This window comes from Parambassis ranga, chromosome 5 (genome assembly GCF_900634625.1).
Source record: "Parambassis ranga chromosome 5, fParRan2.1, whole genome shotgun sequence".
In the NCBI taxonomy this organism is placed as follows: domain Eukaryota; kingdom Metazoa; phylum Chordata; class Actinopteri; family Ambassidae; genus Parambassis; species Parambassis ranga.
This window is the reverse complement of record NC_041026.1, coordinates 22654749-22715032: the sequence shown is the minus strand read 5'-3', so window position 1 is coordinate 22715032 and position 60284 is coordinate 22654749. Positions and strand designations below refer to the sequence as shown.

The 60284-nt window shown below is 41.8% G+C and overlaps 1 protein-coding gene across 4 annotated transcripts; it reads left to right on the top strand.

The window, feature by feature from the left end:
- The first annotated feature begins 5944 nt into the window (after positions 1 to 5944).
- kif21b (kinesin family member 21B) lies at positions 5945 to 58865 on the top strand. Of its 4 annotated transcripts, none has more exons than XM_028405431.1 (34): positions 5945 to 6361; positions 27839 to 28061; positions 28269 to 28451; positions 29333 to 29482; positions 31375 to 31509; positions 31669 to 31851; positions 32017 to 32132; positions 32228 to 32423; positions 33385 to 33574; positions 33724 to 33787; positions 34050 to 34280; positions 35034 to 35157; positions 35240 to 35375; positions 35534 to 35722; positions 35798 to 35997; positions 36077 to 36184; positions 36597 to 36913; positions 37282 to 37465; positions 37753 to 37956; positions 38065 to 38166; positions 38442 to 38607; positions 38777 to 38837; positions 38996 to 39044; positions 39605 to 39849; positions 40500 to 40568; positions 40697 to 40807; positions 43973 to 44011; positions 48581 to 48717; positions 49136 to 49316; positions 49574 to 49738; positions 50226 to 50343; positions 50460 to 50630; positions 54819 to 55018; positions 56640 to 58865. In XM_028405431.1, the coding sequence occupies exons 1-34, from the start codon at positions 6321 to 6323 to the stop codon at positions 56686 to 56688; spliced, it is 5037 nt and encodes a 1678-aa protein (XP_028261232.1). In that variant the 5' UTR covers positions 5945 to 6320; the 3' UTR covers positions 56689 to 58865. The 4 variants fall into 4 exon arrangements, with proteins under 4 accessions (XP_028261232.1, XP_028261229.1, XP_028261233.1 ...); XM_028405428.1 differs by lacking the exon at positions 56640 to 58865 and adding an exon at positions 55471 to 55600; XM_028405432.1 differs by lacking the exon at positions 43973 to 44011.
- The last annotated feature ends 1419 nt before the right edge of the window (positions 58866 to 60284 follow it).

The following is a 60284-nucleotide window of genomic DNA, read 5'->3' as shown; positions in this document are numbered from 1 at the left end:
ATATTTCAGTCTGAATGTTTATGGCATAAAAATATCATAAGTACAACTTCCTCCACTGTGTGTTTAAGTACAAACTTTCATAATAGAAATGGGTCATGGTAAGTAACCCAATATTGCAATTATCATATGTTATTGTAATGTAGTCTGAATGTATACTATAATTTACTGTGCTGAAGATGAAATACATCCCTTGAGGGGATGAATTAGGGATACAGTTACTGCAGTTTCCAGTGATGGAGAGACTCTGATAAACTCTGATAAACTGTATGTACTACCGTTAAACACTAGGTAGAGCTGTAGAGCTGCAGTCAAACCATGGAGTCTATGGGACTGTATTTAACAACGCAATAAAATCTCTTCTTCACAAACTAGTCTGCTCACTGCTGCTTCACCCAAACTAATCCTCAGATAAACCCAGAGTAGGCTTATGTTTTTGTAATGTGTTCTTAAATGGGGTGAACCTGACCTAAAAATATCTGTTTGCTGTGTGTGTGTGTGTGTGTGTGGCTGTTGGTCATTTTTACTTGTTTTTTACATGTAATTGGTTAAAATTAAGTTACTCATCACACACTCTATAGGCATTATTATATTATTATTATTCATATGAGGCATTACTGTGAGCTGCTTCAGTGTTGACAAGGTGGAGCTTAGTCAGCTGTTTTGTGTACTATGTGTTGTATAATCTGAAATATTAAATCAGGCATTTATATATTTTTTATATTAATCTTCTATGTGATCAATAAACTATACAGGTAACTGCCAACATTAATATATAATTTGAAATCACGATTTCATTATTATTCATAATAACAGACAAACACATGTAGTGGTATCCACAGATCATTTCTAACACAAAGTTAACTTGTATGATTCACACATGCCTTTGCTTTTACATTTGGCCCACACACTGCTTAAAGAAGGATTTTCGCATGCCTGATGCTGACAGCCAATATATGAGAAGAAATATCTTCTTTTTGTCTGATATTTGACCCAGAATCCACGATCGTCTGTGAGAAGTGTCTGCAGCGCGTTTTCACTTTCAGCTTTGTCCCAGTTATCATTTTATGTCATATTTTTCAGTGGTATAAGTCTGTAAGGCTGATGTGTGTGTGTGCGTGCGCATGTTTGATTGTGGTCACTAGTGTGTCATTGTGCTTCAGCTTTATTAAGTGATACAGTCCCAGTGCGAGAGTGAGGCTGTTTATAATCAAGTTATTCAGGGTAGCAATCTAATTTTCTGAGAATCGAACGTGATTTCATGTGTGTCTGTGTGTGAGTGTGTATGTGTGTGAGAAAGAGTGTGTTCCTGCCGTTCTTCTGTGTTTTTACACACTGCGTGCATAATCATTTGTGATGTGTTGTCTCTAATTTAATACACCATAATACTGAAAATTAAATTAATTCTAAACAATTATAAACACGGCCCGACTGTCACTGTTACTGTTTTTATTACAGACACAGAACCCTTCATTGTTGCCTCTTATCTGCGTTGTTTGTAGAGTTCTGGTTGTGTAGCAGTCATCCTCAGTCATTTGCTTCATGTTGAAGTGGTGTGTGCATGCATCTGATTAACCCTTTCTACTTCCTGCAGGCCTCCTCGCTCTAAGGAGCTTCTGTGAGCACAAAGAGGCTTTTCTGCCCATCAGCATCTCTCTTCCTGTCCCTTTCTGCCTGTTTCCATAGAAACAAGGTGAGGGATGCCCTTACAGAGATAAGACATGAGGTGACAGTTTAAGCACATGAAATAATTACTGTTGGTATAAGATGAAAACAACCGAGGCTTGAGTAGTTCCTCTCTTTCATCTTGCTGCAGAGTCACGTCTCTGTCCATCCATTCTCTAAACTACTTACTTAGACCGTGTCACAGCTGTGGTAGAAGCAAAAGCAGGTCTTAGAATAGAATAGATCTTTTTTGTCATTGCCACAAGTACAAGGAAATTTAAAGTGCTGTCTTCAGTGGCCAGCTGTTAACCCTTCGATGATGCTTAAGGGCTTTGAAGCAACTTATTCAGTCCATGGCCCATCTAACATTTTTTCCATTACTATAAACAAGCTCCAGAAATCAAGGTTCTTCATCTGGGAGAGCCTTCTCTTCTTTACCTGAAGCTAACACCCCATTTCAGCTTCATCTCATTCAACCAATAACCACTTCGGAGAGTTCTAAAGGCCCTCCTGTGATGGACCTCCTGATCACCATGACCAATATTTTATTTCTTCATTAAAATAAATTGCAGTCATAGTCGGAGTTGTGGCTAAGGCCAGACCTGCCCCATCCATTGATTATATTAGGTTGATCATTATACTGTAGGATTATAAAATCTTGTTTCTTGTTTTAAAGGACTACATCTGGATTATTTGTCAGAGCAATATCCTGCATTAGTTGCTTTTTCAGTGGTCCCTAGATCTAGATCTGACTTGTGGCTGACAGTAAAACACATTTTACATTTACATGGATGCTGTGGGCAATACATTCCACTGAAGTACTCTTAGAACACTTTGCTGTTCAATGAAGTCAGGACAGCTTGTTCTTTGAGTGATGGCTGAGCCTGTGTTATGTCAGCTGACACACATGTACTGTATTAGTCTCTTGTGAATGAATGAGTAAAGGCAAAATACACCCAATGAGCTCGGGGCAGAGGACCACAGAACAACCACCTCTTGTTGACCTACTCCCCTCATCCCACACACAGTCACTCCGCTATAGACTGTCACTACTTGTCTATTACACCCTGAGGCTGCAGCATCCACTATAAGCCACCGTCCAGCCTCCATCCTGGCCACCACTGATCACAGCCTAGCAGATCTGGGAGTAGACACACTGCTATGTGTGGGTCATTAAGTGCCCTGGGGCTGGGAGCTGAAATGTAGGTCTACTTTATAGCGGATCATGTCCAGAACTCATTACTGATCACTCTCAACCGGTGGAAAACCTCTTTGACTGGTGATTTGTACATGAACATGAGCTGCACCCAGGCTCCAGCACATACATCAGCACATAGAGTACTTTGTCCAATCATGCTATAATAGAACTCTATTGTGATACCAGGTTAACCCATTCATATTGGAATACATGTTTGTTTTCAATATGTGACACTACGCATAAAGTCTACTGCATATGTTTATGGTAGCTGTATAGTTAGAGCGCCACATTAAAAACACCCTCTAATAATAAGTGTCCTCTTGTCCTTTCATCATACATTACTTTTCACTTTTCACAAATAATAAATAGTATTTTGAACATTCCTCAGCTGGCAGTAAAGACACTTCTCCATTACTTCTCCTGACTAGAGTGAAAATGGAGCTCTGCAGGATGATGGGACAAAACACTACGGGCGGTCCAGCACTGCCAAGAATGGGCTCTGCCCTACCGTGCTGTGCGCTGCTGCAGCTGACACACATAAATCTAAACCACGTAAGCAGCTCCCCTGTTACACACATGCATAAACCACCATCAAACATTTACATTTATTAAACTTATCATCAAACTGTGATGAAAACTGAGCAGAAGCAAACATCTTTAAACACCTGCCTGACTCTTTCAGTTTGGAAATGCACTGCTTTTTCTGTTCTCAGTAAGTGAGTCGTCAAATGTGCTTTTGCTTAATCCTGGCCAATTCTAACAGTTGTGTTACAGTGAAGAATGAGGGATTAGTTTATGGGGCTTCAAAGCCAAATATAGAAAATGCATGTGAGGGATTACAGACACATCAAAGTGTAAGAATAAGGACAGAGAATACATTTGGGTGCAGCCGTATCTGCCATCTCTCTCTCTCTCTCTCTCTTACTTCCTGTCTTTTGGAATAAATGAGATGAGGTTGATGAAGGAAATAAACAGAACATTGGATTTTGCTGGTGCTAGATGCATCTTCTTGATGAATGATCATAGACCTCTGGAAACTGTGTGTGTTTATGCCTCGTCAATGTCTTTTCCATTTCTCCTCACATTTGAAAATAACCACAAATATATTGCAGCACTTCAAAGTTATTATGAGTCATCTCCATCTTTTCAGGCCAGGATATTATCATAAGCTCCAGAAATGTGTGCGCGTGTGTGTGAGCACAACTGGAAGAAGCAAAGTGTCAAATCAGAGCTGGAGAAATAAAATGTTGATTTCTCCGTGACTGACAGAACCTGAAGGCGGCAGGAGCAATTGGCTTGTAACGCTTCTTATGAAATTAGGGTGCCGTTGTTTTGGCTGCGTGTGCCCCCAAATATAGGGATTATGCAGCAGTTTGGCAATTGCTATATTAAAATATCTTCAGGGTCTTACAACCCACACAGTGTGATTATGAAATGTGCTGTAAAGTGCTGAAGAACTGATGTACGGGGAGGGAAAAACACATCCAGTAAACACGCCTGTAGAGTAATGAAAGGGCTTAAACATATGCCAAGGAAAACCCTGCAGCCTAATTATGTAACATTTCCTATGAGCTGGTCTGGTTCACCAGACACAAACTAAGGTGAGTGTGTGTTTGCGGTGCACTGCCCTTGTTTGTGCGATCTGTTGTCCCACTTGCCATGGCTGCTTCCCAGCAGATCTAGAAGGATTGTAGCTTTATCCTCATAACTGGATGATAATCTTGTGTGGATTTCAGCAGTGCTTCCGGGGAACGGAGCATGTGCAGCACTAACATCACCACCTGCTCCTCAGGACACACACACACACTTGCAGCTATAAGCTCCTTTCTGAATGGATTTATACTGCATGCAACCATTGACTGTGATTGTATAAAAGTGAATGTCATCTATGCAGAGTCTGTTCTCAGGACAGTTATCTATTAATAATGTTCTTACCCTGCAGAGCAACCTGGACCTGTCCGCTGTTGTGAAACATGTTTATTTATGTCATGTTGTGTTATGTTATGTCATTGGAAAAGTGTTGCTCAATTTAATTGAATTACTTCAGAACATGAGTCATAATGAAGAGGCTTTGGTAAGTGTGGGCTATCTGTATGAAGCATTAGCAGCATCACTGAGCAGCAGCTGCGAGCTTTGTTCAGTTTGCATAGATTATTCACAGTATTCAAACCTGGCTGTGTCAGAATGTTTGAGGAAACAGAACAAGCAAAAAGTACTTTATAGAGGGAAGTGTATGCTACACACAGTGTAAGCTCTGCATTTGTTTAACAGAAAGGACTTCAGTTTCCTCTTTTGAAGAAGTATGAGTCAGCAGAGGGAAGAGTGCAACTTTCCAAACTACAGCAAATTAACTCCACCTTAGCTTGCACATAATAACCTCTGAATGAGTGTCGACCTTTGACCTGCTGGTGTTCTTACCGGTGGCCACTCCTCTCCGTCATGGGGACAATCTCTCTCTCTCTGTTTATAGCAGTTTAACAGACTGCAGATGTCACCGCCAGCAGTCAGCACGCTGTGTAGATGGATGTTGGTTTGTAATCTTTAACAGCCCGCTGTGGGTGTGGAGACTAGGAAGGCGGGACTAATTTAGCTGTTGGTTTAGCTCTGTGTCAATCTTATGCGATTTTGCTGCGTTCATGAACACTCGAATTATTGGAAAACCTTGCAGAAAGAGCAGTGAATGCAGAACAGCACGTTTCTTCTGGTTCATTTACAACACTGTGCAAAACCAACCTGTGGCCTGGGTACATTTAATCAAGTTCTACATAAATAGACTGCTGATCTGGAATATTATCAGATGTTTTTTTCAAGTTCAATTTTCTTTGTTAACTTGATTTCCTTTACATTCTTTACTTTGACAGGTGTATAGTGAATAATGAATACAACAGTACATTTAGTATACATATAATATGGTGAAAGAATTGCTACCTTAAATATTTTTTTATATTTATGTGATAGGAATCCATTCATTTTAATTTGATACTACTTACTTTACTGAAAGCCACTGTGTTAGTTTGGTCGATAGAACCATTATTTCCTACAGTCCCTGAAGGCAGCATTACCTCTTCTAGTTTACGGTCTGAGAGCTCATTCAGCGTGATCTCTCAGACAGAAGCTGTGTGGCTGCAGAGCAGCGCTGATAAGCTTCGCTCATACGCACTTTAAACAGGATGTAGCGACTGAGACTGAAACCACGGAAAGAAGAGAAGAAGAAGAGAAGAAGCGGCTTAAACACTGCGATGTGACAAACAGCAGGGATCCAGAAATGACTGCCCCAGCGGAGAGGAAGAAGACAGGAGGAGTCCCGGAGAGGCACCTCACCGCCGGCAGGTCTTGACGGCAGCTCCCGCTGACCTGAGACACCCACCACCGCCGTAGCAGCAGCGCACGGGTTACACACGCTGACAACCCAAAATATCCGAAATACTCCACATCCCGCCCGTAAACCTTGAAAGCGACCATGGCGAGCCAGGGCGACTGCTGTGTGAAGGTTGCGTTGAGGTAAGCCTCCCTGTCTGCTGCTGGAAATCTGCAGACCAAAGCAGATCACATTGTGTCTTAATTAAACACATCCCTCACACCTATAGTGTCGTTGTAGCATTAACACTCACTAATGTGTGCTCAGTGCAGGCTGCAGCTCCAGCAGTCCACCTGGTTTTATGATAGCATGGGTGGTGCTCCGCACAGTATTGATAAGGCAAAGCATGTGTCTGTTCCACGCCATCTCCTTATGATTGTTTTTATGTTGTGGGGCCATAAGTTTCCCACAGCACCAGCCCGTCTAATATGAAGCCGCAGCATGCATTCAGGATTTAACATTGGCTGAAGTGACAAGGACAGCTGCAGCCAGGTGCAGGGAGGAGAATGGGCGTTTCTCTCCAAAGCAATTTTTAGTATAATAATCCTCACAGTCCACGACTTGCATCCTCACCTTGACTGAGTGCTTGGCATAGAGTTAGATCCATAATTAGGTTTTTAAAGCAGGCTCTTGTGTTTTTAAATGCTGCCTCTGCAAATGATTCGAGCACAAAGAGGCTCTCCTTCAGAGCTGTGTCATTCACTGCCTTTGTTGGAAATGCACCCGAAAGCTTGGGCCGCCTTTGATGGTTTGAGGAGGTATTAGTAGTTAATGGTTTATGTCTAGGTGCACCTCAAAAAAATAAATGCAGAATTAAAGATATCACATGTGTGAATGCACGTGCTGGAACATGCTGACAGTCTCTGAATTGGAGGGCATCATTGTGTCTGTGCCTGTTTCACAGACTCTGTCTGCTGTACTCACTGTGTCATGCTGAGAATCCTCAAGGAGATGATTTGTTTTGAGTACCAATGAAAATAGTTGGACAGCACTGCACTGTTCATAGTGAAATGGATTCATTATCAAGGACCTATGTAAGGCCCTCAGAGCTCAGTTTGGGCTCCCACTGATTGATCTTAGTGGGGGTTGAGAGAGGGGGTTGGCCCTGTAGAGCAGCCTTTTAAGATGAACCTTACAACTGATGGCCCCATTTCCCCCGGGGGAGTTTTCAGTCTCTTGTCGGCGGCTGAGTGAATTTCTTTTGTGCCTGTTCACAGCCACAACTGTAACAGGAAGTGAAGTAGGTGGTGCTGACTAAAAACAGTGAAAAGAGAAGCGGTATAGATGGCTGGTGGTGGCTGCTGCTCAACTACAGTTACTGAATGAGGCCCAAAGACCAGGCTTGATGTTGGAGTTTACCTGAATGAATAAAGGTGACACACCACACATGTTTTCATCACTGGCACCTACTAAACTCACAGCAGGAGCACAGAGAGAGCATTCTAATCACATTTTGTTATTAGCATGGACTTTGTGTTTGTATAGTAACTCTGTCAGGTGAGTTAGCAGTGCTTCTTTTCATCATGTTGTTTGCATTTACATGGCATGTGTGTGTTTGACAGGAAATGGTAAGCAGGCAAATAAACACATGGAGAAGGATAACTTCCTGCTGTATAAGCACTGTTTTTCCAGCTCTTTTTTTCCCAGAGAAAGTCAGCGGCTGATAAGAAAGGACAGTGTTTAATTGCTCCCATGTTGTTCTGCCCTCGAGTTGACTGCACATAGCTTTGGACTCTGGAGTTTGTGTGTGCATGTGTGAATATGTATTTGGAGGGCGGTGAGGTTGTCGTGAGGGCCAACACACACACACACACAAGTTGCCGGCATCCATTTCCTGAATGTCTGCACTGCCTTCCCTAAACAATGTCCATGTAGACAGTGACTTGACCTACAATCCTGCATTCAGACTGGACTGCCTGAGGAATGGATTGGATATGCACACACACACACACTCTCAAGTCAATTGATCTGCATTGCAGTTCAAGTCAGACATGACCAGATGCATGAAATGCAGCGCTCTACTAAGTGGCTGTTGTTAAATTGTTCATGGTGAGGCTTTTACTTGCTTTACTTTTACTGCTGCATTCACTTCACAAAATTCACAAAATAAGCTCATTCTGATGCAGACTGGCTTCAAGTATAAGTAGAACTATGCAGCTGTTATTCTGTCCACATCCATGAATACATGAGGGGCCAGGTAAAATTCAGGCATCAGAGACTGCTGTGGATGTTATGCATATCTGATTATCTGATCGTGTCTGCTAACACATGGCCAGATGTCTTTCTAGTTATCCAGTGAGATCATCATCTTGGGTGAAAGTACAAATTGTAGCGTGTTGTGTGAGAATGTGTTGTGATTGTCATGTTGTGTGTGTGCCTGGCTGTTCAGGTCCACTTTATCTGAATGGAGCCCTGCTGATGTTATTTTGACTGCATTCACACTACATTGAAAGCTTTATATCAGGATGTTTTTGAAGCACGCATGTGCCTCTGAAAATGTCAATAACTCAGCTTTTGTGTGTATGCATGTATGCTGGTTGAAACTTGACATGAGAGTCATGGGCGGTGTGTAAATTTATCATTTGCATATCGATCTCTGTCCTGTCACAGGCACTGTCTGTGCTGCTTATTCATTAAAGACCAGCCACCAACGTGTCTTACCTCTCTGAAGTGCTAAGTCAGCCTCTGTTGGTGTGTATAAATAGACACAAAGGCAAATCTGTTCGGTGCTGTTGTGGTCTCTAACCTTGTGACTGATCCTAGATGTTCTCACCTTAACGGTCTTTTCCTCAAGGCTATCCTCTTTGTCTAATTTCAGCTCTGCTATTCAAATAAATTGCCAGGAAAAAAAACAGCATGCTCTGGTGTACCAGTTCAAACTGAAGTACTTCATGAATCCATTTACATGCTCCACTGGCAGCAAAGCAAAACAGTAGTAGCCGAACGCACATGTGGAAGGGCCCCTCTCAGCTGATACACACAGACATTAAATGGTGGTGTTTTGTTGTTGGACGTATGTCCTGTGTAGGCTACCAGTCTGGCCTGTTTCCTGTGTGTGTTAATAGTTTGCCACACACAGGCTGTGTCTGGGTTACTTACCTCCCATGGGGGGTTGGCGTAAAAACGGCTCGCTTTGGTGGGAAAGTGTGCGTGTGTGTAAGAAAGAGCTATACTGTGTACTAGTCACAGGGTAGTGCTGCAACGTAATCTCCTCATGAGAGCATTCTTACACACGGTCTCAACATTCACCTCGCACAGACACACACACACACATTGAGTGGCTCATTAGGAAGAGTGAAAGCAGTTTTGCTTCATTGGTGGGAGTCGCTGCTGCTGAAGTTGTTTTTAATTGGTGGTTTAAACTGAGGGAAGAGGAGCAGGAAACATGACAGAGCACACACCCAAGCTCCACAGCTGAGCATCACTTCCTCCTCTCGCTTGGCTGGTGGTGGTAACATGATTTTTTTGTTGTTGTTACCATTTAAACCTCTAAGACCTAACAGCTCTGTGTGAATGTATTTTGTGGCCACAGTGGCACAGAGGCTGTATGTTCTTCTAGAGCACTGCAGTGTAGAACAGAGCTGATATGAGGCCCACCAACTAACATAGAAATGTACAGAAAGACTCTGAACATTTAATAACAGTATGGTCTTAATAAGGATACTGGTGTTTGTTCATCACCAGTTTTTTAACAATAAACCTGTTGCATAACCCAGCTCTGCATGCTCAGGGGTTTTATGTGGCAGACTGAGGTCATATAAAAGGTCTACAGAACAAAGAACTTAGTGAGGTTGCTGGGCTGCACTTCTTAATCCTGGTTGCCAAACAATCACATAACTCCTGTAAGTGAGAGACATATGATGTTCAGCATCTAAAAGAGATTTATGGCTGGAACGGCCTACCTACCAGGGAAGTGGCACTTCATTACTGTGTAGCTGATAGATCACAAATATTTTGATGATGGCATGAACTTTCGGTGGTGAAATGAGTTGTGCAAGCCGGCTGTTGATGAACTTCTCCCGGCTGAGTGCATCAGTACTCCCAAATGTAGTGCTGCTGTTGCAGAATGACTTCCTGTAAGGCTGTGTCTGGATCGTCCATACTTCCTGTTCACTTCCTGCTTTGCTGATGTTGACATGATTCAGTTATAGGACTGAAAACTCAAAGAGTGTGAAGCTGAAATATTAACTTAAGCCATCAGCCTTTATTGACATACTTTCTAGAAATCAGTCAATCGACTAAATACACATTGTGCTGTATGATGATCATTATGTACTGTCAGTTCAGGTCTATGAATTATGGTCAGCATACAGTTTGGTAAAGCAGACAGGAGTAGTGATGTTGAAGCCAAGCAATGAACTCCCTTAGATGCCTCTTTCAGTTCTGTTATTACACAGAAATTGCATGATAGCACAAAAAAACGAACCAATTGAGACAGAGGTAGCCCGTCAACTGTAGTATTTGAGTAGGTAAAAATACAGTTTTTGTGAATGGAGTTTGGCAGCTTTGAAAAGATGTTTTGCTGCTGACTGTTCACAGCAAATTGGCCTGTCTGCCTCTTACAACTAAAGATGCTGACCATCTTTTTCTCATGACAGTGACAAAGCAACCCCACTTATATTTCAAAGTAAGCCTAAACTCTGTTCTCACATAATGCCCCATCATTTAAACTTCCCTCTAAATGTTTGACTCTCTGACTTTTTTTTTGTTCTCTTGGTTTGCTAGTGAGCAAAATAACATCTGTGACCAGCTGTTTCTCTTCCACCATCTCCTTCTTCTTTGCCCACTCTTGCGTATGCATACATGCACACACACACACACACAGAAATGATTTGAATTTATTCATTTGAATTTAATGAGAATGAAAGGCACTTTAGTCCAGTTCAACATTTGCATTCTTCTATTATCAGGGTCTCATCATATGTCAGCTGGTCTTCTAAACAGTCCTCACTGTCATTATTCATGCTGCTTGGACACAAGGAAACCCTTTTTGGTGGCATGTGTGTCGTCAGCCCAGAACATAATGAGTTTCCTCATCCATTAGGATTTTGTGGATTAAAAGCGTTTCTATTTGGTGTTTCTGTAGTCTGCATATTTTTGTTAAACTATACTGTATAACTAATTTGTGCATGTTGACATTGTTGTGGTCACTCAGCATCACAAGGGGGGCTGTGTGTGTGTGAGTGTGTGGAGGGGGAAGGGGCTCTTTAAACAGAGCACCTCTTGGGTGAGTGTAGACAGAGGACACAGTGTGAATGAGTCTGATGTCACTGCAGGTCTTTGTGCACTCTGCTGAGCTTGCACACACACACACACACACACAGATAAAGACACAAAAAGGACAGAAAAATGGAGGATAAATGTGCGAAATCCAGGCTGTATTTTTAGAGTATAGTAGAACGGAAAGGGATAAAGATGGAGAACAGAGAGTGTTTGTTGAGTCCATTTCTGATGTCGCCTTTGTTTTTATAAACTGCTCTTCTGAAAAGGGCAATGCTTCCTGCAATTCAACATAACAAATGCAAAGAAAAATCAAAGAGGAGGGAGGTGGGCAGGATGGAGGTGGGGAGGTGGAGGGGGAAAAGGAGCAAGTGTCTGGTCTGTTGTCAAAAGGGCTACTGTAGCATGCAAAATATGAGCTGCTAGCCAAACATGCACTGTGTGTGTCTATATTCATGTGTCCATGTGTATGTGTACGAGCGTATGTGTACGAGCGCATGTGTGAGCATCGAGTGCATGAATAATTTGGGCACAGCTGCACGTGTTTGCTTTGTTCCCATGGAGAGAGGAAGAGGCAGGGAGATGCAGGCCCTCAGGTGTTGTGTCTAGACTGTAAAGTGTTTATTTACTTCTCTGTTTTAATGTCAAAGGATCTTTTTAAAGAGTATAAAATGATATTTTCTTCTGCTTTTATAACCTATTATGTGGAAATATCATCAATCATAACATGATTGGCCAGTGTTCAGTAACAGGACAGTCTATTCTTCCTCCTCAGTTGTGCAAAGAGTGCTCTGCTCTCTGTCTCTTTCTTTGCAATATTTCTGAATTAATTGTATTGTTCATTTAAATCAATTTTCAAACACTAGTGTAGGTATAATGTTGCAAGATTGTGTACGATGTCTGTGCATGTATCTGTATGGTTGTCATTGTCTGTGTACAAATATAAAGGTGTGTGTGTGTCCATCTGGCCCATAATCACCTTCAGTGTTAAGTAGCTTACACTCAGCTGGAGTTTGTGTCTCTGAGTTTCTTTGTGTTGTTGTGTGTGAATGGGGAGAGGTGACAGCAAGACAAGGATTCAAAACAGCTGAAGTCAGCATGAAATAACTAACTAATGCTACAATGTTGTACTATAAATTTGTTCTTTACAGTTTTATTGTCAAATAAAAAATGATGACATTCTGCTCAGGGCCAGCTGTTTAGGGTTGTACCCAAACCTACAATCAGCCATGTTGCTGCAGCCGAATAAAGAATGATTGGCTTAATTTTGCTTGCATTACCACCCTAACCCTTTCAAAGTTTATATTGATCCCACGAAAATCATCTTCACATTGTTATGTGGTTTCTTTCTTTTTTTTTACTTTTAGCTGCAGAATGCCAAGATTAACAGTTCTTTGATGACCTTGCCTGGGCAGATTATGGCAGTTTTTCCATTTCACCCATTATCTCTAACCTATTACCAAGCCTCACCTCTATCTAATACGCTTGTGTGTGCATGTATACCTGCAGAGAAGTCACATACCTTCACATACCTTCAGACAAACAGAGCGGCTGGCTACATCAGCATTCATGCTAAACATTGTCTGACAGAGTGGGAGGCTACACTGGTGGTAATGCTAAGCAGCCCTCCAGGGAGGCAGACAGACAAGCAGAGTCATGGCAGCTGTCTGCTGCTCAGCAACGTATGTTGGGCATGGAGAAAATGGAACACAGTGTGGTAATGTCTGACCTGAATTATTATGATACTATTCTACATTTTTTAAATCATACAAAAGTGTTCCTCATTTTATACTGTAGATATTCTCACGGCAGCTCATGGTAAAATAAAACAGGGTCACAGAGCTGAGTGTCTTTTTCTGATTGTTAATTAGAGTCAAACAGGAACGACACCTCTCTGACCTTGACAAGATCGTCTGTCATGAAAATGTCGGAAAGCAAGCTAATTTAGATCATTTTGGAGCCTCCACCTCCCCCATGGAGCAGCAGACAGAGCAGATGAGGGTGGGGGGTGGAGAGGGGGATGATGAAGTGTGGGGATTGACCCAGAATCAGCTCCAATGAGGCGCACTGATGTGCCCCTGTAACAATGAGAGATGCTCATCTGAAGCTGAATGAAGGCTTCTCGTCTTTGACAGTAGTGAGAAGGTGGTTTCTTATAGAGCGGCTTAAATTTTCACTCACTTAGTGACTGAATATTTCTTACTCAACTACATGACTGTATTAGCACTGTCCATCTTCAGGTGAATTAGCCATGTCTGAGTTGTCTGAGTGAGGAGCCTGAGGGCTCCGACAGCAATATACATGCAGCCTGTGACGGCTCAGTTCAGGCCAAAATCTTTCACGGCTAATGTCTCTTGCGTGCTCTGCTCAGTTCTCCACACAGCTCTGTCCTATTTTACCTGATAGTATCAGCATGAATATAGAATAAATGTGGCCCTTAATCATCCACACATCCTGCTCTGCATTCATGGCTTCAGTCTTCATATTGTCTCATATGCTTGACACGTGGATGTCCATTCATTCATACATGATGACAATATATGCAATGAGGCCACAGTGCTGTATTTAAACCTAAAGATAAGACGACAGTCTGATGGAGATTTAAGGAGAGATTATTCAGAGTTGATACTTCCTGAACAGTCGACCTGGCCCTCTCCAGACAATGTAGGACAGTTTCGTCCTTGGAGTCTGGCTCGGTTAAGGAAATGCTCATGTTAACATCGCTCATTGTGCTCTATCGTGCACCCCTGCATGCTAACACAACCAGTCAAACCAATGTGCACAGAGTATGTGAACCCTGCTCTCTCTCTTATCGCCGGTTACCAATTGGCAGCACAGCCTCGGGCCACAGGGTCACCAGGCTGTAAGGCTCTTTTGATAGATAAGGTTAACATGATGGAGGCTGTGAACAGTGCACGTAGAATGTCACTGAATAAAATGAAATGAATATTATAAATAACCCTGAAGACCAAACTTATTGGTCTTCAGGGATGAGAATAAAGTTACTATAAAATTGTATATCTGTAGAGGCAGCTGGTCTGACCAATGACAGGACAATGACAATGGCAAGATTATGATTCAAATAACTTACGTCAGACTAAAATCTAAACAAAAGTATTTTAGATTGTAATAAACTGAGAAGATTCTTTTATCACTTTTTTATTTAATCAATAAAATATTTCCAGTCACACTTGGAGCCTCACCTCAAGTTCAAGTTATTTGCTGATATGGATAATGTTGGATAGCTTCACTGCTTATTAGAAATATTTACAGAAAACAAAACTTTTTTTTGCTTGCAGAATGTGGTTGTTTCACCGGCCTCGTGGAGGCATGGATTAGCTCTGTGAGAATCAGATTGTCTTTATCAGTATGGCAAGACAGACGCCACTTCCAGTCTGGCTGCTGCCACCTGGACGAGCCAGCTGTCCACGCCCAGCGCCAGCCTGGTGTGACCACTGCCCCACTTCCTCTGCACATGCTTATAGCTGCTTGCTTATTATGCGTATGCTCTTCAGTGCTTTCCCATCTACTTATTCCACTCATATTCAGCTTCCCCATATATTTCCTTCATTCACCACTGCCTCAGTTTGTCCAGTCCTTATTATTGTTTTCTTCTCTGGTGCTCCTACCTGAACCCACCAGAGCACTGCTGTCGGTTTTCATTTATTTTCCCTGTTACACTCCTCACTCAGTTTTATTTAATTCCAATTTATTTCATCTATAGCTAACCTGACCTTATATTGCTGGGGATATGGCACAACCAGGTGCCTGTAGCTTATTTTTGCATCCCGTTGGAGCAGCATATTAGGATCTGAATGCCAGTGTGTGTGTTTGGCTACCAGCCTGTTCGCCTGCTGTGAAGTCGGGCCCATGTGGAGGGATTGGAAACTAAAGTGAGAGACAGATTTTATAGAGAATGGCCTTCTTCCACAGCTCATTATTGCAAGAGGGTGTGTTTGTTAATACACTCATGATGCACAGACACTTAACTGATTACTATAAGAGCACATCTCAGACATTATGGGAAAGGTGTCTTGAAGAGATTGTGATAGAGCGGCAGACAGATGGAGAGATGAGCGGCTTGATTGGAGGGAGACACAGTTGATGGTTTTATGTGCGGAATCACTGCAGACAGCTGATCCAAAAAATCAATGGGGCACTGATTAAATGGGCAGCAGGACAGAAATGCCTACTGTAGCTCAGTGATCAAAATCGTACAGCTGCACAGTGCTGAGCCATTTTTTTTCTCTGGAAGCAGGAAGCTGGTGATGAATAGGCATTTTAAATAAAAGCTTTAAGATGCCATTAGTGTGATTCATTTTTATTCAGATCAGCAATAAGAAATCTCAATTTATCAGTTAACAAAGTAGTCGGATGCACAACACTTCTCAGTCTGTATCCATAATGCAGGTGATTAAACTCTTTATTGGATGTTGGTCTGATGGGTCATTGTGTTCATTCATATTAATGTATCTCTTGGACAGATTACCAGATATTCCAGATCCCCAGAGGATAATCTTTTCTCTGTTTTTTTGCAGAGGCACAATCCGCAGGTCAAAGTTTTATACTGGCCACCCTCAACCTGCATGCTTACCATAGCATTTTAAGCATGCTGAGGCTTGCATTTAGCTCAAAGCATCTCTGGGTGCAGCCTTCACTGAAGTTACACTTCAGATTACAGCGGGTGTAACTGGTCGTACGCATTTTTGCCCTGCTAAACAGAGCTAATATTAGAAAAGAAATTTGACATTCAAAAACATTTGAATTGAAAAGTCTCTCAGTGAGTCAGACTGATGCTGGCTTCATGCCCCAACCCTATCATCATGTACCTAGTTTCATGTGGCACTGAACTCCACACAGACAACATTAAAGAATCTTTACAATAAATTTGCTTTATCAGTCATATTTTGAATGGAGCAACATCCTACACAGATTAAACTGTTTTGAGTCTGCTACTAGTCAATAGGCCTTTTGGACCACCCATTGATCAGCTGACCTTGAAGCAAAAGTACTTCGTTAGTCATCCACTCTGTTATATTTCACATTTTGTTTTCACCCTAGCAGCCAGTGGTCTGCCTCCCCTCCATCCACTGCTGCTCTGCAGGGCCTCTCTCATTTCATCCTACAGTCATTGATATGCCCCAGAGCTCCTAACCCAAAATAGGCCGAGCCAATTTCCTGAGTTCTCAGGGCTTTTCATGTCAAACATGCGACAGTCTTCATGAATTGCCATTTAATCCCACCTTCTCTTGTTCTTGTTCTCATTTTTTCTCCTCTCTTTCTTGCTCCCCTTGTCATTACTTTTTGTCTGACTTGAACAGGGAAGAGGCAGATACAGTGAGAGCAACACCGAGATAAACAGTTCAAAGAGCGTTAATCAGCTCCACCTCGACAGCTTTTCAGAAGCTTTGTATCACATGTACAGTGCGACAAAGGCAGCTATCACAAGTTGCCAGGACACCTTCAATGTGCAAACAGGACAAGCAGCTCAGTTCACATCAGTCAAACTCACATCGACACAAGTTGCCTAAAGACATACAAACTATAATTTTGGTTACCTACAGTAGTTATGATGTGATGTGCAGCATCTTTGTGTGTCTTTCCCCCATTTTTCTGTCAAAATGCTCAAAACTGATAAATTCACTTCTCATATTTTATGCTTTGTCTGTTTGTTTTTTGTATTCAGTTTTCTCCATATCCTGGGGGACATTTTACTTTTTCTCACAGTTGTGAACATCTTTGTGATTATGATCTTTGTAGGTTGCTATGGTAACGCGACCTGGACATGTTCACACAGACAGTGATAAGAGCACAGCTGCTTTTGTCACGTCATGTCAAAGAGAGAGGACACACAACCCATTTAGTTCATGGGGCATCACTGACACTGTTAATCTTGGAGATAAAGGTTGTTTTGAAGATGTTTTTTGTATTGTGTGACTAAAAAACTTTTAAAGACAGGTCACCTTGACTTTTTATGAATGCTTTCTGGGCTGATAGTTTGAGAAAACAAGCACATAGCAGATACCCTCATGCCTGAAAATGTATTTCTGTGGTGTGCACACACAAACACTGATGGTTGTGTCAGCTGGGTTAATCCTAATCTGAACTCTGACAATGACGAAGCACTAATCGGAGGTACGGTACAAGCAAACCGAACAGAACCAGATGGAGACACTGTGCTCCTGTTTATGTAATCGTTGTCAGGGCTGGTTAATCTCTCTCAGAAAGAGAAAGACTGTTGTGCTCAGTAAACAACACTCCTAGGCTCAGATTGTGTGGTGCTGTCAGATGCTGTGTGTGGTGTTCGGTTGATAATACCTGCTGTGTTGCTCAGGAACTTTAAGGAGTCATGTGACGGCAGTCACTGACGCTCTGGTATCTGGTGATTTGTATGTAACATGACTGTGATTTAGTGTAAACTTTTATCTTCCAAGTGTCTTGCAGGAAAGCTGACAGGTGAAAAGATGCAGCCGGCAGCTCTGTGAGGCTCTTTGTGTAGCCTGACAGCGTAGCGAGCAGCAACAATGAGTGCAAAGAACAATTTTGCTTCTGGTTGAATTACTGTTCCTAAAAATATTAACACATCTTTCCAGAGTCCTTAGTGAAATCCATCATTTCCATGTGCAGCTGGGCAGACAGAACCATCTGCTAATAAATATGCACAGCTTTGTGTTTGGCAGCACTTCAAGAAGCTGTTTCATATTCATTTTATTTTTCGGATCGATTTGATCGGCTTGTTGATAAATGGATGTGCTGGTGCATTTAAAGTGGCAAAGTGCTGTTAGGGTTTACGAGAAGTGAAGGCTGTTGTGTGTATGTGGAGACAACACCCAGGCAGCTGACGGCGTGGGGGGGCTGTGGTGCAGCAAGATCAGCATGAGTGCATCCTGAAGCTGTTTGGCTACCACAGACAGGCACGAACAGGCGCTGGAATTAAAAGGCCACACCATTTAGCACGTTAGATGTTCTTGGAAAAATAATTAAGGATTCCTTTGATTTCAGTGTAAGAAGTAAATAGTACTATAGGGCATCTCAAAGAATTGTGTGGCATTATTGGAAAACAGTTTGATCCTCAAGTTTAATGGGAAGTTTTAATAACAGAACTCACATGCATCCATTTACTTCCCCATGATCCCCTTCATATTTGAATTTAGCAACAATTTGCTTCAGTTACAAAGGCCTTTCTCTTACATTCACTGGAATAAAAAAAACATGTATTACTCTGAAAAGTAGCTGTTCATTTGGGATCATGCCACATGTAACCACATATTTATTGCATGTGTAAACATGTAGCGTTAGCATGGTTAGCACTCCTGCTGCTTAGGCCACTCAGCTGCTGATGCACAAAGATAACAACACACATCGAATGCTAAAAACTTGTCACTGTCATTCTCAGTGACGTGTGAGCTAATGCACAGAACTCTAAAAAGCTTTATTTTTAAAGAACACCTGTGTCTGTGTCCACAAAGCCCCCCGCTCCACCAACAGACATGTTGGCTGCTGCACAAGCACATTGTCTAAACCATCATTCATACAAAGGAAATGAGGTGTGTGAAAGAGGCCCAGTCAGAGAAAAGATGTGATGACAGGTTTTGCACTGGTCTCACTGCTGAGTGGGGTGACAACAGGAGGATATTAAGCTTCTTCTACACTCACATGGCAGTGGAAAAGTGAGCGTGGAGCAAAGGCGTGTCAGCCATTGTTTTTTTTTTTGTTTCGTTTTTTTTTTGCATACAGTGTTTTTGTTTGATGTTTGATTACCTGTGGATCTGTGGACAACGGGTCACCTTACACTCTGAGTGGCTGTAGCAGTGACCGCATGTTCTAATGATTCTTAACCACTCCTTTATCCAAGCCAGTGATGCTGTGTTTAAACAGGAGTTAAATGTGAAGTAAACAATGACAGTGAAATGTTTTGTGTAGCAAATGATTTAGTTTCTTCTTGAATAAGATGCAAAAATAAATGTGTTTTAATCATTGTTATTTGGCAGATCCTCATATGAGCTTTAAAGTCCTGCTGGAAGTTTCTTGCTGTTTAAAGGGAGATTTGCCTTGCTGGGTTTCTGTAGAGTACTCCAGACATGGATGCTCCAGACATAACGAAATAAAACTGAGCTGAAGTGAAAAGAACATGATGTACTTAAACAGTATGTTTTATATAGTAGATGTACACATGCATTCGAGCATAGTGTTGCTATAGTTATTTACACATTAAGTCTGAATCCCTGCCTTCTTACGTTTCTATCTTGGAGCTTCCGAGCTCCCGGGGCTAATGTCTTTGCTGTGTTTGAGCTGTAGTGCGACTGTTATTTGAAGTGTGTCAGGTTACTGTGAAACAGACTGAGCGAGAGTAAACCAAGCACTTTATACATCTAACAGTGATCAGTGCAGTTCTAATGCTGCTGATGCTGTTTGCTGTACCAGTCATTTGTATGCAGACATACTGACATTAGCGCACTTCTGCATGAATGCATTCATATGCTTCACATATTCATGTGACCTTCAGGACAAAGCGTGTGTGTAATCCCTCAGTGTCAGTCAGTCATTAGGATAAGGATGTTGTCCTCAGCAGTGAAGAATCCGATCAGGTCCACACACTGACATTATAAAACCTGCTCCTAAAAAGCACACCACCAATCCTGATCCACTGCCTCCCTTCACATAATTCACTGTGTAAAGCTGATTTTCTGACTTTAGCATTGATCTTTTCTGTACAGTCGGTCACCTGTTGGGCGTTTGTTCTGTACTCGTCAACAAAACCTCTCCTGGGTGGCAGGCAGACTGTTGAGTCATCTGTCAACAGTTATTGGATCTGTTGTGTGATGGGCGGAGGGGGGGTGATTGTGTGTTTGCATTTAAAGCATTTCTAAAGAAACAGACACCACGTGTTTGATATGTTATTTTTTCCATCATTAAGGTTTGATCAGTATAGAAAGAGAAGAGAGCCAGAGAGAGAGCAAGTGATGGAGTGAGGAAAAGTCCACATTAGTGCTGTTATCATAAGAAAAAGGAAATGGAACAGGCCCTTCCACCCACTGCTTCAGCCATTCAAGCTTTTGTTCTGATGGTGTGTTTTCATTGGCAACAAACTGAGGGAGGCCTGACAACATGCAGAGGTGAACCAACAGAAGACCTCCTTCGCTGTTGATGTGGTTATAAGGTTAACTTTGACAGAAAGGAGGTAATGATAGTAAGAAGGTGTCTCAAATAGTTCTTGATTGATACATTTGATGAGAATAGAGGGTGGCCTCTGAGTAAATGGACAGTGTCAGATGAATGGAGAGTAGCTTCCTCTGCTGGCTCAGTGCCAGGGGAGACGACAACAGAGCTCTGAAACACTCACAGCTCGAGTGAATACATTAACTCTGTCTCTTTATATGTGTGTGTGTGTGTGTATGTGCACGCTGTGTCTTTACTGAAGTGTTTACATTAGGGAAATGAGCTCTTTGGCTATCACCGGCCTGTTCTTGAAGGTTGACTGAGCACACACACACACTTAAACACAGAGGCATTACTGGCACTCGCTGTCATTGGCAGCTAGCCTTCACAGCGTGCTGATTTTATTGGTGCTGCCTCCCCGCTGGTAACAGACTTGGCATTTGGTCCAGGCTATTTTCTGGATTGTCGTTTGATAGTGGGTCAACAGTTGAGTTTTAGGTGTAAGATTAGATTTAGATTGTGTAATAAAGCATTGTTAAGTTTTAGCATTAGCAATTTGCAATTTGAACATCACAACAGTGCATTATATTTATGCTCACACACTGCAGACATTGCACATTATAAGTCGAGGCAGTGTGTGTTGTTTCCAAGGAAACTGAACCCTCCCAAAGTGTGCCAGCTCAAAGAAAAAAGAAACCAGCCCAGACTGGTGTGGATCTGTTTAATACAATAGTACCCAGCATGACAAAGCACTTTTTCTGTTTTTTTCTTAAAACTACAATTTTATAACTTAATATTTATTTTATTACATTATATTATATTATTAAATTTTCAGGTTTTATTATTGGAATTTCACATGTTTTCAGTGGCTCTGGTGGCAGATTGTGTTGTCTGCTTATTGCCAGCTTGGTGGTAACTTTGCTGCCTTTGACATGTGAATGAAAAAAGGAACACAATGTTTGCAGTCAATGTGTTAATTGTTGCTGTAGTCCATGCAGCCACACATAAACTCCAAATATATGTAATGCGTTTCCTGTTATCCTGAAGAACAGGAAGGTTCAGCAAAAACAAATTTAATTCCTCAGATCTCCCATAAGATGTGATCATCTTGTTCTTTTCTAATATAAGCCACTATTATCTTTGATTGAAACACGCCTGTAAAGTCCTTATGTTTGCTGCTGTGCACTTGGGTCACATCCTGATGTGTCAAATTTCAAAGGCAGTTCTTTCAACTTAAAATCTACCGTACATCCTTTTGCTTCCACAAGCTTGATGAGAGATGCTGTAAATGTCAGAAAGGTCTGAAAGAATTAATATTCTGATGAGCCCGCTGCCGCCCTCATGTTGCAGATAACTTCACTCTCGAGTTAGCATCAGTGGCTCTTGCTGCTGTCAAGATTTGATAGGGTAGTCAGTTTGTGTGTGTGTTTGTGTCTTTGTTGCTTGTCCTAATTAGACCTATTGTGTGGGATAATTATTGTAATAAGTTAATTCCCTCCGAGCTTGTGGATAATGAGTTTCTGACTCTGCGTGTGTGTGTGTGCTGTTTGTTTGTGTGTCTGGTGTTTCTGTCAAAACACTGCAGCCACAACTTAAACACATCATTTTCACATTTTGTGTTCTTTGAGCTCTTAGCTACTTTGTTTTACTCTCTGGGGTTTTACAGGCATTTTCCTTAAGTGTGCAAAGATAATAGATAAATGCCTTAATTTGCTGCATCAGAGATCCACTATCTGCTTCTCAGTGCTTCTCCTCACGCCTCCGTCTCATTCAGACATTTAATTGTGGTGGTGTGAGCTATTTTTAGGCGCTAAATGTCCTTTGAGTGTGTGGTCTCAGGCCCTGTGTGTGTTGTGTGTAAGTGTGTGAGATGTGAGCTTTTCCGATCAATGTTATGGATCCCATCTTTTGTTGGTGCAGCTGGCTTGAATGCTCATCCAGCTGAGCCGTGGTCTGTGTGTGGATTGATTAATGAAAGCTGTTATTTCTTCTGCTCTTTCTTCTCCCTGTGGATCATTGACAGTCTGTCATTGTTGTGTTTGTGTCTCGTGTGTGTGTTTGTGCGCGCCGTAGTTGTGGATGTGTGTGTGTGTGCCCTGGTTGTGTGAGACATGTTTGGGGGAAAAATAGGATCTGTGTAACATGTATACCACCATAGATACCGTTGGGTTATGCACTGTTTAATCTATATAGACTGTTTACAACAGAGCTGTGACACACAGACACACACAGACTTGTGATGCGTTGCTGTTCAGTGCAGGATATGCTCCTCCTCTGTCTGTATTCACTTTATGTTAATAATTGGCTTAAACATTGCCCGTATAGGATCTGTGGTTTCAGCTACATTAACCCTGGTGTCAAGGTCACATCCAGCAATAAAAGGATCTCATCTGTCTGCAAGCTGCTTTCAAAGTCACGCTCTTTGTCATAAGGTAGTCTGGGCTGGTGTGCTGCTGCTGCTGCTGCTGCTGCTGCTGAATTGGACTACATATTTTAATATCTTGAATTCCTTCCTGGAAGACTCTCCTCAGTGATGCCTTAATCACTCTCAAGTCAACTGTTTGACTGCTGTCTGCTGCCGGGCGGGTTCTCAAAGTGAAGCCCGGGGCCACTCCAGGGGACTTTAAGAATTATTTCAGTTTCATTAAACCTGAAAGATTAAAATGATTTAAGCATTGTCACGTGACTTTGTCTTTTTGGACAACAAATCCTGAACATAACAGGCTGAGCTCAGCTGTTTGTAAGTTTATAGGCTGTCCTGTAAAGTGCTTCTTACCATATCTTTATTTCCATGTAGTATTTCATGTTTTGCATTTCAGACAAACTTTCATACATTTTAGATAGAGAGATTTATATTCAAAACTTAAAATTTTTTAAAAGGCTGTGTGAAGGAATGTACATCTTGAAAAGTAAATAAAACTCTTCTGAGTTTTTAAAAAAAATCTAGTATTCCCCAGTAGTGTTAAGAAGAGTTTTGTGTGAGAGGACTTGAATAGCAGTTATTCCTCAAAGAAGGGTGACAATCCGGGTGCTGGGGTCTCCACCTAATGAGTCTTCGAGGTCAAGCAGCTGGTGCAGGTTGACAGTGGAGCTACAGAGAAAATCACTGTGTCCTTGCTCTTCTTCAGACCTCAAAAACCACTGCAACTTTGAGAGCCTGGCTTGGGGAAACGATTCGGAATTAGAAAATTCTGAATACAAGTTTGATAGAGTAGCATCTAATGAGCATTTTAAGACTAAAATGGAGTCTGTAGCGTGAAATTTGTAGGAGGAGATAAATTTGGCAGATGACACAGAAAATATTCGAAAACTATAATTTTTAGAAAAAAACTTGAAGTTGACCCAGAATGTCCTCTGTGAGATGAACATTTTGATAGTTGAATGGCTGAAATCGGTTAATGTATGCTGAAGATACGCTGCGGTAGGGCAAGGTAGCTCCACCAACGCGGTTTGATCGGACTGTCATCAAAGAAGACAACTGAGGACCTTGACATGATGTCAGCTATCACATTTAAGCGTGATTCAGGTTGCCAGTAGTCCAAAGTTGAAAACACCCATCTATAGTAGCATTGCTATGAAATCTTCAATTTCGCAAGGGCCGGTCTTGATCGGATCCCCCAGATCCTGGGCAGAGTACAGATTGGTGTGGCGAGCAATATGTTGTATCATCTCGTCAGTGAAGAGCATTTAGAAGTAATGAAAAGATGTCTTTACAACATCAGGGTTTATAAAACTTGCAGGAACTTGGAATTCCATAGCATCTTGATGCTTCCAGATTCGCCTTGTGCCTTTTTTTGAGCCTGGTGGTGACCTTGGCTCAGGTGTGTCATGTGGCCCCATATTGACTGATTTTAGGGTTTTTCCTTTTTCTTCTGCTTACGGGGTGGTGTAGTAGTGCTTGTTGAGGACATCTCATCTTTATCCATTGCATCAAAGGAAAGATCCACCTTTGCTTGTGCGTGGAGATAATCAGGATCTGTAATGATGTCACCTTCATCACTTTTACATCAGCCTCAGAGTCTTGAGGATGTTCTGGTACAATTGCCAGGTAATTCCATGGCCTTGAACCATAAAAGAATTTAGCATCTATCTATAATTTGTTAAACAGAAACAGAAAAATACCAGAATTAGGAATCATGCATGATTCTAATGCTAATAATATGATGGCACACAAAGATCAACATGCTTGAAAAAATAATGATTAGAAATCATATTTATGAAAATCTGTCGGCATAAGAGTACTAAATGTAACATAATTCATGACCAGAAGTGGATTTGTGGTGAGGTTAGCTCAAATGTTGCCAAGCGCAAAGTTAACAATAAAGTGCTAACTCAACCGTTTGGTCAAGCACGTTTTAAAAATATTATTTGACCCTTTTAAGACATTTCTTTATGGCACCATGTTACATAGTTTTGTTTATTGACATGTTAAATCATATAATGTCCACATCTCAGTAGTGCTCTTCTTCACTTTAAACTTCCTGCTGGCTGACTGAATGAAAAGGGCTATTGTGATCTGTAGAGTGATATCTAGTGGATTTTTTTGATCATAGCATATATCAACTGAGTGGTAGAGATCTCAATGCAGTAGAATTAAGTTCCCCACTTTATTATAGGGCTGTCCCGATCCGATATTGATATCGGATATCGGTCCGATATCAGCCAAAAAAAAATATCGGATTTTATTGGAAGGCATCTAAAATCTCCGAAATCAACACTCTGATAAAAGTAGGTGACGTGTGGCAGACAGTATCTTTCCTACAGTCGGACAAAGACATTGCAGCTACGTGCAAAACTTGTCATGCTCACATTTCCCGAGGAGGCACAGAGGCAAGGAAGTTTAATTCAACCAACCTCATCGCACATTTGAAGCAGCACCACAAACAACAATAAGTTTCAGAAGATCACCGAGGCGAAAAAACAAATATCCTCTCCCTCCCTCAAACAACCAACGCTGGGCGAAACATTTCAAAAGCGTGACAAACTCCCGCGGGACAGCAAAAGGGCATTAGCTATAGCAGAAAAGATCCCAATTTATTGTGCTTGATGACCGGCCCCTGTCTGTGGTGAGTAATGTCAGGTTCAAACGCTTACTTGAGCACCTCGAACCTCGCTATATTATCCCTAGCTGCCACTCCATTGTCGACAAAACTATGAACCAGATGCATGAAGAAGCTAAGACGTTCCTCGCCAGACACGTAGAGAAAGCTAATGCTGTTAGCTTCACCACCGACATCTGGACCTCAAGCCATTCTCCGCTGTCCTTATTGAGTCCGACTGCGCACTGGATAGACATGAGTTTACATTGCAGAGAGCAGTGTTACATGCACGCGAGTAACACTAATAGCGAGTAACAGTAAGAGTGGTCAGCAGTTTAATAACTGACTGAGATTGTTTTCTGCTCTTGTTATTAGAGAGGTGTGTTTATTTTGTTTACACTATTTGTTTAAGACTAAGAGCAATGACCACATTGTTTTGGGCCCAGTTAGTAAAAATGGAGCTGTGTGGACTCTTGAGTTTGAGCAGTTGGACAGTGAACAATACTGTTGTTGGTTTTGTGTCCCTGCTCTCAGTTGTTCTCACCATAGTGAGCTTGCCCCCTTTTTTTATACTTTTGTATTTTATTGAATTGTTAATAAATGGGTATTTCTCATACCTACTGCTTCTGACAATTTATAAAGCCTTTTCTAACATTCCACTCTACAAAATTTGTAATTAAAGTATGTTTGATATGTGTTGATTTAGTGTTTAGTGAATATCAGATTAATATCGGTATCGGTCGATATTCATGGCTGCAATATCGGTATAATATCGGAAGTGAAAAATCGGGACAGCCCTACTTTATTCAATAAGATATAGTGACTCAAAATGTGCTCTACTGAATGGTTGAGCAGACTATAGGGTTAAGGCCTGAATGTGGTTCCAGAAAATGCCATTGTCTGCTGCTGTGTGTGTGCTTCTGGATCACCATAATGATGCTGTGTGTGGTGAAGGGATTTGCTGTGAGTGTTAGAGGTGGGTGTGGTACTAAATGCATGCTTGAGAGGAACCATGTGTGAACTACAGATAGTACAGTAGGTTGTTTTGAAGTGTGTACAACATTTGTTCCAGAGGTACTGTATGTGTTTGCCCACTGTCCTGTAGCAGCTGTGGGCAGATGTGGTGGGGATTTCTCTGGGTTTGAATGGCTTTATACAGGATGTGTGTGTGCCTTTGTTGCAGCATCCCATAGGGAGTCTCTGGTGCAGTCTTATTGTGCGGGGGAGTTGATTTGCATCCCCTGAAGATTGAACCAGAGGGTGGGGGTTTAGCATGTGGAGAGGTGGACCCGGAGCTTTGATAACTGCTTGCTCATGGCTTTTTTTCCGCAGCTTAAAGTGATTACCTCCCCACTGTGTCCACATTGTACCTCTGAAAGCCCAAGATTAACACACTGTCTGACAGATCCTGGGTTTTATGTGCTTTGCATTGTGCAGGAGACAACATTTCTCTAATTCTCTGTAATGTCTTTCTCACAATTAGTCAGCACTGTTGCAGAGGCCTGTAACAGAATGTTACTTCTTTTAATCTATATTAATCAGCTGTCTTGCCTGTGAGACTCCTCTGTGCTCTGCAAGCAAACAATATAAAACCATCCTGAACTTAAATAAATGGCCCTCCTGTCAGGCTGTTATGCGGCAGGGGCTGATTTCTTTTTCGACTCATCTGTTCAGGGATTATTTAGCAACTGGGATGTCAGGTGAAAGCAATTAACTGCAGTGACCTACCTGTCAGGATGGAAAACCCAGCAGAATCTGAGCAGAAGGATTAACAACCTCTGTAATAATGACTTATGAGTCCAGCTTTAGCACCATCAGAGACCCCACTTGCACTGGTTTCTCACAGTACGGTCTATTTCATGCTTCATTAGTCATTCTCAGACTTTTAAATCAACAGTGTGTGGTTGATAAATGCACTTTTGTCCTCAGAGCCATAATGGATGTTATTGCTGTTTAGTATCAGCCTCTTGAGTTGTTAAAAACTTCTTGTTTGCCTTTTATGAATCAGGTCACAGACTTTGACTATGTGTCCCACTTCCCTCTAAAGTTTTTATGTTATTATGTTGTGTTTTCAAAGTCAGCCATAACCAGCCCTCTGTCTACACACAACTCATTTACATTTTTTTTTACATTTATGATCAGGTAATCATTTCATCCAGTCACTGAGCATTTCTCTCTGTGTCCTCTGTAATGTTCTCTTAGGATTCGTCCTCAGATGGCCAAAGAGAAGATAGAGGGCTGCCATGTGTGTACAATGGTCACACCTGGAGAACCACAAGTCCTCCTAGGAAAAGACAAGGCCTTCACCTACGACTTTGTGTTCGATATTGACTCGGAACAGCACAACATATACCAGACCTGCGTGTACAAGCTCATCGAGGGCTGCTTTGAGGGCTATAATGCCACCGTGTTTGCCTATGGTCAGGTAGGCCACAGTGACTTAAACCCTTCGCTTTTGCTTTTCTTTAATATGAGAAAAAGACTGCTGAATCCAGATCCACATTAATTTGAAAAAATGACCACACGGTTTTATAAGGCAAATTTAATTAACCCCTTTAATTAAAATGTGTGATGAGTGATGTTAGGAGTTTAAATTAGATTGCAAATTATTCTTGGTTAAAATGTGTTTCAGACGGGCTCGGGGAAGACCTACACCATGGGAACAGGCTTTGATGTGAGTCTGAGCCAGCAGGAACAGGGCATCATCCCTCGAGCTGTTCACCAGCTGTTTGAGGGAATCCAGAACAGGAAGATGCTCGCCCAGGAGACTGGCACCCAGCCGCCTGAGTTTAAAGTCAGCGCCCAGTTCCTGGAGGTGGGGGACACGCAGCATGTGTAACATATACATAATGCAGTGTTGATATATAAGGGGTTACCCGTGTATATGTGTGTATATGTGTGTATATGTGTGTGCTGGGATGGATGTTGGTCCATATTAATTCTAACCAGATGGGGCAAAACAGGGAGATGTGAAGCTCACCCAGCCCTTCCACAAACAGGAATTGACAACTTGAAGACAGATGGGCAGGAATGTCTGCTTTGTTGGTCCTGATTAATGCAGGCCATTATCTTTATCATCATTATTCATCATCACTTGTAAAAGATAGATAAGAATAAGGGATGGACATAAGGGATGGGGGGGTTCTTGTGTAGGAGAAATTAGATAATAAGACAAGTAATCATTTCCTCCAGGGCTTTCTGGCAGGCCATTGTGTGGGTTGTAGTTGGGGGTGTACTGTTGTATGTGTGGGTGTCTATTATCTAATTACATTAACAATCATGCTGTGATAGAAATACAAACATCAAATCATTTTCTGCTTTCTTTTATGATTTTTTTCAGCCTCCCCAGCTCCTTGTTAGTAGTTTTCTGTAGGTTTTCAGGTCACAAGGTCATCATGTTTATGGTAAACATATGGGTGACTGTGTGTTTGGCATTAAGTGAGAACAGCTGAGCTTTCAGCTGACCTCTGTGAGCTTTGCCCTCACTTGTCTCTGAGAGGTCATTAATTTGGCCTTTGTGGCTACAGAGTTGTGTGTAAGTAAGAAATGCTGATGTAGGAAAAGAAGACGTGAGCAGAATCTGTCTAGAAGTCAACAACTGATCATAGAGAAATAGCAGCATCAATACTGTGTCCTTTTGTATGTGTAATCAGATATGAATATGATTGAACATGAATATGAATGTTTTTTCTTTAGTTGTACAACGAGGAGATCCTGGACTTGTTTGATGGAGCCAGAGACCTAGAGAGTCGCAGCAGGAAGTCCAACATCAGGATCCACGAGGACACCAGCGGCAGCATCTACACCACAGGAGTCACCTCCAGACTCGTACACTCGGAGGAGGAGGTGGGTGCATGGTTCATAGAAATAGGGCCATCATAACTTCTGATAACTGTCCTTTCATTCAAGAGAAAGAGCTTCTTCTGTTAGAGGGAAGTCCTAATTTCTCATTACGTGTTTGTATGCAAAGGACAAAGCCATGTTTTGATCGGCTCCCATTTCTCCCAAAGTCTTAACAGAGCTTTAATTGTGAAGTATGTGTAGTATATGAAACATCAACAAGCAAATATCAACATATGTGTCTGCACTGACTAAATTATTTAAATCCAGATCGATTATTCACATTTTAATACATGAGAATTTAAAACTCATATTCAATAATTTTGAAGTTATACCACTGGATTTTAGTATATATTACACTGTATATTACATTGACCCATTCAAACAACCGATAGCACATAATAATTTTAAATTCAGTTCAATTCAATTCAGTTTTATTTATATAGTGCTTCACAGAAACCCAGAGGGTGAGACCCAGAGCCTGAACCCCCTTAAGAGCATTGTGGCAAGGAAAAACTCCCTTTTAGAGGAAGAAACCTTGAGCAGGACCTTTCAACTTAATGAGGAACCAGTCCTGCTGCCAGTCGGCCGGGTAGAGGAGGAGACAAACATGCAGCAAACATAATACAGTAAAGAGCAAACATGACAAGCAAGATGAAACAGTGATTATATTATAATGGATATCTATATATATATCGTCAGTCCATAAGTAGTAATAGTAATTTGATAGTAATCAAAGCAAAGATGAGTAGCAGGGGCTAGTGAAGTCAATGAGCACAGGAGAGTTCAGGGCCCAGGCTGCAGGTCAGCATGCAGGTCTTGAGACCTGCAAAGAGAGAGAGAGCGAGAGCGAGGCACAGAACTACAAGGAAGACAGTAAACACAGATTATGAGATGATATTAGCAGTATGAGCCAGACTAATGAGAGTAGGGGAGAGGTCAGAGGGTGAGAGGGAAACTGCTCAGTGGATTATGTTTGTGCCCCCCGACAGCGTAGGCCTAGAGCAGCATAGCTGTGCTAAAAGTTAAGATTTTATCAACCCTATGATAACTGTTATACCTGTGGCTGAGGCGACTATAACTATACCTATCAGCCCTACACACTATGTTTGAGGCTAACTATACGCCTTACTAAACAGAAAAATTTTAAGTCTAGTCTTGAAGGTGGAGGCAGTGTCTGCCTCTCGGACCCAGATTGGTAACTGGTTCCATAGTAGTGGTGCCTGATAGCTAAAAGCTCGTCCTCCCATAAAGCTTATAGACATGAACAAGTCCTGACTGGGTGAGGCTGTCAAAAACAATAAATAGGTCAAGTACAATAAAAAAAGATTTCTTGAGAGACTGGCTTATAGAGGGCCAAACATTGGGAATGAGTAATAGTTAACAAGAAGGGGAACAAATTAGTAGTGACAGTGTGGAGGAAGGAGGATGTGATGGGGCCAATGGGGCATGAGGATTGTCTGCCAGGGAGGATAACAGAGAAGGCAGTTGGTGATTTAAGAGAAGGGCTCCACTAAATAATGGCTTAGACAAGATATTTGTGGTATTATTCAGAGTTCATCTGTGCGTCAAATTTCCCAAAATTCAGACAGCTGAGACATGAAGAGAGACAGATGGGTGCTCCTGTGGGAGGAAGGAGTGAGACTGTGTCAAAGGGGGGGGGGGTGTGGCAGTGATGGAGTCAGAAAGATGGGAAGGAGGCAGACCAGATAAAACAGAGAAGAGGATGGTGGACAGATGAAGAATGATTCTTCTAAGAAACCATAGATCAATACAAATATAATATGAAGTCAAAAGTAACTAATTTTGACTAATTTTTACAGAAAGTTGTATCTTTATTTCAAACTAAAGATCACTAAACGCCTTTTTCATTGTGTGTGTATGTGTGCACGCTGCAGCTGCTGCAGTGTCTGAAGCTTGGCGCTCTGTCCCGCACCACAGCCAGCACCCAGATGAATGCCCAAAGCTCCCGCTCGCACGCTATCTTCACCATCCACCTCTGTCAAATGAGAGTCTGTCAACAGCTGCAAATTGTGAGTTGGGGTTTGGAGGGCCTGAGCACTGTGTAACAAAATCATTGCAGGAATGTGGGTGTTATTGTATCAGCATGAACCAGAAAATAATGATATCATATAAATATAATAATACATTTAAGGTATAACATCTTTCATCTGCCACTATATTCCCCGCAGCAGAATGGAGGAGGTGAGAACGGAGAGCTGAACGGTGTGGATTCAAGCCCAATTGCACAACCAGAGTACGAAACACTGATGGCCAAGTTTCACTTTGTGGACCTGGCTGGTTCTGAGAGGCTCAAACGCACCGGAGCCACAGGAGAGAGAGCCCGGGAGGGAATATCCATCAACTGTGGACTGGTGCGTCAGACAGTGGCTGTATAATGTTTGTTCTTGTGGTATGACAGAGGAAATGACATATAATCATGATACAGTTGGGATGATGGTATATTGATCAGCTTCTGCGGTGTGCCTGTTCTGTTGTGTATTAATATACAGTCTGTATGTGTCTCCTCCTTGTGTTAGTTGGCCCTTGGGAATGTGATCAGTGCTTTAGGTGATCAGACTAAAAAGGGAGGACACATCCCATACAGAGACTCCAAACTAACCCGACTACTGCAGGACTCACTTGGCGGCAACAGGTATGGACAAAAACCACGTTTATTGCCTCAGTAATATATTTGCTCTTGTAACAAGCACACTGTTCATGCATACGCTGTCTTTCCTTCCTTTCTAGCCGCACAGTGATGATCGCCTGTGTCAGCCCGTCAGACCGGGACTTCATGGAGACCCTGAATACTCTGAAGTACGCCAATCGGGCCCGGAACATCAAGAACAAGGTGGTGGTGAACCAAGACAAGACCAGCCAGCAGATCAGCGCCCTGCGTGCCGAGATAGCCCGGCTTCAAATGGAACTGATGGAGTACAAGGCGGTGAGAGAGGGAGACAGAAACTTATACAAGACAGAAATGGAAAAAGATCTTAAAAGTTTTGATGGGGAGGTGACTAATGAAAAGTGACATGTTGAAAAAGAGTGATAACACATGGCTGTCTGTGTGACTGATTCAATGTGGCCCTGAAATAGAGAGAGAGTGGCGAGATGGATGACATTAAGAATAGCAACTGAGCAGATGAAGAAAAAAGAAACACTAATGGGAGTAAATGAAGATGGCATTGAAGAGCCAGTATTAAAAGCTGGGGTCATGCCTGCTGCAGCAGACTATATCGAGTTAAACATCATTACTGGAGCACACATCCACTTATGCCTTTTCTATAGTGCAAACAGAGCCCGTCTGTGAGTGAGATTAATTGATGTAAGGTCAGCATTTGCTAAATGTGGTGTACAGAAAAAACACTGGGTTCCTCCAGCTGAATGTATTGTGCTGTAGAGAGTGTGTTATGAACTGAGGAAATGTGAGAATAGATTAAAAAATTCAAAAACATCTCTTCAGCTTTGACCTCGGGCGCTCTGAAAAGCGAGCAGTCATTCAGCAGGGTTGTCAGTCTCTCACTGGGTTAAGATTGTTACCAGAGCTACTAGAGTGAAGTGACTATGGTGAGGGACTGCGAGCTGACCTCGATGTAATAAGAGATGTGATGTGACTTGAGTCTAGAAGTAATGGACTGTTGGACGCATGGCATGACTGGATTAAATAGTGACTCTTTGTTCCACGCTTACACAACAGGATTTTTTCAGTGTTAAGCATTCGAAACGCAACAATAGTTACAAAGTCATTTTGAACAATAGGACTGTGTTTGGTTGGGCTGCAGTCCATGTGTACATACAGATGTAGGATCCGTTTGTGTTTCAGGCTTTTCGTCCCTTCTGATACCTTTAAACATTTGTATGTTTTTGGGCATTTGTTATTCATGCTGGCTCTTTGCTCTGCTCAGGGGAAGCGTGTAGCATGTGAGGACGGTTCAGAGGGCTACAGCGACCTGTACCAGGAGAACGCCATGTTGCAGAGAGAAAGTGACACGCTGCGCCTCAGGGTGAAGGCCATGCAGGAGACCATCGACCACCTTAACACTCGTGTAACACATCTGCTGGCCAATGAGGTCAGCAACCTGCTCCTTAAGTCAAGTAAGTGAGAGGGACACTTAATTACTTCAGGTTCAAACACCACATGACCTCTATTAATATTACACTCTCACTCTCTTTTATTTAAATTATTTATGTTCTGTTATGTTGCATTGTGGTCATCTGATTTCACTTTAATCTTTGACCTCTAGGTGAGGGCAATGAGGAGATTGGGACTCTAATCCAGAAGTATATTCGAGAGGTTGAAGAACTTAGGTAAGAGCTCCAGACCTTTTTCTTCAGAGTTTGTCCTGAATGAGGGTGCTACATCCTCCTAATCTACATAGGCATTTGGATCAGGAACTGCAAGCATTGCCCTCATAGGCCACACCAATGGTTAATAAATGGGGCCGCCTATTCTGTGGAACTTTCTGTTTATGCAACATGCCCCAACACCAGCATACTCTTGGCCACTTCAGTTTGTGGAGTCCTCATGAGGGAACTGATTGTCTCTATGTGTCTCCTCTTCTTTTGTCAGAACCAAACTTCTTGAAAGTGAGGCCATGAATGAGTCACTGCGACGACAGGTGGCCCGACTTTCCTGTCGTTCGCCGTTCCCTGCCTCCACCCTCAGCCCCGCTCCCGGACACCCCCCTGGCTCCTCACCTGTGTCCATGTCCATGGAGGCTGAGATGACGGATGTGCTACGCCGGGCCAAGCTGGACATCGAGCGGTTGAAGAAGAAGGAGAGGAGGCAGAGGAGGATGAGGTGATGAGGGGGCACAGATGATTTCTATCCCCATTAAAACAAAATAAAATAATATGAAAGAAATTTAGATTTAAATCACTGGGAATGTAAAGTCCACAGAAGAAGACAAGAAGCTGTGATCATGGCCTTATTAAGTTAAATTAAGTTCAATTGCTCTTGTCATGCTCCGTCTATGACCCTGTGCATGTTTTTACAACTTAAAGATGACATAAGTACATTATATTTCCAGCCTGCACATTTCTCATTACTTCTCCCTTTAAGAGCCACATCACAAGTCCATTAGAGCATTGGGACGGCCAGCTCCCAAACAGAGTTGGGATGCCGCCAATGCTGAGTAGTAATGCTGGCATGGACACAAAATGGTCCAGGGCAGTCGGCCATTGGGTCATGAGGGAGAAGAGTACACAGCCGAACAGGCTAATTGAGGTCTAATGGCTTAGAGATGAAGGTAGATGAACAAGAATTTAGAGCTCAGTTGGGTTATACATGCTGTTAAAGAGCGAGTAAAGGGGAGAATAAAATTGGTAATAAAAGTTAAGAGCTAGAAGAGCATGATGGGAGTCGATGAGCTGAAGAAGACTTTGCTGATGACTTCAGGCTGGGGTCTGGTTTTGCAGTACATTAATCACTTAGCAACACGATAGTGGTGGAGGTTTGGGGTGTTGTTGCAAACTGATCTGACGTTTTTTAAAAGCCCTTCTGTGTTTTTATTGTATATTTTGGGTCTATCGCCATGCGTTTCTCTTTCTGTAGTCCTGAGCTGGAGAAAGGTCTGAAGAAACGCGTCAAGCTGCATACTCACGAGAACGGAGAGAACAGGCAAAACGGTGAAAACGGACAGAACGGAGAGATCGATTCAGATGACAACTACACTGAGGTGACGTGTACATATGTTGGCAATTATAAGCATTTATATAAACAGAGCAAAGTCTGATGTAGATGTGTTTTTCTGTGTGTAGGACATCATGTCTCCACTGCAGGAGGAGAGCGGTTGTGATGAAGATGAAGGGGAGGATGAGGAGGAGGGCAGGGAGGAAGATGAGTTTGACAGTGATGAGAGCCTGGTGGATTCAGACTCAGACTCTGATGAGAAAGGTGTGTTTCTGACATGAGCCAGTAAATGCCAGTTTGAAGTTTAGGCTTGATGTCATTAAGAATAATAACAGTCAGTTTAGACTTGGGAGTTTGACAGCCAAGTTTTGAACTTTTTCTTTTGATATACATAACCATACTTAAAACCCTTCAACCTGCAGCCAACTTTCAGGCAGACCTGGCAGACCTGACCTGTGAGATTGAGATCAAACAGAAGCTGATAGATGAGCTGGAGAACAGCCAGCGAAGGTTGCTGATGCTAAAGCTGCAGTATGAGGAGAAGCTCATTCTACTGCAAAACAAGATCAGAGACACTCAGCTGGAGAGAGACCGTGTGCTGCAGAACCTCAGTGAGTTTAGTGAAAGGTGTCACACAAACTAAAGCAACACAACAAGCAGATTAACATTATGCTGTTGTTGTGCAGTGTCCATGGAGAACTACACAGAGGAGAAAGCCAACAAGGTCAAGCAGGAGTACGAGAAACGTCTTAAGGAGATGAACCGTGACCTGCTCAAGTTACAAGCGGCACAAAAGGAGCACGCACGTCTCCTCAAAAACCAGGGGCGGTACGAGCGAGAACTGAAGAAACTTCAAGCCGAAGTCAATGACATGAAGAAGGCCAAGGTAAGCGGATAGAAAAGAAAGTCATTAGAGGCGAAGAGGAGGAAGGATATTGTTTCAATCAGGCATTCATTCTGTGCAGGTGGCACTGATGAAGCAGATGAAGGAGGAGCAGCAGAGGAGGAGGATGGTGGAGGCAAAAAGGAACCGAGAGATTGCCCAACTCAAGAAGGAGCAGAGACGACAAGAGGTTAGGCACCATTTGTGTATGTGTTACATGTGATATGTGTGCTCTCTTATTGGTCCACAGTTTAAGGCTCACAGGTGAGACAGCTGAGAAGTACAATATGAGAGGAGGTGCATGTGAACTGTATATGTTAGAGCTGTTTTCATCATATTTACTGTACTTAGAATCCCTCTTGGTGAGGTGTTGGTCATGTGAATGCACAGTCAAGTCTCCATCTTTCAACCAGGCACACTGAAAACCTGACTTAAAGTACACAGTTAACTTCCATCTTTGTTTTCGCTGAAGGAGAGCATGTATTAATAAGCATGGAAGAATTTACACTCTCATACTCTGGGCGATTCTTAAATCTTAAATCCCTTAAAGATCAACACTTTCTAAGCCTGTTGTGCCTCTCTCTCTTCTCACTGCACATCAGTATCAGATTCGAGCTTTGGAGTCTCAGAAGCGGCAGCAGGAGCTGGTGCTGCGCAGGAAGACCCAGGAGGTGACTGCCCTGCGGCGCCTGGCCAAGCCCATGTCAGATCGCGTGGCGGGACGTGTGGCTCGATGGAACCAAACTCCTTTGGTTACTGACTCTGGAGCTGAGTTATCAGCCAGCACTACAGCCAGCAGCTCTGAACCAGAGACTGGGAGGACAGTCAGCGGGCTGGTGCGGCAGTGGAACAACAAGAACAGCGTGTACGGATACCTGGGAGAGAGCGAGGGGAGCATGAATGGAACACGGGTCATTGGGTAAGATGAGATTGTGTTGGCAATGTTCAAGCTCTACTGTACTTACCTATAGTTATCTTTGGCCCTATTCAGTCTGCCAGCTCAAATCCATTTTCCAGACAAGAACATGTGAACCAAATTAAGTTTGATGGTGATTTCAGATGGGATATCAATTGGATTTCAACATGTCTCCCACTCTGGACTCTGCTCACCCAAATCCCATTTAACTTCATCAACATTAGACCAGTTACACTGAGCACTGAGCAGAATCCAAGGGTGCAATCAGAGCACTATGTGGAGTCAGTGGACAGATGCCTAAATAAATTTGTGGAGTGGTCTTTGATTTATGAATGAACTTGTTGCTGCTTGTTCTTCTCCTCTCCTCTCAGAAGTAGAAAGAAGTTGCAGCGTAAGCCAGCAGGCCTGGGCAGCATTGGTGCTGCAGGCAGAGCCAGCAGCTTCTCCAAGTCAGCTCGTCAGAAGTGGCAAACCCTTGAGCGCCGCATCATGGACATTGTCATGCAGAGAATGACTATCTCTAATGTTGAAGCTGACATGGATCGTCTCATCAAGGTAGAGATGGCACACGGGGGGAGGGGGGGGGGGGGGTGGGGTGGTAGGGTCAGATGAGGAATCAGGTGACAGTTTCTAGACTTACATCAGCAGGTTTTTTGAGTCACTTCATCTTAGTTGTCAACAAGTGAAATCCAAGTTCTTCCTTCCTCCTTTTCTTAAAGTTAAACTATAAGATACTATAGGACATTGTTGCACTGCTAATGAAGAAATCCTATTGGAAAAAAAAAGCAAATCGAATTCTTTAAATAAGTAACGCTGATTACTTTGTGTTTTTGATGAGTTAGAAACGAGAGGAGCTAACTGCCCAGCAGGAAGCACTCTCACATAAGCGGGAGGTACTGATGGCAGAGGGGGAGGGGCCGGAAGCTGAGGACCGCCTCCTTCAGGAAATTAATGAGGATATTGAGGTGCTGAATGCCAATATAGACTACATTAACGACAGTCTGTCTGACTGCCAGGCCACCATTGTACAGATAGAGGAGACCAAGGTATGAAGGCACACACACACAGACATGCACACACACGCACAGGTCCATACTTGCTGTGATAATTGACAGGACTCCTTCAGTGACACCTAGTTTTGTGTTTTCCTGCAGGATGAGCTGGACTCAGTGGATACCTCAGTTGTGATTAGCTCCTGCTCTTTGGCTGAAGCGCGCCACCTGCTGGACCACTTCCTGAAGGCCTCCATCGATAAGGTGAGATCTGTGGAAAAACACACAAGAGGCACGGTGATAAGTGATGTTATAGACTTTAATATATAACAAAAATAATACGTATAAACAGACTGATTAGTGTGGATGCAGGAAATGATGGTGATGGTAATAGGAATGGTTGCAGTGCCATCTAGTGGTACTTCTTGATACAAAACACTATTTTAATTTTAAGTCCTATATCCTTTGGGATTACTTGTCTAAATGTTCAGTATAACATTATTACATTATAATGGACATTATTGAATGCTTGTGGGCAGAGTTTACAGGTGGCTCAGAAGGAGGCTCAAATCCGACTGCTTGAAGGCCAGCTGAGGCAGACAGATGTGATTGGCTCGTCCCACAATCACATGATCCTTGATGCTCTGCGAGAAAAGGCAGAGTACATCCCTGAACTTCAGGCTCTCATCCACAATGTGCAGCAAGGTGAGGGAGGACTTCTGTGAGAGAGAACAGACATATGCCTTCTTCTTCTCTTGTTTTTTCATAGTGCATGTTATTGAACTGCACTGCTTTCCCGTATTGGCACAGGGACATAATATCCTGGTTAAAGTATACAGTATATGGTTGTGTGACGAGTTTTGCATACTTACAGAAAATGGTTATGCCAGCACAGACGAGGAGCCCTCTGAGTTCAGCCAGGCCTCTGACAGCAGGTGAGTTTGCTTGCCCAATCAACCTTCTGGATACACCACATCTCATCCTGGCCCTGTTTATACTACAAAACTTTACAGAAAAAACAACATTGAGTACATTGAGTAAAAATGTCAGTACTGTCAGTATGTCTCTAACACTTCTTCTCTCCTTCCTTCAGTGTGTCTCAGATGAAGGAGTCCAACAGCCAGGACGATTTCAAAATAAAGGTATGGCAGGCTTGTGTTGTTTAGTGTGTATCGTATCTCTGACATTGCATTTTATACTGTGATTGTCAGATGTGTCTAAATAAGCAATGTTTGCACCATAATTGCACTATTATAGTGTGTACTGCCGCCTTTTGTCAGAGTGTCTGCCCTTTCTGTTTGTGACCACAAGGTGGCAGTACAAGCAAACACGAGCAAAAATGATACTCCTTCATGCAGCCTGATGTTGGAGGAAACATTGGTTTAACACTAGTTCCTGTTGTGATTATGTTGTTGCCTTTGTTTCAGCTTTTTTTTCACCACACAGCCTTTGTTTGACCCAAGAATGTCTGACCCAGATGAATTAGCACTGTATTGCTTCTAGCTTGTTTGTTTTATAGTACTGCTTTTACATTCTCGTTGCACTTTTCCCTGATGAATGGTGCTTTCAGGCTGTATCTTAATTTCCTCCTGTGCTTCTAATTAAATCCAATCATTATTTTTATGCCTGGGTTTTTTCCTGTGCTGCTGTCTTTTCTTCTCTGGTCATCTCCATAACAAATGTTTCACATCTTTTAACCCAGCTGGAGCCTCGTCTGTCAGCTCAGATGAAGGCTGTGTCTGCGGAATACCTCGGCCCCATCCTGGACCCCTCATCGGGCAGCAAGCAGCAGCACATCACCAAGTCTCTGGCTTCATTGACGGACATCCAGGAGGACGGCCTGAGTCTGGTTCCTGGGAATCTAGGGTTCAGCTTGGCCCTACGTGAACCCTACCACAGGGACCGGGCGTCCCGAACCATCAGCCTACCCATCAGAGGGCACACGTTGTAAGTTATTAGTGAGGCAGTATGTTGGGTGGGAGGTTTAGCTTTTTATGTGTGTGAGCCCTATCAGCTCTTAAGCAGCATCAGAACTATTATCACATTGCTTTTAGCACCATTAGATTTTAGATAACTAGTTAAACTGTTTATCTACTACATTTACATAATAGTGAAGCTATTTACTCATTAGCTATTCATTAATCATTTATTCATTATTCTCAGCTAAATGCCAACCACTTTTCATGCACTTTAAATTGCAATCATAGCGCAATTCTTTGACTTTATTATCCTTAAAATGGAAATTATTTTTTTACATTTAAAATGTGAAAAGTAGTTTCACTTATTACACTTATTACCTAAAAACTCAACAAAGTTTATTTTTCCACACTTACATCCTGAAAGACACTGTACATGAAAAGACATTTTCATAGGTTTTGAAGATCATCTTGTTAGCTTTAGGATGAAGATGTCAATGAATTAGCATCAGTCCTCAGAGATGGCAATCCCAGCTCTAATTTGAATGGAAGAAAATAGTGCCTTTAAAATGCATAAGACCTTATCTCATATATTTCCCTCAGTTTATTCTCCTTTGTGCCTATCACCTGTGTACTGTGCACCCTGCTTAGTTTGCTTGCATTTGTTTATGTGTGTGTCAGTCCCAGGCAGTCTCGCGGCTATGACACTTCCCCTATTACAAGAAGAAAATCTTACGACCGTGCATACAGGTACATGCAATGCTCCACTTCAAGTGTTTGTATGCTGATGGACCACATTGTTTGACTGTGGGATGTAATTCATTCTAAACCTTCTTGTTCTCCCTCATCTTTGACCTATGCCTTCTCTTTCTTATCAGGCCCACTGATGGCTACACTCCCCCCTCCTCCCCTCCTCTGAGGACCAGGAATGACCGCAATGTCTTCTCTCGGCTCACCAGCAACCAAACGCAAGGTTCTGCCCTGGACAAGTGAGTGCAGACACACACACGCACACACTTGTGTCCTTTTGTCTCCACGTTCTCATCCAATCAATTCAGTTGCACTTTAAACCATTCTCGTCTTTTATTTTCTTCTCTTCCATGGTTTAAGATCTGCACTGTTTCTGTAGATAGGCTGAAGGTCAGGTCTTTTGAAAGGAAAGTGCTTTTGTCAATAGTTTAAATGTACCTTTTTAGACTGCAGTATTCCAGCTGCTTATCTCCAGATGAATAGCTCTCAGACAAAGAGACTTTTTTTTGGCATTAATGTAGACCCCGTAGGGACAAATGGTGCAAAGATTTACAGAAACCAGGTGTTTAACACGTTAAGAGCCTGCAACGTATCAGGGTGTACAGTCACTGCAATGGGCCTCTAGTCCATATGTTTAGAATGTACTGTGAAACAAATGGAAATCAGGAAGGAAGCAGCTCTTTTCTGTTGCTTGAAGGCAGCCAGTGTGGAGTACGATATATGATACAATATCAGTGTTGAAATGATGTGGAGTAAATAATTCTGGCTTATTCTCATATTCCTGAAAAAGATTGTATTACTACTAAGCTGCTGGCTAATGATAATTCATATTAGCGTTTATATGCAGCTGTGCATAAGAGTGCACTGTAGCCCCTTCAAAATGTCATTTTAACTAGTTCCACATGTTCTCCTTCAACACTGCACAGCTTCCATCTTTTATTCCTTCAACCACTTTGTGAAAAGATGTATTTGAACATACCCAATGTTTGTGTTCAGTGTAATGCAATAGCACCAGCCTACAACAAATCTTATCTTGTAATATTCAGGTTTGTTGACATTGTGTCAGACAGAATTTCATTGTAATTCATGGTATTTTTTTCTGGGTGTTGTTGTGATATTGAATGGGCCCTTTCATTTTTTTCATCCTGTATGCATACATAAAGTGAATTGTGTAATCTTAATATCTTACATCAGATGGAAGGATGATGCATATGACATGCTAATGTCTGCACAGAACACGGTGGAGTAACTGGTCTTTTCCTTCCTGCTCACAATCAATTTCAAGTGTTCGCTCTGACAAATGTCAGCAGTTAATTTCAGGCAGCATTTGCCTCAGCTCTCAAGTTGTTTGATTTCTGATCTTTATTAATCTGCAGCGTTTCTCAGCTTGGTGGACCCCTAATTGCTAGCTAGAATGTTTGTGAAATGAGGCAGGGTGTTGTCTTGCCCTGCAGTATGTATTTTCATGTGTTGTGTGCGCTGGAGGCCGTGGGTCCTCATTACCTGGCCCAAGGCTAGTTAAATAAGCTGGCTCCTGTCATCTTTCCATGCAGCTGTTGTCATAGGTAGCCATTCTAGGCTAGGATATTTGTGTTGAGGGTGTTTTTTTAAGATTCCCACAGGAGAGGCCTTCCTATAGAGCATAATGAGGAAGGGAGAGATGGAGTGAGTTTGTGTTTTTCCTAGGGATGCTGGAAATATTTGTATTGTTTCACATGTTGTCACGTTGTCATTGCACTTATTTGCATCAAGTCTTATTTACTTTGGTTTTATTATCATTGACCAAACGGATACTTAATTTATCATCACAAACAAATCCAAACTTTAAGGTACGAGTTTGTTAAATAGAGAGATAGAGAGCGAGTGTTATAGTCATGTATGAATTCCATGTGGCAACAGATCCTGTCACATCAGAAGCTGTGCAAAGAAAGAATATGCCATTCTTTAGGATGTCTGTTAAGTTCACAAAGTCTATTTATATGCATTCTTGAGACTGTGACTGCGCTGTATTTCATCTTCTTCTGGTTCATGTTTGAGCAGACTGGTTGCCTCTGAGACTGGGATCAAGCATTTGACACGGATTTGAAAGACAAATGAGGACTCACAAGATGAATTTAAAACAAAGTTTTCTTGTCATCCTGGATAAAGAGGCTTTGAATCCCACATCTGTTTTTTTAATTCACTTTTGCATCCTCCAAAACCAATGAATTTTAAAAGGATTTTGTGTTGAGAGCTAGATAACACTATGCTAATAGCGGCCAGTAAATACCAAGAAATGCAGGAACTGCTGTCACCTTTGAACACTGTGCTTCCCTCCAGACATTTCTGGACCTTTTTATTTTATTATTACATGCTCACAGTGAAAAGCCCATGTCCTCATGGTGACAAACCTCAGGATATGAAATATTAACGATATAATAACAGTTTTACTGCACTGTTACACACAGAGCGGCTCTTATGGAGGTGTGGGTGTGGCCTGGATATATTCCCTTCTGTTAACCCTGTTTGTCGTCCTATATGCCTTTTCTGTACTAATACCCTGAATATGGCTGGAAAGAGTAGACCTATAGGAGAGGCCGCATAGTCATACAGAGAGGACAGAAAGGTGTGCCGTCCTCTGACCTTTCTGTATGACAGTCCTCTCATCAGCACCTCCTACCTGAATTTTTCCCTTTTCTGTCTTTGCTTTGTTCAACCAGAACTTTTGACATTTTGGGAAATACACTTTTCTAGCAGATGGTTAAATAAGGTTGCCACCACTGTCTTGTGTTGTACAGATGCGGAGTTCTATATACCCTAGGCACTGGAAGTCAGTATAAAAATGATTAAAGCCAAAATACAGAACAACAATCCATTCACTGCAGCATTATATTTATACAGAATACTGGAGTTGGTATAGTAGGATCTCTGACTCCCATAACATCTCAAACAACAACAGGTAATCCAATCTTTTTGAGCTTTAGAGGTTATTTAGCAGAGCAGGTAGACGCTCAATCCTTTATATGATATCGGCTCAACTCAGTGCTGGTTGTAATGTGAAAAGTCAGTGTTCTATGTATTTCCCCAAATATCAAACTACATTTTAAACCTAAAACTTTCAATGTTGGCTCTTACTTTGTGGAGAGGTGCAGTGAGTGCCTGTAGTAAAACATCACACATACAACCTGTTCAGTGGTTATCTTTGAGAAGAAGCATGGAAAACCCTGATAATCACTACACAGGCTTTATTGTTTACTGAACTTTCCTGCCAGTTTGCTCACTGCTTTATATCTAAATCCCTCTCACTAGCTACTCCTCCCTTTTAACCCTTTTTGCCAGTAACCCTTCTGTCTTCTCTTAGCCTGGTTAACCCTTTCCTCTTCCCACCCTGCCCCTCCCTCTCCTTGCTCCTCTTCTGCCTCCAGGTCGGATGACAGCGACTCCTCGCTCTCCGAGGTGCTCAGGTAGAGGAACCGTGTCTGTCACTGTCTGTTTTTTCCATTTTGTCCGTTAACTCTCATGGTGTCATCTCTTTCACCTCCTTCTTTTTGTTCCTTCATTGGTAGAGTTGCTGTGGTGCATGTGTTAACCACAGGAGGCTTTTCTTACGTATCTATGAATGTGTTTCTCTGTGGACACATGTAATACCTGAATGAACCATAGCACTTTTTTTCAGGCTGCAGAAAATCATATGCGAAATGATTAATCACCTGCACAGCCAGCATGGTCAGACATGTGTTGATGTGGTAACTGTAGTTTCTGTAAAGACAGCAGTATTTATATAGGGGTTTCAGATACATAAAATAAAGGATGCTAACACATTTCAATTTGAGAATTAGATGAGAAGATCACTTTTACATGAACAAAGGAGTAGCTGTAGGTGGAAACAGCTTCTACTCACGGTTACCCATTTAACCCATATTAAGTGTAAGCGAGCTGATGTCCAGGCTTTATCAGTAGAAAAATATTTCTATAATATATAAATAATGGTTAAATGTTACATTTATCACTATTCTCAGCTGACTGATTTGCAATTATTATTTATTTTAGGTTGAACAGTGGTTATAAATTAATGACAGATTTTTCAATTTTATCAATCACTTCTATTTATGTACACACACACACTCACACATACACATACACACTAATAGATGCACATTTCACCAAGGCCCTTCTGTCTGTTTGTACTGCAGTGAGGACACGCTGATCTACCCCCATGTTTTCATTAGTGCTGGTCTCTTGGGTCTTGGTCTTGCAACATCCATTAGCAGCCCTTACAGAGTGCATAACACAGCACACTATGATATCTTCCACAGATGCTGATAGAATTGGAACACTTTTTGCCATTTGAATGCATCTCACCACTGTAGGACACGAGTGAGTGCTGCATTAAGCAGCATTAGTATATGTGTCTTATGTATGTTTTTTTTAAAGACTAAGGACGGTGTTCAGACTGGTGCATTGTAGTTACTTGGCAGGTATATATAGTTGGAAGGTGATATTTTATTTTTTTTTTTATTTTAGATACTGTATTAATCCCAGAGGGAAATTCGTTACGGCTGCTGCACAAGCAGTGTCATACAATGACTAGCAAGGCGCGCCACAGGCTAGGGTCTTGCCCAAGAACACAACACACAACAGTCACACACATACATACACACACACACAGAAAACACTTTTTTATATATATATATATATATATATATATATATATATATATATATATATATATATATATATATATATATATATATATATATATATATATATATATATATATATATATATATATATATATATATATATATACACTCAACAAAAATATAAACGCAACACTTTTGTTTTTGCTCCCATGTTTCATGAGATGGACTTGAAGATCTAAACTTCATTCCAGATACACAATATTACCATTCCTCTCAAACATTGTTCACAAATCTGTCTAAATGTGTGATAGTGAGCACTTCTGCTTTGCTGAGATAATCCATCCCACCTCACAGGTGTGCCACATCAAGATGCTGATCTGACATCATGATTAGTGCACAGGTGTACCTCAAACTGCCCACAATAAAAGGCCACCCTGAAATGTGCAGTTTTGTCTCACAGCAAAATGCCACAGATGCCACAAGCATTGAGGGAGCGTGCAATTGGCATGCTGACAGCAGGAATGTCAACCAGATCTGTTGCTCGTGCATTGAATGTTCATTTCTCCACCATAAGCCGTCTCCAAAGGCGTTTCAGAGAATATGGCAGTACATCCAACCGGCCTCACAACCGCAGACCACGAGTAACCACACCAGCCCAGGACCTCCACATCCAGCAGGTTCACCTCCGAGATCGTCTGAGACCAGCCACTCAGACAGCTGCTGAAACAATTGGTTTGCATAACCAAACAATTTCTGCACAAACTGTCAGAAACCGTCTCAGGGAAGCTCAACTGCATGCTCGTCGTCCTCATCGGGGTCTTAACCTGACTCCAGATCGTCGCCGTAACAGACTTGAGTGGGCAAATGCTCACATTCGATGGCATCTAGCACGTTGGAGAGGTGTTCTCTTCATGGATGAATCTCGGTTTACATTGTTCAGGGCAGATGGCAGACAGCGTGTGTGGCGTTGTGTGGGTGAGCGCTTTGCTGATGTCAATGTTGTGGATCGAGTGGCCCATGGTGGTGGTGGGGTCATGGTATGGGCAGGCATCTGTTATGGACGAAGAACACAGGTGCATTTTATTGATGGCATTTTGAATGCACAGAGATACCGTGATGAGATCCTGAGGCCCATTGTTGTGCCATACATCCATGAACATCACCTCATGTTTCAGCAAGATAATGCATGGCCCCATGTTGCAAGGATCTGTACACAATTCTTGGAAGCTGAAAATGTCCCAGTTCTTGCATGGCCAGCATACTCACCGGACATGTCACCCATTGAACATGTTTGGGATGTGCTTGACCGGCGTATACGACAGCGTGCACCAGTTCCCACTAATATCCAGCAACTTCGCACAGCCATTGAAGAGGAGTGGACCAACATTCCACAGGCCACAATAGACAATCTGATAAACTCTATGCGAAGAAGATGTGTTGCACTGCATGAGGCAAATGGTGGTCACACCAGATACTGACTGGTTCTGAGTCCCCAGACCGCCAATAAAGCAGAAACAAAATGCACATTTCAGGGTGGCCTTTTATTGTGGGCAGTTTAAGGTACACCTGTGCACTAATCATGATGTCAGATCAGCATCTTGATGTGGCACACCTGTGAGGTGGGATGGATTATCTCAGCAAAGCAGAAGTGCTCACTATCACACATTTAGACAGATTTGTGAACAATGTTTGAGAGGAATGGTAATATTGTGTATCTGGAATGAAGTTTAGATCTTCAAGTCCATCTCATGAAACATGGGAGCAAAAACAAAAGTGTTGCGTTTATATTTTTGTTGAGTGTATATATATATATATATTTATACACACACACATACACTGTGAAAATATATATATTTTTAATAAAATGAATCTTTAATTGAACACAATCAAGCGGTTTATTATTTATTTATTTATTTATTTTACATAGATTTTAATCGACATAATCAGCCTGAGAGAGTGATAAGGTTCATTTAATGAAATTTGCAAATCACTGCAAACACTCCATCTTTTACAAGTCACCTCACTCCAAAATGGAAGTGGACAAAAAGGACAGACTGCATGTGATTCACTTTGTATACCTGCTATCACAGTCTGGTTTTTACAGCACTGCTGAAGCTGCTAATTCTGTTAACAACTTGCATTGCAGCACTTCCACTCACACACATGTAGCGTTTTCTTTTGACCCCTAGAAGGTGATTGTCTGTGGAGGTGCTGAAAGTCACCTGAATGGGTGCTGCATGTGATGGTGATGATGATATCTTCGGATGCTGTTCTAGGAGTTTATTTTCAGGCTGCTGTGGGGTCAGTCTTTCAGGCTGTTGTGAGCTTTTTCTGTGCAAGTCGGCTCTCTTTTTTGTTTTGGGATAGTTGTCACATGCATGCAGCCTTTTTTCTCTGGCTGGTGAATGGATTTTGTCATTTTTCGTTGGCACCGTAAAAAAGATGCAATTTGGATTAGTGTTTGATTTTTTTTTGATGTGATGTGTGTACTTTTAATGCATTTGTGTGTGTTTCACACTTGGATGTCAGTGCTCACACAGAAGAAGAGCATGTTGTCATCCTTGACATGTTTTGAAACACATTCTTCTGTATTTCAGTCACTGTGCAGAAACAAATCTGTCTTGATTTTTGTGTGTAATCATAGATTTTCTTTCCCCTCCTCACATCTTCAGGCGCTCTCACACTCTCTCACATACACACTAACCACTACTCGTGGCCACTGAGGACCAATTTTCCCACAGCCCTCCCTCGTCTTCTCACCCTCTCTCTGCTCCGTCTCACTCTGCTGACTGCTCTCCAGGCACTCTGGGACTCAGGCCTGTCAGTGGGACATAGATTGGGAGGGTGCGGGCGGGAGGCGAAGGTCCAGCTAGAGAGATTGAGTGCACATAATATAGAAGAGGGAGCAAGGGAGAGAGGGGAGTAAGACAGACAAGTTGAATAGGAAAACAGTCCTTGCTGTTGTAGTGCCTTAATTGGGCTGCTTCACAACAGAAAGAAAGAAGGGAGGGGGAGCAGGCAGGCCAAAGAGATGGAGCAGGTGAGCTTTACTTGAAGCAACAGAAAAGTGTGTGTGTGTAAGCTACTGAGATTGTGGGGAGATCTGTGTGCAGAGACATGTCCTGGGTAGCACATCTCCCTTCAGGTGCCTCCTGGGTGAAGACTTAAGATTACATTTAGGTTATGATTATGAATGTAGATCAGTGTGATGCCCTTTGAAGTGATTTGCAGAAGTTTGTATTCATTTGTATGATCATGAAAAGAATTTTTTTGTGTTATTTGTTTCCTTGTGCATGTTGTGCATCAGCCTGTGTGTTTCAGTGCATACTCTGACATCTGAAATCGTCCTCATTAAAGAGACAACACTGTATGCATGTTTGTGAACTGTAGGGGTGTGATCAATCCCATCGGGGGTGTGAAGGGGGGTCGAACGGCACCCCTGCAGTGTCTATCTGTTGCTGAGGGCCATTCAAAGCCGGTCCTGTGTGTGGATGCTACAGATGAGCTGCTGTTCACTGGATCTAAAGGTACACACATCACTGACATGTAATGCAGGAACGCTCTATAAAATGTGTTTCACAGAGCCATGGTGAAAATCTATACTGTTTAGTTTGAAGCGCATAAACAATGAATGGAAATGATTGCAGGGAAAATGTGCTTATTTATTTTCTTCTTAAGAGTAAAATAAACTGATTTAGTATGCAGCTGGAGATAGAAAGCATTTGGCCTAGCTTAGCATAGAGCAGACTAATCAATGTGTCACTCATTTATTTAGGCAGAAATGCCAAAACGGCAGAACTGCAGTCTGTTTAATAATTGCTTAGATCGTTTACTCTGGATCGAAGTAGTGGACTGACCAACTGATTGAAGTTATGATCAGGGATTGGCAATTAAATCAACACCATCCCAGCTGTAACTGCACACATTTCCACTTTCCTCCTCCAGATCGCACCTGTAAGATGTGGAACCTGGTGACAGGGCAGGAGATCGTCACCCTTAAAGGCCACCCGAACAATGTCGTGTCAGTCAAATACTGCCCCTCCTCCTGTCTGGTCTTTTCTGTCTCCACCTCCTACATTAAGGTGTGGGACATCCGTGACTCTGCCAAGTGTGTCCGCACGCTCACGTAAGTTTCCTCCAGATGGAAATGTTTGGAGCTGAAAAATTGTAGTCAGGAGGGATAAAGATGCTCTTAAAGCATATTATATGCTTCTCTTGTTCAGCGATGTGTCTCAAATTGTACAAAGTGACGAGTAAAATAGGGAAATTTGTGAGAAATTCATCCTAAAGTAATGGCACCTGCTCATAAAATGCACTTATTTCCCTGCTACACAGTCATTTTTCATTCTTACCCTCTCTTTCACACTGTCTTTACCCTCACAGTTCATCAGGGCAGGTGGTTTCAGGCGATGCGTGCGCTGGCACCACCACCCGCACAATAACCTTTGCTCAGGGCGAGTGTCAGATCAACCAGATAGCCCTCAACCCTTCAGGATCTGTGCTGTATGCTGCAGCTGGAAACACTGTTCGCATGTGGGACCTCAACAGGTACATTTGTTCATTAATTGATTCATTTAAAAATAAATTCAGATGTTAATAAACCATAAAGCTGATTAACATATGACACAAGAGATTTTAAAAACTGTCAAAACAAAGTGCAGAAACTCAGTGATATGAAGCATGTACATGAGCATGTTTTCTGTAAGGAATCCAGCCTCGGCATCCTGCGGTAACACTGTCTTCTCCCCAGTTTTTGTGCTTCTAGAGGGAAATGATTAACAGATTGAACTAGACAGTTTATGCTCAGGGGCTCAGAACCATTTAATGATGCATGAAAACCCCCCAGAAATGAAAAATGAATGTATTAAACATTTCTTGAGTATCTTCTCTGCCTGTGGCATCACTGTCTCAGCAGTTTTACTTCACTCGCGAGACGGAAAGCGATTTCATTCAGTGACACACGCACCTTGAAAATCAGAATAATGAATTTCGCAGATCTTTGCTTCACCTCCACTGTGTTTATGTGTGTGTTCAGGATGCAGGCGATGGGGAAGCTGACAGGTCACATTGGCTCCGTAATGTGTCTGACAGTGGGACAGTCTCTACTGGGCAAAGACCAAGTGATCACTGGCTCCAAAGACCATTACGTCAAGGTACCATCACACTTACAGATACCAACAAACATCTAGATAATATCTAGTGTCAGATTCAGAATATCATCAAACACGTGACGAAATGTTTTATAGTCTTCTGCTTCCTTTGTCTTCAGGTTTTTGATGTGGCAGAAGGAACTCTGGGTAACGTAGGTCCAACTCATAACTTTGAGCCTCCACATTACGATGGCATCGAGTGTTTGGCCGTGCAGGGAGACGTGCTGTTCAGCGGCTCAAGAGACAACGGCATCAAGAAATGGGAACTGGAGCAGCAGGAGCTCATACAGGTGTGTTTGCATATAGGTTTCTGTTAATGTTTATGATGAGATGACTGTGACATACCAACAGTCAAGGATCATCCACCTAAGATGCACGGAGGACTAGACATGAGACGAAAGGACACAGGCATTTAGCAAAGACTGACCCTCACATCATCACCACTCATCAGACACAGATTAAATGAGACATGTGCCACAGCTGCATCATTTGTCTTCCATTTAGTGATGACTCACCACATCTCTGACCATAGAAGAGTTGATGACAACTCATATGGTTGCTTTTAATTTAATTCACAACATGGCATAATATTCCAGCTCTCTATCATGGCTCTTTAAGTGTGCCCACACCTGTGCCTGCACCCTTCAATAATTCAGGAAGACATCCTTTAAAAAATGATGGACTTAGATCAGTTTCTTAGCAACAGGCATAAAAAAATCCTTTTAAACATTATAAACATTGCATTAATGAAATCAATCTTTGGTTGTAGCTTTGTTCACCTGTGATTCTTTTCTAGTCTGTTGACTCTGACCGGGTTCAGGCTCTGGGTTTCTGTAAAGTGCCTTTAGACAATTCAGATTGAAAAAAGCACTATATAAATAAAATAAAATTTAAAATTGAACGGAATAGTCTGACAATCAGCTCTTTGTTGATGTTGGAGAAATATCTGATCAGATCAGTTTTGATGACCTCTTCATACCTGCATACTACACAAAAACAGCCTTGAAACTGTAGGTAGGGAGACACAGACTATATACAGACTGCTGAGAGGAAAACAAAACCAGCCCAAAACATTCCCACAAGAGTGTATAAAGTGAAAGGATGTGGAGATTTCTCAAAGGTTACCTGCCCGTTACTCGAGCTTTCTTGACAGCGACATTGAAAAGCTTTGCTGCCGGTTGAGTGTTCGGTAGGTGGACAGCTCCCTGTCACCAGAGTGCTGCCTTCATGTCTTGTGTTACCCAGAGTGCTCTCTCTGTGCACACTATCAACAGTGTTATCGTGTGTAATGTGCCAGGAAAGCACTGTGTCAACATCAGGGTGTTAGAGGCACACAGAGGAAAAGTCGCTGTGTGCGCATGTGTTGACCCCTTGTGGTGTCTCTTGTGTAACCTCTGTTGTCTGTATATGGTAATAATGCATAATAATACACCTTGTGGGTGGATGAGGCTCGGCCATTTGCATGCACAGTAATATGCATATTAAGTAGCACTTTCTCAAGTTGTTTAGCATGTTTGTTTTAACCTTTGTTTATCCGAACAGACAAAACAAGAACACAGGACATTATTATTTCCTTACAAAGGCTGAAATGGCTCAGTCAGTGTTGTGGTCTGTGGCATATAACCTAACCTCATTTGTGCAGCAGCCAACACAATCCATTTTATAGCCTCTCTAACTCAGTAGTCTCTGTCTAATTATGTAATGGGATCAAATTGTGGCTTGGGGTATAATAGAATATATTACAGTAGACTGCCTCCTCTGTCAGGATTGCTGCTGTGAGCTCTTCTTCTCTGACTTCTCTATTTAAATGCGCACTACATTGTATCCTTCAGGGATATGTGAAGCAATTTGTATATAATTACTGTACACTGTAGTCCCTTTTGCTTGATAAATACCTTAACACAACTTCCAAAAACAATTTGAAGTGTGTGTGCATTTTTGCTGGTTTATTGACGTGGTTATGTAACCGTTGTTGTTGTTGCTCTTTAGAAGGTGTTGGAAAGCAAAAACACATTTTTACCTTCAGGTGTAAAGTTGTTACAGACAGTGTTGGAGACACGATGTATATGTGAGAACTTTTTATTTTTGCAGTTTCTGGTCATCATGCAAACCTGCAGTATTACATGAATTTCTCCTTCAACTTTACAGGGAATGGTCACTCATATTTGAGATACTGAATTCCATGTAGACACCTGTCTTGCCGCTTAGCAGCCATCTTGGAAAAGCTTATTTTTTCATGCAGTCTCACAATCTGCTCTCTCCTGTTCATTGCACCTGAAAATGCCTTTTTCAGTGCTTCATGACTTCATGGTTGCTTTAAGCCAGGGCAAAGTCATCAGTCATCAATGCACTTCCATCTACTGTTTGAAGTCATCTGCATCTGCTGCTGCCACTAAAGAGTTGGAGTTTGATTGGCTTATATGCTGTCATAAAGCAGAAAAGTCTTTGTTTTATTGTACTGTAGTGATTAATGCACTAATGCATGTAGTTAAGAGTAGTATAAGTCATATTTGGTATATGCAGTATAATAAATAACTAGGGATTTAGTAGGATTAGTGAATGTATTCATGTATATTTCTTTTTTAAATTAAAAGTAGCTTTGAATGGAAACTCAAACAAAACAAAGCTAATCCTTTTAAGGCTTTTGACATTCACACACAATGTCAGATGTACAGGTGCAGACAACTGACAATCAACAGACAACCTGCTGACATTTACCACAACATTACACAATCCACTAACACTGCACTAATACTTGAATATTGAGGCTAATATAGTTATTTGTAGAACAACTGTCATCAAGATAAGGCAATAGCAGCATGCTGTATAGGCACATATTGAACTCTAATAACTCTAATAATAGGATAAATCTGTGCAGTACAGGTGGTGTTTCTGGTTAAAAGACAAAAATCTGCTTGTATCAGTTTCTTGCATCATGACATGTCTGTAAACATTAAATTCCACAGTGTATAATTAGGCTCATGCTTCATGAGATTAGGCTATAAGAACACCTGGCGGTGCAGTAAGTGAGAATGAGCACAGGTCCATGCAGCAATAGAAGTAAATACAATTTCTGTTCATTTGTACCAACATGAAATTCTCCATTCGTTTTTAAATGTGCATGCCTGTTTATTCAAAGCAGTGTGATCTGCACTGGATTCTCTGGTATGAAGCAAATTATAGCCATTTGATAATGTCACCCTTAATATTTAACACACTCCTGGTCACGCTATTGTTCAGTAAGAATCCCTCAACTTTTTCTAAATATGAAATTATAGTTCTTTGAATAATAGTTTATGTTTGTATGTCAGAACGTCACCACACAAGCCACTGTAGAGTGTAAAACATGCAGAAAAAGCAGCAAACAAATTAGTCTGTGAGATATGTGAAACACTAATGGCAGTGTTAATTTGATTAAAAACAAATCTGCAAAAACTGAAAATCAAAAAATAATAAAACAATGCAGGAAAAAGTAAATTAGCATAAAAAGTAATCTTCCTGTGCACGTATTCCACTGTTTGGTGCTAAATTAATATGCAGTCCAGTTAGATGAGACAAAGAGAATAAGGATTAAAAAAAAACACAGCAGAACTGAAAGGTAAAATAAAACATTGATGAAGCTTTGTGTAAAATCCACACGGCTCTCTGTGAAGGTTTGCTCTGCTGTTAAAGTGATTATGTTTAACATCTCAATGCAGACAGAGTTCACTCTGTTCTTCATGTGTCTCTTAATTCATACAATTATGTGTGATTAAAAGAAACATGATGTCTATTTAGAAGCGTATGTTTGTTTCTGAAAGACAAGGCTGCAGGAATTTTTTGTACAATTCAAACAATAGCACTGGTTAATTAAAAAGCTGAAACATGTTTTATTGATACAGTTGTCAACATTTGAAGTGGATCCAAACTGTTCATCAAAGCTGTCATGAAGTTTGAATGATACCCGTTCATGTCTTAGGACAACATGGAATTTTCTGATCCACTTCAAAGTTCCGTAGATTTCTCTGTAATATGTTAGGCGGAAGTGTGTTGGAAAAATTTAGCATTGTAATTTGAAATGCACAGAAACACTTCTGACACCACCTGCAAACATTTTCTCTGCTGTAGTTCTTTAAAACAGAGCTTCACACTGATGAGATGTGTAAACATATAACACATAATTCCATTCTCAGTCATATATTCTTTCTGCTGAACATACAGCCACACAAGCTAAGAATAACAACATTCAGTCTAAATAGAGCTACTTACTGGGTTTCAACTATACTCATATGTTGCCTAGCAACAATGCTGTGCACTTTTCATTGAAGAAATATCCTGGTTTAGTGGTGATAATTTATATCCATTAAAAATGAAACAATATTTTCCTCTTCTATTTAAAGCAATGCAATAACCCAGATGACTCATACCTGCTGCTGTGTGTCTGATGTATGAACATATGTTTCTTTGACTCTCGGTGTTCTTCTGCTTCCACTCCACAGCAAATTCCCAACGCCCACAAGGACTGGGTGTGTGCTCTGGCATATGTCCCTGGTCGGCCCATGTTGCTGAGCGCCTGTCGGGGTGGCATGCTGAAGGTGTGGAACGTAGACAACTTCACCCCCATAGGAGAGGTCAGAGGTCATGACAGCCCCATTAATGCCATATGTACCAACTCAAGACAGATCTTCACTGCGTCCAGGTAGGTTTCTAAGCTGGTAGTCCACCACCTAAGTACATTGTCGTAATTTAATGTGCTGGCTCAGGTAGCCATAGCAACAGGGATGCAGTCATAAATGAAAAAAATCAGAAAATTTCATTTACAGTACTTGATAGAGTCCTTTGGTGAATCATTCTTTGAAAGTGGCAACTGCAACACACAAACTGCAGTAAGTAAGCTCCCTGCTCCACTAATGAGGGATGATTCTGTCCTCTGCTGTGTCAGGTCTTATCCCTTATGTTTAGTCTTTTTTCTCTTTCAGCGGTTGTGCTTTGACTGGAATAGACTAACTTCCCTCTACTTCCTCTCACCTCTTGCTGTCCTTCTATCATCTTTTTTGTGGGCAAATACTTCCTGTTGTTTGGTTTCTCTGAACCGTTGCCTTCCTCCTCTCCTCCTGTTCCTTACCTCACACTCCTCCCTGGTGATCCCAGTGACTGCAGGGTGAAGTTGTGGAACTATGTACCAGGCTTGACCCCGTGTCTTCCTCGACGGGTCCTGGCCATCAAGGGCCGAGCCACCAGCCTCCCATGACTGCCTCCTCTCTGCTCACCAACCTTCCCCTCCTCTGGTACTCTCTTAACTAATTCCACCTTTTTCTTTCCGTTTTTCCACCCCTGCATGTTTCTCTTTGTTCTTTGTTTATTTTCTGTCCTCCTGCTCATTTTCCTTAGTTTCTGCAGTTTTGCTTTGTGTTCGCAGTTACTGCTTTGCTCTGCCTCGGTTGTGATCATACTTATTGTTAGTTAAGTTGCAGGACAAATTTTAAGCAAGCAACATGTAAGATTCAGCCTGCTGCTCAATGATCAAGAAAACCTTTCACTCATATGGCCTTTATTATTGAATTAATATATAGCTGAGACACATTTTGACGTGTGTCTGGGTTGGCTCATTCAGCATCTCCATCCATCATCTGAACCCGCTTCGTCGGGGTGGACCAGCACACAGAGAATGTGAAAGAGAATGTGAAAGAAAATGAAATTATGTATTATGTTGTGGGTAAAGTTATTACTGCAGGCATGTTGATTGGATTTACTTGTTGCAGAAATGCATGAACCACACTCACTCCTAAACTAAAGGCCCCGTCCACACAAGGCGACCGGCGTATCTGCAAAGGTTTTTGATAGTATGGCCGTTTCATCCACACAGATCCGACGTTTTAGGAGCTCAGAAGTGCTAACTTTTGAAACCAGGTCCCAGAGTGGATACATCTCGTTTCCATGCTTCTGTGTGTATGCCTCATACGCAACTTTTCTAAAATGATTTCTAAAACACAGCGAGCAGCAAGCGGACAGTAACTGTTATGTTTTTAGATCCATGTTATTCTGTTCACATAGCACAAGTTTTGTGTGCATGCAGCATGTCTTCTTGTCTTTTTACTGACACTAGGAAGAAGAGTCTTTAATGAAGTGTGTGGGCATATGTGTGTGTGAAGTGTACTTTGAAGTCAGTGTCTTTGCATTGTGTCTGATGTACAATGAGCTGTTTTAAAAGGGAGGACTGTCTGACTGATGTTCTCTTATTTTCTCTCTTTCCTCTGTTCCCCCTGCTTTGCTCATCATCCCACATTTGTTTGTCTTTCTCTTCCTCTTTTCCCGTCTAGCGACAAGACTGTGAAGATCTGGCTGTCAAAGGTGTGGAGGAAGAGGTGAGAACCGAAGTAACGATGGGTTCTTCGTCATGCCATCTCGCTACAGCCACCGATCTGTGACCTGCTAATAGCACAGAAACGTGACACTAAAATCACAGTTTCCAAGGCAATCAAGGTGTTTCCTTTCTTCATCGCCATGCATCATGACAAAGCAGAGGTAAATTAAGTAGTCAAAGAAAAAAAAAGAGATTTGCCTTTCAGATTTTTTTACTGCCAATTTAAAAGTGCCATTCAGATGTGGTGCTACACGGAAAAGATGAACTGCATCAGCCTGGCTGTGGATACACAGGGCAATTTCTCTCCTGACACGACAACTACCACAGCCTGGTATTAAGTGTCCTTCTGTTCTTTCACCAAGGTTTCTGGCAGTGAAAATCAATCTGCTAAGAGACATCATGTGTCTTTTCTTTGAAAAATAAAGACGTGGGCTGGATTTAAATCCCGAACGGACGCAAACACAAAGCTGGACTCCTACTCCAGACTGTTATTATTGCATTGAACACATTGGACAATCATATGTGTTCATTGCACTTTATCAACAGACTGTTGCTCATCATGGGATGTCACTGGAAAATCACACAAGATACATCACTGTATTCAGTGTTTTACTTCACATCTCCTCCTATTTAGTTTCAAGATGGAAACTACTGGACTACCTGGAGTTATTATTTAAATGGCTGTTGCTAATTTATTGTTTCCCTACCTCAGTTGTTTTGGACGTTGGCTTGAGGTGGGAAGAAACATTCTTACGGGTCTCAGTGTATAAACACCTGGTGCTTGACATTTTGAAGTCTTTATTTAACGTCCTCTTCATCTCTGTGTGGATATGCCCTCTGCGGCCCTCTGGCTATCAGGCCGTCTGGCTGCTGACCTTGCAAACAGGAAAGCACACATCCAGTAGCACAACTGAGGTAGCACTGGTCCTGGAGGACCTGACTGCTCTGTAAAGTGCTAACTGCGGCGAAAATAAGAAACACCCCTGCAGATGCACATGAAGAAGGCAGTCCATATTCTTCTAGGTACTGCATTGAGGCCAAAGTGCCAGATCATTATCTCAACCCACATACGCTGTGTGGCTTAAACCTGCCATTTATCCACACAAATGGTAATAGGAGTCCTGCTATTTTCCGCTTGTTTTCAGCTCTGGTCTTTAAGGTTAGTGACAGTGATAGACTGACCAGCCTTACTGAAGAGACGGCCTCCTTTCTCAGCTACTGAACTTCTCCTGAAAGCCAATTTGATAAGAGGTCTCTCAGCTCCACCAGCTGCTTTTCAGACAAGATTACTTGGGGGGAAAATAGGTCACAACTGAAAGGGATTTTTTTTTTTATTAAAATCCCACTTTTCTTCCACCCAATATTTGCTGCTACACTTACCAGACAGGACTAAACTTCCTGTACTTCGTGCACTGATGTAAAAATCTGTTTGTGGAATATTATGTGTGTCAGCAACACACACACACACATATGCACAACCTGTGGACACATAAATGCAAGATTTCAGTGGATGTTATGGTTATCCATCTCGCCTGATAGGTCTTGACATCCCTCACTGTGTTGATTTAGTGTCTCTTTAATGAAACAAATTCACTGTCTCCACTGACACACATGCACACACACACAGACACACACACACCTACAAGCAACAGTCTTAAAGTCAGCTGCAATTTTTGTTTTCTGACACTTGTGAATACTGAAAATAGCAAGCATTCATATCACTTTATGGACTTTTTAGCTCTTCTACAACAAGCATTCTGAAGCTTCCTGTCACACTGATGTCTTGCCACTCAATTACAAACCCACTTCATGACTGTTTGTATCGCTGTTTAGTTTTGTTCAGATCTGCACTATCCTTCAGGTGGGGAAAAAAGATATTTGGATGATTTAGTGCACTTTTTCATATGAAAGACCCAGAGACAGTATGTTGTTGAATCAAGTGATTGGATCATAAAACAGCTAAAGTTAAAGTACTTTCAAAACTCTGCTCTAATGTGTGAGCATGTACTGCTGCCGTTTCATGCATCCAACAGGACTGTGAAGCTGCTTGTACTCTCCAAAAGCAATTATTGGCATGTTAAAGTTGCATTATGGGGAGTAGTGTCATTACAAATGTTGATGGGGTTAATTTGATGGGTGTATTATTTTGCTATTATTAAAAACTCAGGTAAAGGTTGAAGGATATTTTTGTCAGTCATAACTTCATCCTGTGATTTTAGCTTTTTGAATCAACCAAATGCCTTGTTTGAGACTTTTTTGTTTTTACTTGGGGGAAATGGTACTATCAATGTTTTAGCCCTTTCTTTGTAAAATACTCATTTTCATGTATATTTCTTTTTGCATTCGAGTCCCTTTACTTGCTATATATGTACTGTGCTTCTGTGTACAGAATGTACACTGCTTATATAACATCTTTCCAATCTGGCCAAAGCTGAACGACGAAGATGTGCACTGATTTTTCAGCATAATTACTTGTCTGAAGTATGTGTTATATACTGTGTTTGTATAGGAGTCCTTCTGTAAAACTGGAGTGAATGGTACAAGATGTGGTCAGCAGGGAAATTATCCTCCATAACATATTAGGGAGTATACTTCGACTCTGAGTCCACTGGGCCCCTCACTTGTTACTTATCTGTGCCAATTAGCCAAAATGACCCTGCTTACCAGATCAGCAATGTGTTTCATGTGGTAAAACTGCTAAGACAGCGTATATCTTCTGTTTTTTTTCTTCTTCTTCATGCTCCTACTTATTACTAGAGAAGATCTTGTAGTACTGTAGCTTTAGGGGCTCTGTGTCCTGTGCTTGTACATTTGCTGAAGGATGCATGATGCTAGTGGTGCTGACCAGATGATTGGACATCGTAAATCATAGTCCTTAGGTGAACAAATTCATTCATCCATGTTCTGCCAGTCCAAATTATCAACACCCAAGTAGATTTACTACCAAGATTAAAGATGGATGTGACCGCTTAATACAAAGCATTGAAAGTCAAACAATGCGTCCAAAATCCACACAAGAGAAATGGCCTTATATTAGCCTAACCTTTTCTTGCCCAAAGCTGTGTCTTGTTCCTAAGCCTGTGTCAGCACCACTTCATTATTTAATAATGTGTAAATAGTTGTGTCATACATTTTTAAATATTACAGAGGACGTGAAATTGAGGTTAACTGACAGCTTTCTCATCAGCTGGCCTCATTTTAATCTCTGCAAATGAAGATTTATGGCACCTTGGAAAACACTGTAGAGAACAGGCTGTTTTCCAGATACGTGTGAAGCCAAGGTTTAGACTTAGTTTACAAAGAATTGGTTAACGAGTCCCAAACAAGGCTTTAACCACTGAAAGTGTATTTGTTTCAATCTACAGTAGATTTAGAAATCAATGATGTTAAACTTCTGCTGATATTATTATGTAACATAACAGTTAACACATAAAAACACAGTCCCCTGCCTTTAAACTTTGAAGTTCCCTTTTATATTACCTGAGACCAGAGACAGGACGATAAAGTCTACTGACCATCACTCTATTCTTTGCAAAAACACAAATTCCTTATAAAATGTCCTTGACCATTCGCTAACCCTCACTACTCTGAGATACTGTTA

Coding starts and splice junctions, on each gene's coding strand:
- kif21b (XM_028405428.1), top strand. CDS start 6,321: ATGGCGAGCCAGGGCGACTGCTGTGTGAAGGTTGCGTTGAG. Junction 28,452..29,332: donor TCAGCGCCCAGTTCCTGGAG/GTGGGGGACACG, acceptor TTTTTTCTTTAG/TTGTACAACGAGGAGATCCT. Junction 35,723..35,797: donor CCGTGTGCTGCAGAACCTCA/GTGAGTTTAGTG, acceptor GTTGTTGTGCAG/TGTCCATGGAGAACTACACA.